The sequence below is a fragment of the Pezoporus occidentalis genome, unplaced genomic scaffold (genome assembly GCF_034315485.1).
Source record: "Pezoporus occidentalis ecotype Australia unplaced genomic scaffold, CSIRO_AGI_Poc_V1 ctg112, whole genome shotgun sequence".
Classification (NCBI taxonomy): domain Eukaryota; kingdom Metazoa; phylum Chordata; class Aves; order Psittaciformes; family Psittacidae; genus Pezoporus; species Pezoporus occidentalis.
Window position 1 is genome coordinate 1,110,039 of NW_026912907.1, and position 64,823 is coordinate 1,174,861.

The 64,823-nt window shown below is 37.5% G+C and overlaps 1 protein-coding gene across 1 annotated transcript; it reads left to right on the forward strand.

Moving 5' to 3' along the window:
- The first annotated feature begins 13,742 nt into the window (after nt 1-13,742).
- Nucleotides 13,743-54,840, forward strand: DCN (decorin). The gene is made up of 8 exons (XM_062633545.1): nt 13,743-13,972; nt 18,052-18,284; nt 33,775-33,887; nt 45,898-46,111; nt 46,302-46,415; nt 47,606-47,699; nt 52,117-52,255; nt 53,337-54,840. The coding sequence occupies exons 2-8, from the start codon at nt 18,080-18,082 to the stop codon at nt 53,529-53,531; spliced, it is 1,074 nt and encodes a 357-aa protein (XP_062489529.1). The 5' UTR covers nt 13,743-13,972; nt 18,052-18,079; the 3' UTR covers nt 53,532-54,840.
- Nucleotides 54,841-64,823: the final 9,983 nt, after the last annotated feature.

Below are 64,823 nucleotides of genomic sequence, written 5' to 3' on the forward strand. Positions count from 1 at the left end.
GCCAGAAAAAACTCTGCTCTGTCTATACAACTCTACAGTTCTGCTGAGCTGGAGTTTTAAAGTTGCCTGCTTGTTCTTTCTTGTGTACAAGTCACATCACTGTGTGTTCCAGTGTCAATACGGTTTCCTCAGTAACTTATTTAACGCTTATTTAAGCGTTCAACATTGTCCCACACGACATGCTTGTCTCTAAATTGGAGAGACATCAATTTGATAGGTTGGCCACTCAGTGGATAAAGAACTGGCTGGATGGCCGCACGCAAAAGAGCTGTGGTCAATGGCTCAATGTCTGGCTGGACACCAGTAATGAGTGGTGTCCCTCAGGGATCGGTGTTGGGACCATTCTTGTTCAACATCTTTGTTGCTGACATGGACAGTGGGATTGAGTGCACCCTCAGCAAGTTTGCCGATGACACCAACCTGTGTGGTTTGGTTGATACACTGTAGGGAAGGAATGCCATCCAGAGGGACCTTGACACACTTGTGAGGTGGGCTGATGCCAACCTCATGAAGTTTAACCATGCCAAGTGCAAGGTCCTACACCTGGGTCAGAGCAATCCCAGGCACAGCTACAGTTTGAGCAGAGAAGAGATTCAGAGCAGCCCTGTGGAGAAGGACTTGGGGGGGGCTGGTTGATGAGAAAATGAACACAAGCCGGCTTCAGTGTGCGCTTGCAGCCCAGAAAGCCAACCGTATCCTGGGCTGCATTAAAAGGAGTGTGACCAGCAGGTCGAAGGAGGTGATCCTGCCCCTCTACTCTGCTCCTGTGAGACCTCACCTGGATTATTGTGTGCAGTTCTGGTGTCCTCAACATAAAAAGGGCATGGAACTGTTGGAACAAGTCCAGAGAAGGGCCACGAGGATGATCAGGGGAATGGAGCACCTCCTGTATGAAGACAGGCTGAGAAAGTTGGGGCTGTTCAGCCTGGAGAAGAGAAGGCTGCGTGGAGACCTCATAGCAGCCTTCCAGTATCTGAAGGGGGCCTGCAGGGATGCTGGGGAGGGACTCTTCATTAGGGACTGTAGTGACAGGACAAGGGGTAACAGGTTAAATCTTAAACAGGGGAAGTTTAGGTTGGATATAAGGGGGAAGTTTTTTACTGTGAGGATGGTGAGGCACTGGAATGAGTTGCCCAGGGAAGTTGTGAATGCTCCATCCCTGGAGGTGTTCAAGGCCAGGTTGGACAGATCCTTGGGTGAGATGGTTTAGTGTGAGGTGTCCCTGCCCATGGCAAGAGGGTTGGAACTTGATGATCTTAAGGTCCTTTCCAACCCTAACTATTCTATGATGCTATGATTTCTGAGTTCATGTAACCCACTTTAGTTCATGTGAAAGAGGTTAGTATAAAATTTGCATCTACAGTTTTTATTGTACCACAGAAAAGGAAAACCCAGGCTCAATGGCATTGCACATCTCCATAACTTCTTACTTCAGACATTTTAAAAGACATCATTTTTTTTTTCTACCAAATTAACAAACCAATGTTTCTCTGAAATAATATATACTTCCTGTGAAATATTTGCCAGTGATCTCTGCAAGCGTAAAAATACCCTCAATCAGTGGATTTTAAATGACTGTCATAAACCCTGATATAGTAGATGTAACATAGGCTTATATTAAATTTTAATCTGCAATATTTACAGCAGACAAACTGAAAAAATCCAAATCTGCAATCCCTCAAGGGAAACAATAAACAAAAAGAACAGCTTCTCTAAAAGCAAAGATGATACTTGGAAAAAGGAAGGAAGAGTTAACACATCATCTTCTGGTTGAAACAGTATAAAAAGTGACCATCTTGAGTACCTGGCTTTTTTGTAGACTTCAGAATAGGCTGAATCAACAAACACTATTTCAGTCACTAAAAGGCTAATTTCTAAATACCTCCTCAGGGAATATCAGTGCCAAAGCCCTGGAAACTGTTGTAAAACTATGGATAGTAACATTTTATTCCCAATATTTTTGTCTATCTTGGTGTACTGATTGCGTGGGCACATCAATTAATGCAAACAGAACCCAGCATAAGTTGCCAAACTCCATTGTGTTGGAGGCAGAGTAAGAGATCAGCAACAAAAATACATGTATAACCCACACTTCATTTCTGAGCACTGTTCTACATTTAACAGCAAATGAATGAAACTGTACATCTACTTCAAATTTCTGGAGCAAGAGATCTTCTGAGACTGTGCAAAAAAAGGTCTTGATTTGTGAATCGTTATGTTGAATTCTGATGCAGGAGAATAATCCACTGGATGTACATCTTGTTTTGTTACTGTAAGACAGGTAAGACTGTGAGGGAAGGCCAGGCATTCAAATAATTCACCTCACAATTCATTAAAATGTGATTATAAGGCCACAAAGATGTAGAAATCCTTAGCAAGCTCCAGGATACTCTTCATGGACAGTCAATGTCATCATTTTTCCATAAAAAGGGAAAACAAAAAAAAAGCTACAAGATATGATAAAGTCATCTCAGATAATTTGCAGTTTTCATGTAGTAGGTGGTATGGTGCCTTTGTGTTGGATATAAAGGTGGGTGTTTTCTCTTTTTCATATATTTTGGAGACATGTAAGAGAACATAACTCAGTGACAGAAGTTCATTTAAAAAAAAGGCTGTTCCCTTTTTGAAAACTAAAACCAGGATTTCCTTTCCATTTGTTAAGGCTGAAAATAAGAAAAACTTTAATTTCAAGGAAAAGGTGATCAGACCAGGAGTAAATAATTTTGAAAATTCTTTACTGTCAATAAATATCTCCATAGAGATAAACGCACAAAAATTTCTAGTGTAGCAGACAAGACATAAGAGGATGATTGCTCCACTCTTCTAGTCTCTGGTGAAACTCATATAAAGTGTTAGGTAGCCCATTTTAAGATTAAATTAAGAGAATCTGAGAGAGGATATATGAATCATCAGAGGATTGGGAAAAAAATGAAGCAAGAGGAATGGTTAGAGGATCAACTGTTGCTTAGAGAAGTCTCAGGAAGAAAATGATGACACTTCAAGTATGGAAAAGGTTGCTATGAAGAAGACTGTGATGAGTCGTCCCACAAGAAGGGGAACAAAGAGCAGTTGCCTTAATTTACAGCAGAAACTCATGTTGTATATTGGGAAAGATTTAATAACTGTTAGTAGAGCTGAATAATAGGGTCCAGTGCTGGGAAGTGGGGCTCTCCTGGATCTGCCTGGGCACAGAGAAAAGAAACAGGCACAGGGGGAGAAGCAGCATCTTTCAGAAGTATTTTACTTGGTGCCACCACACAGCAGGAGGATGGACTAACTACTCATCTTTGTTGTTGCTCCTACATTGCTATTATTAGTGTGATTTTCATGTACTTTGTCACAAGCTTGCAGTGAAATACCACTATGAAGAAAATGTGTGCTGGATCTTCTGTGTCATGGACACAGAAGCAGTTCATATACTATATGTAGTTCATATACTATAAAGTGCTGCTGGGTTATCAGCTCAAAAATACATCAGTGTCAAAAGAGTGTCACACTTGTGTCTAGTTTTTACAGACCTGCAACCAATGATACTTGTGTGTCTTAAGGTAGAATATATTTTTTCTCTGGAAATTAATGGAACCACTCTATTATGCTTGGCAATGCTGTAAACACTGTGTTGTATTTACTGTGTAATATATATCTGGTTAATGACTAATGTACATTTAAATAGAAGAGATGTGTGACTCCAGCTTATAGTTACTCTTATTGAAAAATCTTATTGAGTTAAATAGGAATAAAATACATGTGTTTTCATAGAAATTACTCAAAACCCAAGAGAACCAAATAATGAATGAGATTCTTTCAACAGAATTTTTACATGGAACAGGATGTAGAACAGAACTCTATAGTAAGAGCATAATTTTCCATTAATTTTCCATTTGATTGTCTTGGCTGTTTTAAAAATACTATACAAATACAATTTTGGTTTTGTTAAATACTTTTGGACTTTTTCATGCACACAATACACACACTCAATTTTTCTGTCTAATAATTTTGTGTCTTTTTCTCTTCAAAGAGCTGGATGAATATAAAGACAAGCAAGAAGATATTCTTGCTTAAGCTTCTAAATAAAAATGCCTGTGGCTATAATGTCATTTCTCATGGTCATAGAGAATATCCTTCTGTCCAGTTACTGCCTCTATTGAGTATACTGTTCTCCAAAAACCAAAGAGGCTAGAAGAATAAAAAAGCTGATGCACAGTTTTCTGTGCCTTTACATACTTATGATTTGATAGGTCTTGGGCTATCTCTTGGACATCAGAAAAGCTAACATAGAAATCCATAATTCAATAAGCAGTAGATCTAAACTGAAATCAAACTTTTACACTAAGATAAACCTGGGAAGTCTGGGCAAAGGGTACACTGTGGGTCAGAGACTGGTAAAAGTGTTGCTTATGGCAGATCTTTCACTTCTGTTCACAAGCTTTATACAAAAAAAAAATTAAACTAGGGAAAAAAAGAGGACAAAGTCTAGAAACATCATATTCAATTAAGTTATATTTTGTACTAATTTGCTATATAATTGCCAGCTGCCCTGACTCAAGAATTTATAGTCATAGTAATCATAGACTCAGCACAATATTTTTATAGTCCCACTTAGCACCCAGTACAAGGCTTATCTCTGCTCAAACAGCAATTCAAAATATTCAAAAACAATTCAAAATGGCAAATCCCTTTTTAACTGGACAAGATGAAAAGATATACTTGAACATTTGTTTTGGTGAAAAATGGCAAAATTCACATTTTATTTTCAGAACAGGCAGAGCAGCTCTCAGACTGTTAAGGAAGCTAAAATCAAGCCACAGTAAATACTGTACAAACTTTCCTTATAAAGTAGCAATTTGAATCTGTGTTTCCTTGATGAAAGATATGTGATATACTTTTTTAAAGCTTCAGACTTGAAATATAAGAATGTGAATTTTCATCTTCTACAGCCACTGATCTTTTATTATAAACAGAACTTCATATTATGCTTTCATTTTTAAAAAAATCCTGAGGTATAACCTTATAAAAGAAGCCATAAAAAAAAAATAATGATCTCAGGCAGGCTGAACTTTCTTTCAAGATTCAAAGAATATTTTTAAAATCTACAAAACCATTTTGCTGTCTCCAGCATATTTGACAGTTACATTTCATACATTTTCTATTTTTTAGTGACACCAATTTTATTCTCTTTTAATCTGCAACATACTGTAATAAATCATTAATTCACTATTTGAATAACAAATTATGCAAGGAAGCTTCTCACTTTGGAAAAAAACACCAAATTATCTCAATGAACACAAAATCTGAGAGGTCTTGGGAAGATTTGCAGGAAGGAGGGGGAATTTCAGTAGATGGTGGGAGCTGCATAACTCTGTACCAAATTCATATTAAATGGCTGTCCTATAATATTTGTGGAGAGGAATTGAAACATACTGAGAAATGAGGCAATGAAGTAAAGTGGTGGCAAGGGATGAAATAGAGATCTAACTCCAGAGCAACACATCTTGTTGTCATAGCTGAATAGTTGAGCTCATCAGACAGTTCAGGCTGTTGAGCCTCTCAGCCTGGCAATGCCATCTCCTTCATGGCATGGTACTGCTTATAGTGAAAGGTATAAGAGATCCCAGTGACTTCAGGTGACTTCAAGTTCAGTACTTCAAGCCATGGGAAAAAAAATAAAAATGTATTAAGGTTTTCTGAATGCTAAGTAACCTTATCTTGCCCCTGAAAACCTGCTGTAATCCATAATCCAGAGGTTTATTCTGTTGGAGCAGAGGGAATTCAACATCTTTGGGACACAGAAGGAGAAGTGAAGCTGCAAAATGGACTCTAAACCATATAGATTTCTCTCCTGGATGTGTACTTGACAAATAGATTATGATTATTAGATAGGTACTTCAAACTAAATAGTAGGTGTCCTTTAGGCTAAAATACAGACTAAATTAAAGCCAAAGTTTGATAGGTGAAAAAAAAAAAAATTAAAACCACCAAAAAAATTAAAAAAGGAGGCTTTTGTGAGGCCTGAAATATTGCCCAAAGTCCTCTAACTTATTAGAATTTTCTTGGATGCATTTTTAAAACCTGTTTTTCTCCTTTCTATTTTCCAATTTGAAAAAGAATTTGTTATTTTTGTGACTTAGTTCTACTGCTTCTTTTGCCAAATGTTTCCCATTTTGACATAAAAATGGCATTGCTGGCTGTGAATGGGTTGCATACAGTGAACTCCTCCTTGGAGAGCTGAATTTTCTAATTTTGACTGAAAGATAGGTAATTCTTCTTGCAGAACTGATTCAAACAGTTTGGAGGAGACACAGGGTACAGGAACACTATTGAAGGCCTTTAACAACATGACAAACGCCTGTTTCAACCTGTCCAAGTCTCAAGATCCAATTCACAGTGGTTTGGTTTTATAAATGAAGAATGACCTTTGAATAGGTCTTTGCTTGCAAACATATGTGTGGCATTTTCAGAGACAAGCTTTTCATCTTGTTAAAAAGAGCTGATAGTTTCATTTTGAAACGTCTTATTTAATTGTTAAATGTAAGGCAAAACAACTCCATCCTTACATTTAGTTGATAGAGTCAAACTAGTTCAATATACTGAGATTTTCAGAAGACATTGGTTGGTGTGGGTGCCTGGCTGTTTTCTATGTCTATCCTCCAGTACGTTATGCAATACCCGGTTTTCAAACACTGCTCTTCAAAAGTCAGGTCTATTAGAGATTTTTGAAAAACTGTCAGCCACTTTCCCAGACCTTGACTTAGATCTCAAAGGGTTTGAGTTCCTGGTATATTATGGTAGATGATGATGAGTCAAGAAATTCAGTGCCTACATTTTGAAATGGCATAAATCACAGGATGTTGCAATTTCAATAGGATTTTATGATTTATGTGTCTGGGGGTGTGTGCCAGCATGCTTATAAATTCATCTATTGCATACACAGGTCTAAAAAGAAAAACCCAAACAAAAAACAACTAAACCCCCCCAAAATGAGACAAACATATACAAACCAAGAATATTCATTATCACAATTTAACTTTTATTCGATTGAAACACAATGGACATGTATGTTATCCTCTAAATGAAAATGCAGCTGGTCTTTTTGGAACAGAAAGTTTCTCCAAGAACATAGTATGGAACAAAGTAACTAAAAAACATGCTGCAAAGAAGGAAATAAAACAATTAATAACGTTGAAAAAGGATAGACTTCATTTTTTTTTTCTGATTACCTATAAACATTCTACTGTACTTTGATGGCTGAAGGAACTCCTGTTACATTAAAAGTTTTTACATGTAGAATTAAACTTTGTTTTATTTAGAAAACCTATGTTTTATCCAGGTTAACTATAGAAAATTACCACTGAAGAGCACCAGTGAAATTACTTGGTCAGCAGAAGAATAAACGTAGAACGTGCTTTAAATAGTAGTCAAAAGAAGGCACATATCTGGTTAATGCCAAGTTAAAGTGAATGGAATGCAATGGATATTTTGTACACTGCTTCCTGAACAATACTGTAACACGGAAGTATGTGATGGCTGATGACCCCAATTCCAAGTGACCTTGGAAGAAATCTGATTCTATATTTATAGAAAAAGATGTTTTAAATATTCAAGATTTTTTTTTTTATTTTTTATTATGAGCTATGATTTGAAAAGATTTATGTTCTACTTTTCCATGTCTTCAAATCAGGCAAAATTTGAGTACAGTGTAATGTGTTCTCATGATCACTTCTCCATCCTAAATACTAGGTATCATCTATGCTAATTGGATTCTGCTCCCACATCACTATTTTTATTATGCTTTTAAATTGACTCAAATGTACATCTTTTTCATTTGAACCCCACAGGACACACCCTGTTTAGACAGGGCTGGTTCTCATGTAACTCATCTCCAATTCACCTTAAGGTTCTCAGTAGTTCTCTACAGTAAGGTCACACAATACAAACAAAACCAGTAAGTTTTGTAATGTCATTGCATCTTCAAAGTCACCATTTCATATGTTTAGCTGAAGTTAGAAATTATGTATTTCCTCAGCAAATTGCCAGTGTATAAAAGCAAGCATTTTAATGCACACACAGACACAAATGCTGCTGTAAAGGTCCTTTTTTTCTATTCTGCTCCTTTTTTTTCAGGACTTTCCTCAGTAATGCAGTTATTAGCTTCCCTGAAAAAGTCTACTGCCTGTGACGACTACACTGAAAATCAAGGATGACCTGTCCATTCACATGTTTTTCATAATCTGGGAATAGGCTGTTCAGAGCTGCACAGGATGTGTCTCAGTTTGCATGCTGGTTCATAACCCCTGACTAACTGATGACATGCAAGAAGTACAGTTCCAACATCTGCATGAATTACTGTCATCCTTTTCTAGGGCATTGTGTAATCCAGCTGGGATGATGAGGTTTGTCCAGAGCATGATCTAAGGGCTATTGAAATGAGAATGAAGGTTTGGATTTTTCATCTGAACCTTGAAATGGTTGGACTGCAACTCAAGATACTGCAAAATATGAAGAAAGGCCAAAATCAGATGAAACAGCTGCTCACTTGAAATTTCACCTCCTCTTACGTAAACTAATCCTTTCTTCTCTCCAGTCATCACTGCCTTTTTCATGGCCCACATTCCCAGTGACACACTTTCTTGGGAAGGTGGCTTCTATGAGGGAGTTTTATCCTCCTGGTACCTTTTCTGAGGGGCATCTGTCAGCAGACTCTTTCCTTCATGTATGAGATTTTCTGGAGAGCAGGAGACTGTTGACACTTGCACAGAAGCCAAGCAAGAAACAAAATGTAATGTTGTCTATCACTGTAATGCAGCAAGTGGAGCACTTGACTATACCTGAGAGGTATATCACTGTGTGCAACAACAAATGTTTTTACATGTGTTTTCTTCATAGTAAATTAAAGGCGAAGAGGTAAAGTCAAAGTGAGGTTCTGGTGTCTTTGGTCCATAATCACTTTCATCTCACCCATCTAGGGTGTCTGGAGCTGGGATGATTCAGGCAAAACCTAGTTTTACCCATTTGCTGCTTTTCTTGAGGGAGAGAGGCAACAGTGATCTCTAAATGTATGTTTATTCTACAAAAGCATGAGGAACAATTACAGGCTTCCTGCTCAAGGGTGGAAGGTAAGTTCAGAGGATTTGAAATCACATGAGTAGTAAGACTACATTGATATGTGGCTAGCTTCTGCAGCTGCTGGATACACCTGCACAAGAAAATTTGATTCAGGAGAGAATAGAAATGCCAGCAGAAAGGAAAGCTTGTGTTGAGTCCATTAACAGATTGGACTTTCCAAAGAAAAGAGACCAAAGTAAAAGATGTAATCACACACTGGATACTTCAGCTGAAGATAAATTGAATTTGTTTCCTACGGTGACCTTGTAGATCCCACAGATTCCCTTCAGAAGGAGCAGGGAGATGACCATGAGGGCTACACAGTACATTATCTGGCAGAGTGGGAAAGGGAGAGGAGGGAAGACAGACAGTGAGGGAAGAGACTATACCTTCAAACAGAAGGCTCTCTTTTGAAGTTTTGTTGCATTTAGTTCAAACAGTTATACAAGAAGCGCTTTCACAGAAAAATAATGCTACTGGTAGCACACATCCAAAATCTGTAAAATCAATCTTTTTGCTCTGTAGAGATGTCAAGAAGTTCAGAACTATCATTTGTGAAGTTACAGAATGCTGAAGGAAACTTTGGTACTGAGAACATCCAGAAATTATATTTCAGCCTCTTTTGCTACTTTGTCAGCCTGTGCCTAGGTCAATATTTACCTGGATCAATGTTTGCTAAATTTGGGTCAGTATTTACTTGCATTTTTAGTAGAGGAACTCCATTGCTGTGGTAAGAACACTTTACTACAGGTGATTGGAAGAAATTACTGTGCCTAGTGTAGAAAGGAGAGGAGAAACAGGCAGTGGTATATTAGAGAACATGGAGGATGCCATGCTAGTAAAGCCTAGGCATGCGATACAGGGGAGGTGTAGAAGGTCCCTGAGAGACAGCCAAACAAGGAATTTGATTCAATCCTTCCTGATGGAGATTGGCACTTACCTGGCTTGTTCATGAGGACTTTGAGGCAGGTTTGCCTGCCCATCTTTTTTACCACAACAACTCTAATCATTCTTTGATCATCAAAGCTAGGATCTATTAGAAGACAGCCCAAGAAAAAATGCTTTTTTCTGTAGTGGAAACTTAGAATGAGGAAGACCCTGAGTCTCTGGGCCACCATGTTCCTTCAGGACAGACTCTGTCCTCCTGCTTTGGTTTTCTTCCAGATATATTCTGGAGTGCAATAAAGGCTACCTTTTCTTTTTTTTTTTTTTCCCCCAGGCTCCCTAAAAAAATAAGCCTTTCTCTCCATGCCCAGGGGCAGATTATGTCAACTCCCTGTTCTTCTGAGGAGTCTGCAACCTGTGCTGGCAGCACTGAATGCCTGCCTGGTGCCTCTCTCCCAGCCCAGCCCCACTTTCCAGGAGCAATTCCCCAGGGAATGTTTGCTCCCTACATGGCATCTGTTCATCTCCTTCCTGCAGAGGCTTCCAATGGACCCAGGCAGAGCAGTCAGTGGCAGGCAGGCAGGCTTCCTGTCTTCTCTCCCACCACTGACCTTTGAAAGGTCCACAAAATAAGCTGTGAGTAAATGAAGCAGATGCTATCTATCAAAATTTAATAAAAAGACTGTTATATAAGTAACATTAAAATGCAGTTGCCTGTAACTTTCTGGAAATCAATATTAGGAGCAACATGTAGCCCTGTAAGTTTCTTAAATTAGGATAATGTCCTGGGTTCAGCAGTAGCAGTCATTTTTCCCCTTCTTGGTAGCTGGTGCAGTGCAGTGTTTTGACTTTCAGCTTGGGAACAGAGCTGATAGTGATGTTTAGGTTTGGCCAAGGACTTTGTGAGCCTCATGCTCTGCCAGGGAGGAGGGGAAGCCAGGATGAAGTAGAGACAGGACACCTGACCCAAACTGACCAAAGAGGTATTCCATACCACAGCACGTCATGCCCAGGGTGACTGGGAGTTAGCCGGAAGGGCTGGGGGACTGCAGGGTTGGAGGAGGTATCGGTTGGAGCTTGGTCGGGCTGGGGGGGCGAGTTATCGGTCGTCTGGTGGTGAGATGATGTATTCTCTTCCCTTGTTATTTCCTGTATCATTATTATCATTGGTGGTAGCAGTAGTGATCTGTGTTATACCTTAGTTACTAAACTGTTCTTATCTCAACCTGTGGGAGTTGCATTCTTTTCGATTTTCCTCTCCGTCCCTCCGAGAGCGGGGGGGGGGGGCAAGAAAAGGGGGGGAAGTGAGCGAACGAATTACCTGACTGGGTTTAAACCACGACAAGTAATAAAATTATCTAGAAGCCACTATTGTTCTAATAATGATTATTTTTGTATTGGCTAGCTGTAGTCAAAGTAGGTCAGATTGGGAAGGGGAGCTTATCAATGCTAGGCCCTGACTATAGTCATGGGCCTTAAAATTATATAATGATTTCATATCATTGTTGGGTTGTTTTTTTTTAATAGTTGTTTATCTCCTGAGTAACATAGCAAGGGGCATCAGAAATGGTTCCACATTCCCGTAAAAGCATGGAAATATCTTGTAAGAATTAATAGTGCTCTGCACCAATATTCAGTGTTGTAAGCCCTCTCCCATTCAGTTGTTCAGTCCTCCACATACTCCACTTTGCACTTCAGGAGGGCATGAATGCCTAACATTTTACCTATTATCTATTTACCTATTTAACATATTACCCTTTTACCTATGGCTATTAACCTATTAACCTCTGGTATAGACAGCATGAATGTTCTCATAATTCCTGAAGGTGGTAACATTTTCCCCCTCTGAGCTACTTGGGATGGACTTCATTAAAGAGAAAGTAGGGGAATTCTCCCTCCATGGGCAGCAGTTCCTCCACAGGCAGACTGAGAGTCCCCAGTCCACCCAGCAGGAACTCTGTGCTCCACCTGTTCCCACCTCAATCTTCATGCATTTGTTTGACTTTTCTTAACTCCCAAAACAAAAAAAGAAGAGGAGGTGGCTGTCCGTCCTCTCCTGTGCCTCCAAAGACATGACTTAGCTATTAAATTATATCACCTTTCAACCCCATAACAGACACCAGAACAAATGCATTATAATTTTACTGGGAAAGGATATGAATGGGTTTTGTGAAACAAACTGACAACAAGTTTACCCTGACCTGTTCCTCATCAAAATCTTTCTTTGAAATGTTTTTAAACACCAGATGCAGCTAGTGACCAAGGTTCAAATAACTGACATTACTAAGATGCAGCCAAGATTTCAGCAAGCCTCATGGCGACACTTCTGGACAAAGATAAGGCTTTGTTGTAAGCATGAAAGCTTGGAACATCACTAATCATATGTAGAAAAATGTCACAACAAAAATCGTTAGCAGTCTTGAATCCAGTGAAAAGGCAGAGGGAAGAAGTTAGCTCAAGGACTAGGAGTGAATAAATGATCCTTAACTTTTAGAGTGAACTCTATAAAGAAGCTGTAATGTAAGATATCTGATTATAGCTTTGGGCTACACTGACCAAACCTATCAACTATTGTACCATGTTTTCTTCCACCAAAAGTGGACAATTATGAGTTGTTTTAATGTCTCTTCTTGAAATTAAATGAAGAGAATAGATAAAATTTTCAAGAGTTTATTGTGTTTCTAAGAATTAGGACTTCTTTTAAACATCATTTCACATTTCACATTTAGGCTTTAATTTCAGATTTGCACCTGGTCTTAGCCTGGGGGCAGAAATAAAAGGATACAAGTCAAAACACAGAGACACAAGCCTCCAGTATTTAGATAGGACAACTAACAGCAAAGGGAAGCTACACATGTTCACAATGTGTTTTTAATTGCTAAATAAATAGTAATTATTGTATTTGCTCTCAGTTTGCTAGGATTTTAAAATTTTGCAGGAATAGAGAAATCACATTTTAGGTTCCGTTGATATTTGCATCAAACCAGAAACTGCTAAATTAAAATATAAATCTGAACAACAAGTAGGATACATTTTTCTTTTCATGCTTCAAAAAAATCTTCACTGTCTCTTAAAAAACCCAGAAAACCAAGAAAAAACACTCAGCCCCAAAACCCAATTAAAGCTAATTTCCCTTCTGCTTTGCTGTCCTGGTAAGAAAGAAGTAAAAAAAAGCAAAGTTTATATAAACCAGTTCTAACCACAAATGCTAGAATCGTTCCACTAATGAAAACACGATTTTCATATATGTATAAAAAATGCAGTAGTTTGAAGAAATGCATCAAAGCTCTATTATTAGCCAAGATAATAGTATATTACTATGTATTACTTGGTTTGACAATAATATAACATAAGCAAAGGCAGGTTGATATCTGTTTAAATAGTTTTACCTAAAGCTACCCTTTTTTTTTTCTGATATTAATCTCTACTTTGACTAACTCCAAATTTAATTTTATATCATTTCCTTGAATTAGAAATACTATAAACAACAGGAACAGCCAAACATTTTTCCCAGTAATGAGTCAGAAAAAAAACCAAAGTTAAAACCAAAAATACTTTACTGAATGTACGTTGTAACGACATAAATAAAAAAAGTAAGATGAATTAAAGCTAAGAATCTGTCTTATAGTGTACAAGTAGTTTAGGATTCTAAACAGACAAAAAAGAAAACAAGCAAATGAAAAAGAAAAAGGAGGAAAAGAAAGCAAAAGAGCTGATAAAGTTTCTGGCTACAATACAGGAGACATATCATTACCATATGATCTAATGTGGGTGTCAGCCTGGATTGTGTTCATTGAGAGAAACCTTATTTTTTAACTGTGCTATGGAATAGAAGCAGGAGGGTTTTTCCACCAAGTGACAGTCACTGAGCTGAACTTACCCCCTCCTCCTTTCCACACCTGCAAAGCCTTTTGCCTGGGTTGAATATTTAGTTTAATTGCATCTCAGCTTTGAGAGCTCCTGTTGCAAATCCCTGGATTAAAAGGTACGGTTTTTCAGTAATTCTCCTGAACTATGCTGCACTAATAAAACTTCAGGCAAGTCTACGGCAAGAACTAGTTGAATTTTAAGAGAAGCGAGGAAGAAATCCTACTAAATGTTTAGCAGTGTTAAGTTTTGTATCCAGCACTTTTGTTTCTTGGGAACGTGAGAATACATTCTCAAGGACTGTGCAGATTTCCTACTGTTTATTTGACTTTTCTGCTTCTTGTTTTGATTTGTATAAGCACTGCTATAGTCCTTCTTTTTCCTTACTGTAAACTTTTGCAGCAGTATATTCTTTGTTTGAAATCCAGTGTTTAGAATCGGTGATGTAGTGAGTGTAAAAAATGTGTGAGTACTTATATTTCTGTTTTAAATTGCACTACGTGATTTCTTTTTCATTTGTATTTCTTCATTTGTATTCCAAACATTAATGAATATAATTTCGGTTTCAGAGAAAATAATATGTGCTAGTTAGTTAAACGGGCTCAGTGTATGCCTTTGTAATGTTAGAAAGTGCTATGTTACAGTGTACAAACAAGGGAGTTACATTTAAAGAAAGTTCCTACAAGTGAAATAGTAAAAAAGAAAATTGCTGGAGCTGAAACTCCTGTTAACAGAGTTTTAATCTCTTTAAAACTTCCAACTCCACTGTGTGCGCATTTAGACTTTATTACACAAAATGGGTAAAACATGCAGTGTAGGGTTTTGTTGGTTTTGGATTTTTTTTGAAACTGCATATATAGTTTGTCTTTTGTAGCATTTTAAGAGATGTGTGACAATAGGTGAACTAATATTTAAAACTTAATACAAAGGTAAACTGACAAGAAGACCACCAATACAGTGGTGACGTGAACTGATGAAGCATATTTCCAGTGGTATTTTAAACTGAAATGTGGCCAAGTCTATGGTATAGTTTCCTCTGTTTGTGGAAAAGTCTTCCTCATTGTAAACACATAATTAAAGCAAATTTAAACAGTTATGTCCTGCAGACATAAATATTGTGTCACAGACATTTAAGGGTTCAGATTCCACTCCCCCACCCCCCTACCCCATTTCTTTTTCTGAGCAAAATGTAAACATTTCTTACTAGTATAGTTTTGTATATGTCTTTTTCTCTGTTTATGTTCATTTACACATGCAGACAATAGGAACAGATACATGTGCCTGCTGTACAAATATCAATATAAATAAAGATATGCAGACACATATCTATTCCTATTTCCTGATTAATAGTCTGTGTCTGTTATTTTCTCTGCTGTGTCCTTAGATTAGATAGTTGATATCCTTTGTTATCCTTTACACACAGTTCTTACTGATATTATTCTGGTTTTGACAAAACATAGACCAAAGGAAAAGGCCTAAGACAGGGTTTAACTGAGATAAGTAAAGTCATCAATATTAATGTGAATAAGAAGTAAAGTGTAATGACACTTCCAAAGTGCGTTTACATTGTTTTGGGTTTTTTTTCGAGGGGTTGTAATTTAACTCCAGGATAAGATCCTGACTGTGCATTCTTAGGAGGGACAGTGCTTCAGCAGTGACCCTGGGGGAGGAGAAGGGTGGGAATACAAGCAGTTTTAAGTACTTAAAAATATTTTTTAAATGTCCAAATACATAAAAGGGAGCTGGGAAAGCTCTTTAAAAAGTCCTGATTGCCAGTGTTAGTGTGCGGCATTCCCAGTGTTTACTGAATATGTAAATGTACATTCTGAAAAATGAGTTGTACTGGGGTAATGTTTTATTGATCATTTTCAGAAGGCAGATAATTATGATGAATGGTGATGATTTAGCAAGTTGTCCTCCCTTTTCAAAGTATTAATGTATTGCACTGTTATTTTACAACAATTTGTACATAATAATCATTATTTCAAAAGTCTTGTTTTAGATTAAACCGTGGTAAGATCTCACCACCATGTATTAACACCAGTTTGCTGTGACATCCTTACTTGTCTGCGTGTACCCTGTTTGCATCATGGGGGTGTTGCTGGAGAAGGGACACAGCCCCACCGTTGGTGGGGGAGCCAGGGCAGAAGGAAGCACAGGAGGATGGCCCACACAAGGACACAGCCTACATGATCAAGTTTGCAGAGCACTGAGTTGGGCTGAGAGGACATGTTAAAATGCTCTGACCCTCTGGCTGACATTGGGGTCTGTGAAACCCCTCTGTGCATGCAATAGATAATATGTCTGCTCCAGGAATGGAAAATGCTTTCTGGTCCAACTAAGAAACCAACTGTGTCTCTTAAAGAGACAACAGAAGAACAGAAGTGGTGCTTTTCTCCATGGGAATTCACATTGAAGTCTTTGGGATATATAAAGATGCTAGAAATCCATCTTCCTGTTAGGTAGATGACAGGAATATAAGCTATGATTTTAAAGCACTAGCATATTTTATAAGGTAAACTTACCATCCTTTCAAGACTGAGCCCTAGTTCAGAACCCTAGTCTGCAGACCTGCATTGTTGGAATGTGTAGGTAGAAATTCATAAAGGAAACTGAACCCATGCACAATATAGATGGTATCTAATTCCAGGACTGTATTTTTTATTTTTTTACCTTTTTTTTCTACTGAACACTCCTGTTAGAATACCTGGATGTGGTATTCTATAAAGTGAGGCCTCAATATACAGCTCTTACCCAATATCAGCTGCCCATTTAAGTCATCTACCTGGTGGGTTCCATATATCAGTGTAGAGAAGGAAACAGGCCTCCTCCTCTGCCTCTCCCCAATTTTTTATCTTTCCATTAGTCAATATGGAGCTGAGAAGTGCTATACTGTTAGATAATTTCTTCTAGAGAAAAATCCCAGCTGGCACTGACATGAGCATTTTGGAAATTATTGACCTAAAGGAGCAAGTGGATATTTTTGCTTTAATTACAAAGAACAACACCTGCATTCAGAGCTATGCAATCTATTTAAAATAAAAGGTTCCTAATCACATGGCTAGTTTGCCTTTCTGTCATTTAGAAACTTGAAGGCAGGTTTCTTTTTTTTTTTGTGTGTGGGTTGTTTTCAGACCCATGAAGGTTTGCAAAAGACTACCTTTCTTATATAAAATAAATAGAAAAATGAAATAATTTTCAGAACATTAGCTGATCTATACTGCCCTGAAACAAAGCCTGCAAAGAGCTGATTTGTATTTTTGTTGTGTTCTTAGCTCACAACAACATAGGTAGCACAATGTACAGTGTGTTGAAATACATTTAAGCCTAGGTCCTGAGAACATGTATTTAAGCAGTTTTCCTTGTTAATGTCTACTAATGCAATGCATATTTGTGTAAAATTGCTCCTTAGCATGAAAGTCTGCACTGAATTGCTGTTAGAAAAGTATGCTGAAAATACTAAAAGTATCAATTTAAGTGCTTATACAGTGCAAAGCAGAGGATTTGTTTATATCATAAAATCCCCTAGGGAAAAATTTGGAAAGAAAACCAAGAATATCCAGCATAACACAACATTGTATTTCATTCTATTGTGCTGTTTAAACTGGGAAAGAAGTATAGCTCATTTAAACAACTAAAGATCTTCCCCCCCGCCTCTGTCTCCACCCCATCACTAAGCCATACTCTTTCTCAGTCAATTTTACTAGGCTATAATTTCAAACACACAGCAAGCTGGCACTTAAAAAAAAAAAAATACTTAAGACACGAAATACTGCATTACAGTGAGTTTGGGAACCTCAGGTTTGTCTCCAGGGGACAAAATCATTGCTGTGAAACAAATGCTAATGAAATCAGATAGACTGTTAAGTTGGCAGAAAGCAGACACATGGAAAATGTGGCTTATTGTTTTGACTGTTTTGCATAACAAAGTTGACAGCACTGCCTGTTCCTAATAAATATTACTCTAAATATGCAAACAGATGTGTTTACAGTTGTCTTTAAACTGTTCTGTAAAAGCTTATTGACAGGATGTTACCAGTCTCCTATCACATAACTGTCCTATTTTCATTATTCAGTTTTCATTTATTGAAAGGAACAGTTATGCAATTGGTGGATATGCTGCACCTCCTTCAGCAGGAACTGTACAGCTATGGGAATCTGCTACTTTTGTTGTAAATCTCCTGCTTTGATCCCTAGGTTCTGCCCGGAGTTGATGAACTAAGCCATGAAGCTGGCTCTTCTCTTCATCCTACTGCTGCCAATATGTTTGGCCAAGCCATTCCACCAGCAGGGCCTCTTTGACTTTATGCTGGAAGATGAAGGATCTGCTGATATGCCTCCGACAGACGATCCCGTCATATCTGGATTTGGACCAGTGTGCCCCTTCCGCTGCCAGTGCCATCTTCGCGTGGTGCAGTGCTCTGACCTAGGTAAGCCCAAGAGTATCTTCATGGGGTGTATACTTATGTTCTAGCCATGGATTTGCAGCTGAGTCAGTGAGGCTGCTATGCACTGCCACTCTGTTACTGGGTTTTTGTCACAGAAATATGCTATAGCCACTGTTAACTGGAACATACTATATGAAATAAGTCATAAAGCCTGATGAGATGGACATTTGTTGTGACCATGAAAAATGTTTGATATTTTGATGTACATTTTGTGTATGCATATTTAATTTCTTCTTTGAAAGACTACAGATTTCTGATCAGAGAAAATAACTTTTCAAAGTTATTCCTTCAAATGCATATTAAGTAAATTCAGTGAGGTCAGATGTTGGAATGGAAATGTTTTAAAAGGTTCTAAATTGCACGGTCCAAGTTCCAACACCCTTAATCATACTGTCTAGTACCTCAACATAAAAATCATCCCATTTCCATTGGAATACATGAGCATGGAATAACTAACTCTGAATCATATATGCTGGAAACATCTTTTTGGAGGAAAGAGCTTGGAAACACTCCAAAACAATGAACACATTTTGGAGCTCTTTATTAAATATCTTTCTTAGACATTGCTCAAGCTGAAACCATGAGAATCTTTCTCAAAAACTCCCTTTTCTCCCCCATGTACAAGGGCTTGTCTGCAGTTGGACCAGCAGGATGTGATGCCATGCCTGCCATCACTATATTTGACTTTCCTATGCAGAAATCTCAAGTAATGAGGTTGACTTCAGTGAGACTGCTATTGGTTTAAGCCAGTATTATTCAGTCTCAGTCAGTGTGTGCAGTGCAGAAAATCAATTAAAATTGGTTTTGCTCAGAAGGCAATTAGGCAATTTATTCAGTGGACAGGTAAATAACTACTCATATGACTTTATAGGTTATTTTTTTAAAGTTTTCTCTCAGCTGCTTAAGTGTATAAATGGGTGTTTCTATTTCCCTATGTTATAGCACTGGCTTTGATAATTAATATAAATCATGGCACAAATCCACCACTTAGGACCTGGGTCTCACTGTAGTGGGTGTTGTATAATTACAGAAAGAAGGGGGAAATATTAGTTACATCCCTAGAAACTTCTGTGAATTTATTAAAGCAAGCCACAAAATTACGCAACAGAGAGGTCTGGCAAAGACCCAGTGCAGTGTAAGCCAAGTTGTACAAATGAGGACGGACTAACCTAGCCATGCATTCATAAAGCTTTCACAGTACTGTCCCTGTTGAGAGATACTTTTCTTTTTACCGTTTAGGTGCCAGATAGTAGCAAACATGGGCTGAGGACTAGGGAGGATGTGGCCCCACATGTCATAAAGGTCTTAGGTTTTATTGTTGTTACACTGGCTAATGCTGATGGAATTTAAGTTATTTTGGGAACTTGTCCCCCGTCTGCTTCAATTCTGCAGAACGTAAAGAGTTTTCACTTGGTAAAAAAAAAAGGAGATATTCATGCAGGAACCCTTTATTGCTTCTACTTGCTCCCATGTTCATTCAGTTCTCTTTCACACACATGTGGGTTTAAGAGGGTTGTGCTACAGTCCACTGCCTACAGCTGCTTCTGGGTTAAGAGTCCCATACTGAGAAGGAGACTCAGAAAGACCACAGTTAAGGCCTCAGGTCTGTGTTTCCCAGATAATGTTGAGAGGGGTGATAAGAAAGAGAGATATTTTCAGCGTGGTTTAAACCCACATGCTGCAGATACTGCAATAAAAAGATAGTGCTTTTGAAGTAGCTGGGCTGATAACATCCGGCCTCTGGGCATGAAGGAGAAGAAATCTCCCTGGGCTTAAAATATGCAGCCATGAAAAATACATAATATTTCCCTAGCAGAGCTCAAGGAATTAATAATCATTCACAGTTCCCCAGCCTTCGCATTAAGTTTCAACCATCCTTGTCACATATGGCTATGACAGCTCCTGACGGGTTGTGGACTAAATAGGATGCTCACCAGGGTGCAGGTCCAATGGCTGCCCTTGTGAGCAGGGACAGGACATCTGTGTTTGCTGCTCACAGGCAAATCTGCCCTCTGCTCTTTAATCCTTCAGCTTTCAACCTATTTCTGTTAGATTCACACCAAGTCAGATTTACCTACTGACTTGAGGAAAGCTGGGAGCTGACCTCAAGAGCTCAAACATCCGTTGCAAACTATGGACACCCTGCCAGGATGACCTAGCATGCTCCTAGTTTGAGGGATGAAAGGTGCTTGGAAAACAGTGACCAGGAAGGCATTGTCATGGGAGCCATGAAACTAGAAATGACAGTCGTATGTCCCTGCTAACCACTGTTCCTGGACTGTCTTTCACTTCAGCTCTGGGTATTTCTGACCCAACCAAATTAGCTACCTCTCTCCCCTAGAATTATCGAATTTGGTCATCTAGTCCCATGGGCACTAATATAAGAAAAACTGCAGGCAACAGCAAGACTCCTCCCAGGGATAAATTAAGAGCTTATTAAATCAAGTCCCACCAAGTAAAGTTGAAACCCTGATTAGGATCCTTTCTCCCACTCACTTTGTGTCGTAGAAGGAGGCTCTTTGCAGCCTGGGTTCCTGGGAGCAGAGGTCATGTCAGAGAAAGGCAGCTAGGGGACCCTAACATGGGCTACTTAAGGGAGAAGTCTCCTTTTCCTCAGCATGATTCTTTCTGTGTTCATGGGACATTTGCTACTTGTAAACTCTGAATTTGTAAGGAAAAAGGCAACTATCTGACCGTTATATGAATAAACCACAGGAGAACTATTACATCCAAGGTTCAGTGATCAGGTTTGCCACCTGTCTCATGAGATTTGGAGGGAAATAATAAAAAAATAATAATATCCAAATTCAATGAAAACATAAAAAAAGAAAAAAGCCTAGTGTTCCAATTGTGCTTCTGTCAGCTAAATTTTTGCATTCCTGTGTTTTTAAGCTTAGGTCACATCTTCCTAGGCATATACCACCAAATTAATTCATTTTGCTTCCAAGCCAAGGGCTGAGTTAGCAGGAAAGAGAATACTGTCTTCTCACACCTTAAAGAAGAAGCTGCAGTTACTGACAGATCAAGAGTAGAGCCCCATGTGCCTGCCTTGTAGGAGATTTATTACCTTTGCGCAAGAGGCTCAAGGATCTCCAGGAAGGCCACTGCGGGATCTGTAAAAGCACTGCCATTTCTGAATTCACCTCCTGTTGCTTAAAGGGAGCCGCAGGTTCACTTTTCAATCACTCCTAAGATTAACGCATTACTATGCTATAGCCAGACTTTCCATAGAAATCGCAAACATCTCTCTTATTAGCACACACTACAGATGGGGAGTAGCTGACATAGCTGGTCAGAGGGAGCTTTTCATGTTTTAGGTCATAAATACAGGGAAGATGTGCACTTAGTTGGCCAGGCAAACATGCCTTGTAAAAGCCCTAACAAGGATTAACCGTTCAATTAGAAGTCTCATCCTCCCAAAGGGAGTCTTAAGAAAAAGTTCCTCCCACAGTGCCCTGGTAGGCAGGAGGATGCATATGTAATTACTCAGTCCTGTAGCAAATACAGAATGCTCCACAAGCGAGTTCAGAGGTGGTGGTCAGAGCTTTATTTTGCCTTCATATGAGTCTGGCAGCCCTTTGCAAATTGAGCAGTGTCAGTGTTTTGCAGGATACAATGAGATCATCTTCCTTGGAGACTTCACAGGACGTAGGGGAGTCCCTACATCCTATGAGCATCTATGGAGGTTTTGTGGTCTCCAAAAGGTGTGCAAGCGATGGACGTCAGTAATCAAAAGTTCAAGCAGTATTGCATCTTAAATTGGAACCTTACTCATAGCTCAGAAATGCAGGGTTTCTCCAGCTGTAAAGAAGGGTATATTAAAGCACAGCATGGGTTTTGGAGTGTGTGTTTGAAAAACTCTTTGAGATTAGTGGCTGAAAACCTCACAGATATGTAAAGCATTATTCCAGGGATCCAGTAACATGAAGCAGTTTATCTCAACACACACAGTGTTTAAACTGTATTAACTGATGGCTCTTCCTGATCCATGATAATGTGATAACATCATTTGTTGACAAAAGATGATTTATTTCATTGTATAAAATCTTCCAGAAACATCTGAACATCCGTTTTCTAATCGTGGAATCATAGAATCAACTAGGTTGGAAAAGACCTTTAAGACCACCAAGTCCAACCATTACCCCATCACTGCCATGACCACCACTAAGACGTATCACTGAGGGCCTCATCTACACAGGGTTTGAACACTTCCAGGGATGGTGATTCCACTACTTCCCTAAGCACCCTGTTCCAATGCCTGATCACCCTCTCAGTGAAGAAATTATTCCTCATATCCAATATAAAACTCCCCTGGGGCAGCTTGAGGCCGTTACCTCTTGTCCTATCACTTGTTACTTGGGAGAAGAGACTGACTTCCACCTCACTACAGCCTCTTCTCAGGTAGTTGTAGAGAGCAATAAGGTCCACCCTGAGCATTCTCTTCTCCAGAATAGGCCCCCCAGTTTACTCAGCTCTTCCTCATCAGATTTGTTCTCCAGGCCCTTCACCAGCTTCACTGCCCTTCTCTGGACCTGCTCCACCACCTCCTTTTGTAGTGAGGAGCCCAAAACTGAACCCAGTATTCAGGGTTCAGCCCCACCAGTGCCCAGTACAGGGGGACAATCCCTGCCTTGGCCTTGCTAGCTACACCAGAGCTGAAACAGGCCAGGATGCTGCTGGCCTTCTTGTCCACCTGGGCACAGGCTGGCTTCTGTTCAGCCACCTGTCAACCGACACCCCCAGGTCTTTTTCCGTCAGGCAGGTTTCCAGCCACTGTTCCACGGCTCTGTAGTGTTGCATGGGGCTGTTGTGACCCAAATGCAGGACCCGGCACTTTGTCTTGTTGAACCTCATACCACTCTCCACAGCCCATCGATCCAGCCTGGACATATCTCTCTGCAGAGCCTACCTACCCTTCCTACCCTTCAGCAGATCAACACTCCCACCCAACTTGGAGTTCACCACAAATTTACTGAGGGTGCACTCAATCCCCTCATCCAGACCATCAATGAAGACATTAAAGAACACTAGCCCTAACACCAAGCCCTGAGGGGCAACACTAGTGACTGGTTGTCAAGTAGATGTGATCATGACTCTATTTGGGAACCTAATCTGTCATTATATAGGAAATTATCTTCTTTGGGTTATCCCTTGATTTGAACTTCTGTTTTCAACATAAAATCTTTTTAAAAAAAAGTAATACGTACCTCATTGATTATCAGTTTCAGGCATTTTATCAGTTCAAGAAAACAGATAGGCTCACTTACTATTGCATACTTAGCTTTAGAATCACTGCCATTATTTAAATGTTTAGAGTCTTTCAAAATCATATTTTTTAAAGCTAAATGTTTAGCTCAAAATCCTACAGGTTTCTACATATGTAATAAGACAAAGCATGGGTATTTAAATGGTCACAAATTAACAAACGTAATTTTTAAATTAAAAAGTTTTTGTCCATTTACATTATAATTGCTGAGTTTTTAGGACAAGTTATTCTATGCTTTACACATATTTTCCTTCTAATAATAAGGATTAGAGCCTTATTCCTTCTATGTTTAATAGAAGAGGAGATTCTCATGAAATACCCAGACTTTGTTGAACTGGATCTTTTAACAAAAATATATAAATATATAAAAAGCATACTGTCACATACTGATAGCATGCTCTGCATCACAATTCCATGGCCTTAAAACTGAGAACTAAATACTTTCTTGGACAAATGCTTACTTTAGTCAAACATTACTTATGATGTCATCAAACACAAGTCATTGGGCTTTCCACATGCTAATGAATGAATTATAGTACTCTACAATGAATTATAATACTCTAACATGTTGGAGATCAGACCGGAGGATCTATATGAAGTATTACAGGTATTATCTCTAATATAGGGGTGATTTCAGGTGATGTTAGCTATTTAACAGTCACCTGAGCTCCTTGTACAGCCATAGAGAGAGTTAGGCAGCTGTTCCATGGGGCAGTTCATTCTGTCTAAGGTGCATATTGGTGACAGAAAGGATACATCACTCTTGGAGAATTAAATGCCATCACATGGCCTCAATGGCCACTTGAGGCTATACAACTTACTTTTAGATTAATGAAGCTATTTCTGATAAAATTAGCAAGTAAAAAATACTTGGGTTACTAAAATTGTTTGTAATAAATTTGCCATGGATTAGTAACATTTTTTTTTACATATTCTGCTTAGATACATTTTTTTGGGTGCCTTGGATTTTAAATAAAGCATGAATTAAAGGGCTGTACTCAGTACATCCTGGAAAATTATTAAGTCAAGAACCCAATAATTAAATAACACTCTTGAAAAGTTGTCAAGAAAAAGAAAGTATATTGGCCTGGATGTAGAGTGCTTAAATAGTAACAAAAAGTCATTAGCTTTTGCCAGTGTAACAGTAAAAGACAGGTCTTGTTGCATTGCAACCTGAATTACTGATGTTCCAGTTCCAGTTGATAAACATGATTCTAGGTGAAAGTTATTCCACTTTAAATACATACCTTCCTTATTAGCTGCTTAATCCAAGGTAACTGTTACCAACTCTGTCTATTTGTGTATTTTATTTTATTTACTTTTTTTTTTAAGATTTGTTTTCTTGCTTCAGACTGGGAAATGCTGTTTCAGAAAGTCTAGTGGCAGGAAAGGAAAGCCTGACTGCCAAGTCCAAGTGATAAAATACATGACTGTTTTCTGGTTTGCTCTGTGACAAGGGTTCATTTTGAGATTTTCCCAATGCACAAATGAATAGCCAGTAGATAGCTAGTAAAATGTGAGTTAATTATTCTACGTTATAGCAGGTATTTACAGTACTTAAAACATACTGCATAATCACTGCTGACACCTACTAGTGTCATGGGCAACTACAGTATTTGTATTATGTTCTTAACACCTTTATAGGGTGTATTACTTGGGAAGACATAACTATATAAAAACTATTGGTCCTTTCACAACATAAAGCCTGTGCTATTCAACTGCAAAAGGTTCCCAGCCAAGTCTTAGAAAGAGCTAAAAAATCCAAAGGCTCCTTCCCAATGTTCACTGAGAACACATTGCCAACAGGGAAGAGACCTAGGAATTTTGGGTCCTATGTGAAGCCACCAATGATAACAGCAAGGAGCTGCCAACACTGGCCTCAAGCTACTGAGCAAAGCTCTGCTCGCAAGGTCCAGTTACTAGGGTATTTGTTCAACATTCTCATTTTAAATAGAATTTCAAAACACCTCTGACACAGATTTGAGAGTGTCCTCTGCTTATCAACTTTGGACTCACTGGTCTGTATTTTGTTTACTCATGTCCTGAACCTGCTGTGTAATTAAAAGGAAGTGAGCCAAAAGATAATCAGGTAGCAGAAAGAAAAGGAACATTTTTCTTCATATACTTTTTTCATAAAGTTCAAATCTAATCATATAACCTTAAAAATACTTTTTTTTTAATTTTATTTTTTAGCATATTTTTCCTGCTTTACATGCCTGCCTTGGACAATATGGACAAATACTGGAATCTGAGGTCTCTTTAGTTGTATTACATTTAAGGGATCATTCACACAGAGCATTATTTTCCTTTACACTATGAAAGCAAAGTAGATGAATGGAACAGAGCTTACTCACTCCTCTACAAGGAAAGGTGTGTAAACACACACAAAGGGGCCTCGAGACCAAGGACCATGCCTTGACCAAGGTTTTTTTTGAGAGGTGGGGGCTTGAGTTGTAGTTTTCCACTTGAGAGACCAGGTATGTGTCATGAATGTACATACTCTGTACATTCTGTATGTACAAATGACCCTGTTGTTAGCAGGGTCACATTTGCTGTATAGGCAACATTCGAGAGATAGGCAACTCTACTACAAACTGCTTAGGCAGTCAATAAGAAAGGTGAAAAGCAGTATTTAGAGAATTTGTGTGCTCTCTGCATGCATGATTTTAAGTGAGGGGGCACCCAGGATAGCATCGCATACAAGTTTTGTGTTTGTTTCCTGAAATCTATTTGGATTATTTGAGTTGCTACAAAAATCTATTAAGGAGAGGATGGTTGCAATTTAATTTTCAATAAGGAAAGGAATGCAACAAATATTCAGTTAAAGAAGCAATGAAAACGAGAAACCTTTTTTGCTCACCAAATATCATGGCAACTTTAGTCATTTAATGGCAAAACAACAAATTGACAGTTTTAGAAATGGTACAGCATTTAAAACATGTGCAAGTGTAAATGAAGCTACAGTATGCACAATAGAAATGTGCAATAGATCATCGCAGAACAGTTTCTGCCTGCACCTTCTGTACCACCTAAAATGTGAAAGCCTAGGATAACACCAATTTCTATGCTGGGGTGCATGTCTTCCCTTATACTACTTCAGTGTGGGCCTCAGAAACTGAACAGGCTCTCAATGAGTTCATATTTTGGGGTGACATGGAAGAAGAATCCTTGCAGTAGTATATTAGCCAACTCTGCTGAATGTCTCTACCTAAGAGCAAAGGCATAAGTGAGTTATACAAAGACAGCTAAAAAAATATCTTACAGCTCTGATGTAATTAGTTTCCATAAGTTCAGTTAGGTCTTCAGCTTTGATTTCTACACCTTCAAATTGGGAAGATTGTAGTGATCCTTTACCACTAGAAAGTAAGAACGGAAAGGAAAGGCAAACCGTGCTAATAAAATTGGTATAGTAGCAGCAGCCCAGAAAAGAAAAAAGAAGGAATAATATGAACAAGAAAGTGGACATCTTACTTTTTCAAAGGAAATTGTAACAGAAATTATTAATTAATTAATAATTAATTGTAGCAGAAATTATTAAAAAAGGAGATGCATAGGAAGCTTCAGATTCAGAAAAGGGAAAACTAAGGAGAAACTTAAGATAACTGACCAAAATTTATTTCCTCTTCTTTATTCTTTCACCCTGTGATGGAGAGCTTACATCCTCTGGACTGGAGATGACTGCTACAGTGATAGCTGACCTGGGGAAGGTCTGTCACTAAATGACTAACAAAATAAACAAGTAACGAAGCAAAAACATCTAAGAGCTACAAGGGCATATACAACATTGTCTAGAAGAGAGGGGAAACCTAGCAGGTCTGCAGACTCCCTGATTCAGTCAGGAAGCTCTCTGCCAACATTTATTTATATGTTATTCCCTATGTCCATGGTCACAGCAGCTCCTTCCATCCTTCCATGGTTTGCTTGCATGAAAGTAGGTTGAAAACAGTCTTACAACTTTTATGAAAAATGGCCATGCTACGTTTAGAAGCACCTGAAATAGCCAGGAAAATATCTTTGCCTTCAGGTCATAATAAAACTAGGGCTGTGCAATGACCATGTGGTCAGAACAGGAAGGGGTAAATTTACTTGAAACCAGAGAAGCTTCCCCCCTCCCCCCTCTTCCCCAATGACTCCTTGTAGCTACTACATTATGCTATTGCTAATTGTGGCAAATCCCAAAGTAAAGATTGGGGGAGCTATCCTTAAATTGTCACCAGTTGCCCACTGGTTAAACTACAAACCAGGAAAACATCAAATTATATTACTCCAGAGGATGATTCAAACTGTAATTTGTTAGATAATGCTCACTTTTCTGAGTCTCCAAAATGCTCTCTTCTGACTTCGGTAAAACACTCATGAAAAATTAAATGTTTCACCTTAATGCATGAGTACTCATAGATAGTACATCTGCATTGCATTCATTTTGACTAAAACCATAATGCACATGCTGCTGGCAGATTTCATGAATCACACAGGACAGTTGCTGTTCTCTGAGGGGATGCTTTATGTCTGTAACCATGACAGCAGAAAATATAAAGCTGGCAATTCTAGCAGCTGAGAAAACTCATAATATTTAGGGTTTTTTTTAGCTTAATGTCTTAATCACTGAAGTTTCATGATTATTTAATAATATTTTTTCTGCCTTTCTAAAATACTTCAATGCTCCTAGAGAAAGCATAAAAATTCCAGGCTTATGAAATTAAAAGTCAGTTAGAAAAAAACACAGAAATAGAAGTTGCTTGATTTTTAGTTTCAAAAATATATCATTGCTCTTAGGTATTAGCTTTTGGAGCCAGGAGGCTGAATCTATCTGTAACAAAAATGTGGCTAGCACTGAAAAATAATTCATAACATCTGTATCTTGTAATATCCGTTATTCTTTGAAATATGTGTTCACTACACAGAGTGGGTGGAAACGGAAAAAAGCAGTTAAAAGAATGAATTAATTTTTAAACTTTTGCTAGGGTCTTTATAATGAGTAGAACTATCATAATGGAGAATTATACATTTGATCATGATGTGTGAATTTATTTCTGTTTTCCATGTTCTTCACTGTTCTGGTAAGCAATGCTGTAGATGTTTGGAAAAACAAACAATATAGCAACATACCAGTAGCTCTACCTTTGTAAGAGACTCCCTCAGCAGGGGATGGAGTTCATTTTCTTGGTTTTTCCTATGGGAAGGGTCAGAGGTATACAAAAATAATAATGTTTGATAATAAGAAGTCCAAAATGGATCTTAATGGAAGATGAGTCTTGCAGAATGAAGGGATGAAAAAAGGTCTGAAAAATGGTTGTGAATGACCTTTAAGAAGATGTATTTTAAGTCTCATGCATTTCAATGGTCACTGCTTTTTATATCTCTTTGGAAAAAAAGTATTACTGATGATTCCACAGCAAGTGAGGGGAAGGCAGAGAACAAACTTTTACTTTGAAAGTGGGAGAAAGGAAACATCTGTGGATAGTTCTCTGAAGAGAAATATAATTGTTTCTCATTTATAGTTGGTAGGATGCAAATAATGAAAAAAAGTCTTGTTTGCAAATCCCACACAATAGAGAACAAATTTCCAGTAAATACTGAAGCACATAGCTTAGGAAAGCATCAGTGAACTTTTCTAAGTCAAAGCATTCAAAGCTGTTTTAAGCTCCTTGCCATCTTTCCAGAGAGCAGCCCTAGAGTCCTGTTATTTTCCATGACTTAGTGTCCTGACACCGTAAATTTGCTGTTCACCTTGTTTGCCCCGGAGTCCACTCAGGCCATTACTAAGGGCACTCACCCCCTGGAGGGTTGCTGTCCATCAATAAGATGCAGCAGAGCTGGGCTTAGATCAGGGGATAAAGAAGCGTGCACAGGCAGCTGCTGGAGAGAATGCCTCCACTGGGAGAGTAGCCATTGATGATCACGGTTGGGAATTACATGTAGCGCAGCCCAGATTCCTCAGCTGGCAGCAGCTGTTTGTGGAAACTGAAGGAGTCTTGAAAAGAGCCCCATTTTATAGCCCCTGTGATAATAATCGTGAGTGTTGCAATATAATAACACATGTATCTGAGCCATAGCGTTCAGATGTCTCTTTGCCTTTTGGCCCCTTCTTTCCAGCTGAGTAAAGAAAGGTTTGTTCAGAGCAGTAAGTCCCATCCCTGCTTGCTGTAAAATGGATACGTGGAGAAAAAAAGAAAACATCCCCCTCCCCCCCCCAAACCCAAAATTAAACCACAAGCTCTTTTGTGTTTTTAAAGCTGTTTATAATTGGCACTGTTCACGTATTTGTTATTTTGACTATGTGGTCTCAGTGTTCAAGGATGCAATTCTCACGGAAGTGTCCTCATCTCTGGGCTACAGACACAGACTCCCATTTGCTCAGTCTCCCTCACTGGCCCCATCAATCTTGCATTCCTTTTCTGCATAGTTGTATGGCTTCAGCAGAAAGGTGGCCCCATGCCAAGTCACAGACTAACTTGTGGCTCTGATTTCTGAGAAACTGGAGCAGGGTACTGAAACCCCTCCATTGCTAGGAGAACTCAAAAGCCACCCTTTTTGTGGGTTAAACAATTCCACGACTGCTTGATCACAGACTCTGTAGCTGAGCAGGTATGTCCCCCAGCTGCAAAAGTAATAAAACCTGTCTCGTATACCAAACCCCCTAGCCTCCCTTAGTTCCCACACTATATTCCTGAATCCTAGCTACATCTTCTACACCTGTTTGGCTGGCTCAATGGCAGCGTATGCTAGCTGGGCTGGTGTAGTGTTGACAGGAGTTGGCTAGCCGCTGACTGCTGCTCTCTCAGTGACTGGATAAGGGCAGTCTCTCCCAGCAGAGGAATCAAAAAATCCTCCTGGAAAATAGAAATTCCATACCAGGAGCCAAAAGCCATTTCAGCTTCTAGTTGGACTACGATTTTTCTTGATTCAGTTTGAATTCTGTCACTCTGTCATGTTAGTTCAGGCTCCCCATTCATCTGAGCTGGCTGTCTGTTTACCTGTCCTGACCAGAAAGGTTTGAAGGTTCTCTCTCCAGGTATGGAATCTCCAGCACACACTGGTTTGTACTACACCAATACTCCTTCCATACATATCTATCAGGAGATACATGTACCTATATAAAGACCTGGACCTGCAAGCTGAAATGAAGAACAGTTCTTGAAGCCAACGTAGATGTGACAAGTGGTGAAATGCTTGGATCCAGTCCACACCTCAAACACAGTTTAGTCCTGATTTATTTAGCTGCTGATTTTATGAGGCAGTGTCCAGATCCACCCTTTTATAAACTTTTCTTCTACTGGAAGACTCCAGTTGGTGTCGCTTTCAGCTGGAGGAGGTACTAAACTGCTTAATGTCTCTCCAACACCCAGGGTGCATCCTTTACTCTATGCTTTGCTCTTCAAATCTCAGATGAGTCAAAAAAAAAAAAAAAAATCATATATAAACTACACAGCTGTTTCCGAAACATTTTTAAAACCTGCTTCAGGAAATGCTTAACAGTATATACATGAGCTAGGTAACTGAAACAAGTTTAACACAAGTGATGGCAGTTATAATTGTTGCATGCAAAATAATTGTGGTGTTGTACATCTTTCTAGTTTCTAGTACAAGAGAGGAAGCTTTTATAAATCACTTTTCACAAATGGATATCCAATTATTAAATTTGTCTTTGTGATTGTAATATGAAACATTTAATGTTTAACTTCATTGGTCTGAGAAATTATCAGTTCTGCCTTATTCAAAGATAACACTTGAGCTTTTAGAAGCTGATATGTGATGCTTGAAATGTACAGTTGGAAATTTAGTTTAAAGTGTCATTTTTGGCAAATTATCCCTTCAGTAGCAATCCAATTGTTCTTGAAAAGTTCCAATAGCATCACATAAAGGGCAGCTGTACAGTTCTTATATACCCTTGTTTCTGCCATAAGCAATTATTTACAGATACCAGACTGGTAATATAAATATACTGACAACCAGAACATATTAATATTACTCTGAATTCAAATAATTAAACTTTTTTTCTTATATTTACATGTGAAAAATGCTGTAAAAGTTGCTAGGCTGTAAGAACTTCTTATAACAGTTATGGACCTGTAAAAGTAGTGTTTCTGGGGAAAGAATTTTTAGATGCTGACATCATTTCTGTCCAGTCAAGACAGAAACTGTCCAAAGACAACCAACATACAAATTATATGGTATCACATTTTTTATATATTTGGAACTCTAGTCCCACACTTCTTAAAGTAATGAGGGTTTTGCAATTGCCTTCAGTAAAAATGAAGTCCACGCCTGAATAAGGAAAGGTTATTTTAGTAATATGAAGAATCTTAATCTATATCATACATCCATATACTGGATATCAGTAAGGTAAACAAGATGAGAGATGAGCTTTAACTCGCATTTTATATATGGTAGAAGCTTACTAATTCATCCCAGGTTGGATGACTGTGCTTCTAAAAACTTTTGAATGTGATGTGTTTAAACTTTGGAGGCTTCATCTGCATGCTGATGTTTTTAAGAATATAACCACATTTATATTGAATTCTTAGTGCATCACTAATTGCAGTAAAAAGCTCCAGAACACATCACTGTGGCCTCTATAGAGTTTATGGTGAGGTTTTATAGCAGTAACAGTATAATAGTGCTCTTTATGTAGGTTAAAAGGATTAATAAAGTACCAAGCATATACTTCTTTTCATGGTTTGGCATAATCCTTCCAAATAAACGCCAACCATTTTTTTTGCTCTACATATATATATATATATATATATATATATATATATATATATTCTAAAAAGGGTTGAAAGAGAGGGGGCTTCACCTAACACTGAATTTTGATGAAGAAACCTAGATTCCAGCTCTGAAAATACTTAATTTGTGCTGAACATTAAATGCCACAGAATCACAGAATTGTTGAGTTTGGAGGTCACCTACTGAGATTGTCTAGTCCATCCCCCTGCTAAAGCAAGGTCAACTAGATCAGGTTGCTTAGGGATGTGTCCAGTCAACTTCTGAATATCTCCAAGTTGTATACTCCCCACTCTCTGTGGGCAAAGCATGTCTTATCTCTGGACAAGCATATCTCACTGTGTTTGCAATGACATGCTTGAGATTAAAATATATAGGTTTAAAAAGTTAAAATATATATATGGCTATGTGTCTCCGAGAGGAATATCATGCAGTCCACCATCATACTGGGAAGACACTGGCGATACTTGCAGAGATCTTTCCCAGGAGAGTTCAAATATAACTTCAAAAATATTTGTTAAAAACTTTACTGGTAAAAAGATTGTTCTATCCAGAGAAGTCCACTTCTGTTAGATGCTCACACAGGGACTTTATTAATATCTATAAATCTTCTTACCAACCATTCATTAAGTATTTCACATTCTGTTAAAAAAAAAAAAAGAGGCTAGCTAGGAAAGAAAATTTTAATTTTGTGATAAATCAGAAGGACTATAAAGATTTGCTCTATTCCAAGTCACAGTATGAAAGGAAAGCTGGGTAAAGCAAGTGTTATTTAACACTAAATAATTTCATTTCCATGACTTCATCGGACTTACATATCAGCTATTCAGAAAATAGTCCCAAAGAGAGTCTTTAATTTAAACTGTCTGATGTTCTTTTGGCAGTTGCAATGAAACCAAGAGATTTGTTCTCCAGAAAACTTGGACATAGTTTTAGATGAAAGAAAAAGGGGGAGATGGATTGTTGTGTTGGTCATTTTTAAGGTGGACTTTCCTTCAAGTTATTCAGTTACTGTCAAACAAACAGTATTTTTCCTGGAAATTATTGTAATTAACTGTCATCCTTTGAAAAAGAAAACCTACTACTTTTTAAATAGCAGGAAATGTTCTCTGTCCACAAACACTAACACCCAGTGAAATTAATAACTACCATACCTCTTTCTGAGAACAATTTTTATTCACAGTTCAGTGGAATTAAACGTTAGAAATCAATCCTTTGCTTCAAGCTATAACTCAGAAATATTCTCAGAAAAGGGCAGAAGGGAACTGTAAATAAATAAATTTTGATTTACATAGCAAAATGAAACTCCCTTTGACTGTTTGGAGACAGAAATACTTTCAGATAAGTCTTCATAAGCTTCTGCAGGAAATGAGTTCTAGAAGTGGTGTTTACTTGAAGGTAAATGTTGCTAAGAAAAGTACTGACCCCTCTTTAAAATTTCTTTCAAAGTCAATTTCTTATTCTTTTCACTATCCCTAGGTCTGGAAAGAGTGCCAAAAGACCTTCCTTCTGACACAACACTGCTGGATTTACAGAACAACAAAATCACTGAAATTAAAGAAGGAGATTTCAAAAACTTGAGGAATCTTCATGTAAGTGTATAAATGAACTATCATTTGCAAAAACACTGCTGTTTCCCTTTGCTGAAATATTTTCCTTCCCTGGTTTCTGAGATGTTTTTCTGGTTCACCTCTTCTTTTCCAAGTTTCCATCAGACAGCTACCTTCCTCTGTTTCCAAATTTTTGTTTCTCTGTCTGAGGCCCTCCTCCCTTATTTCTATACTTTTTATAAACATTTTAAGATTCATACCTCATAGTCTTGCCTCAGTTTTGTTTAAATATCTTTCTTTCTATCTCTGAAAAAGACTATTACTTCTTTGCCTTTGAAAGTAATACCTCAATTCAGGAATATTTCTGAAAATATTATTTTTCTGGCATTTCACCAATTGAATCTATTCTGTTTATTATTCCATTTATTTTTTTTTCTTATAACCAATATAAACATCTTTTCTCTTTTCTTTTCTTTTCTTTTCTTTTCTTTTCTTTTCTTTTCTTTTCTTTTCTTTTCTTTTCTTTTCTTTTTTCTTTTCTCTTTTCTTTTCTTTTCTTTTCTTTTCTTTTCTTTTCTTTTCTTTTCTTTTCTTTTCTTTTCTTTTCTTTTCTTTTCTTTTCTTTTCTTTTCTTTTCTTTTCTTTTCTTTTCTTTTCTTTTCTTTTCTTTTCTTTTTTCTTTTCTTTTCTTTTCTTTCCTTTCCTTTTCTTTCTCTTCTCTTCTCTTCTTTCTCTTCTCTTCTCTTCTCTTCTCTTCTCTTCTCTTCTCTTCTCTTCTCTTCTCTTCTCTTCTCTTCTCTTCTCTTCTCTTCTCTTCTCTTCTCTTCTCTTCTCTTCTCTTCTCTTCTCTTCTCTTCTCTTCTCTTCTCTTCTCTTCTCTTCTCTTCTCTTCTCTTCTCTTCTCTTCTCTTCTCCTTTCCTTTCCTTTCCTTTCCTTTCCTTTCCTTTCCTTTCCTTTCCTTTCCTTTCCTTTCCTTTCCTTTCCTTTCCTTTCCTTTCCTTTCCTTTCCTTTCCTTTCCTTTCCTTTCCTTTCCTTTCCTTTCCTTTCCTTTCCTTTCCTTTCCTTTCCTTTCCTTTCCTTTCCTTTCCTTTCCTTTCCTTTCCTTTCCTTTCCTTTCCTTTCCTTTCCTTTCCTTTCCTTTCCTTTCCTTTCCTTTCCTTTCCTTTTTCTCAGAACCTCTTTCTATTCATTCACAACCAAGAAGCCAAATCCTGCTTTTTGTCCTTTCATGATGCCAATACCATCACCCAAATAAGCACTGTTTCAGATAAGAATCCGCATTCAGCCACTCATACTTGGTAAAAAAAGAGTAATCCTATAGCAATTATCTCCTTAATTGCTTTGAATTTGACTCTTAAATGTTTCTTTTAATGCAACATCAAAAAGAAACATTTTAAAAAATTTCTAAGGATAGCAGGTTCTGGGCTCATGTCATCTAGTTTTAGCACAGAGATCTATACTTGTGCTAGTTACATAGATAAACTCTTCAGTCAAGAAAGAGAAATAGGTGCTTCTACATCACATTTCATCTGACTTGCTTTTAGAATAAGATGATGCCCCAGAATTTTTTTTTTTCCGATTCCTTTTTTTGGCTGCTGAACAGATTCAATATCCTGATTCCTGTCCACTTGTTTTGGTTTTCTTCCACTTGGAGAAAAGTCTTGTCTTTTCAGTGACCATCATCTGCAAGCTGCTAAAAGAGAAAAAAAGCGTTATCAGTTAAGTTAATTTTTCATAATCCTGCTTCATGACACCGCATAAAATGAGTTAGATCATGGTATTGAAGATGAAAAGAACTGCTCCCAGGGACTTCTACCTAGTGGGCACTCAGCTTGGGTCTCTGTTATACATCGTGCTGTTGGTTAAGCTGTTGTGAGCTGTGTCATCTCATGGAAGTGATCTGGGTTTTTTTTTATTTTTCCTTTCTTTTATTACTGCAGATATAATTTAATAGTGAATTAAATATTTAACTCTTCAGGGAAGAAATTATTTGTTTGTCTTACTCCAAAAAGTGCCTAGTACATGCTTAAGGACTAGTGGAAATCATACAGGAGAGGAGCAACAGTAACATAAGTTTTTAACGAATAACTTTCGAAACAATGTAGTTTTCCTGGATTTGCTCAAGCATAAAAAACAATCCTCTCATTTCCTCTCAAAATAACAATTTATTCATGCAGTACATTTATGTAACTAAGCACCATCTTTACTCTCAGCAGGCACCATTCTTCTTCTTGTGTAATATCTGGGAATGATTCCCATTTCCTACCTTGCAATTAAAAATTCTTCAGAGTCACAGTGAAAGGGGAATATTGTTTTTAGATAAATATAACTGAAAGGTTTGTTGTTGACATTGTTCATTTTCACTTTTGTTTTAATGAGATATATATATCTGTGTGATATATATGTATGTATAGATATATATATAATCAATAATATTCCCTGATAAACATAGCTCGTGTTAATGTTATATTTGACAGTGTGATGTTCAAAAGTTTCTAGACTTCTTAGACTTTAGTAAGCCTTCTTATACTTTACTAAACCAGGAAGATTTACATAAATTATCAGTATTATTGGTCCAAAATCTAAAACTATCAGCAACTCCACTTAACGTCTTGCATGAAGTGGTCACTTAAAGGAACGCTTTTTAAATCCCAGTTTTCATAGATACTGAAAAAAATAAGTTTATTCTGTTTGAATATTCCTTTTAAATTCCTTCCTAATTCCTATAGCCATCATCAACCATAAATGTAATAGTTTTAGAAGACATTATAGTGGAGAAACTAGTTTGAACCTAAAGTTCAGCTTGTACTAAAAAATAAGACGAAGTAAGGACAAAAGACAGGTTCTACATATAACTTGCCCATGTCTTCTCTTTCAGCACAAATGTAACTGTTTATGCACTGAGTGCGCAATACATAGAAATAGAAATGAAAGAGGAACTAGTACCTACATAAATAGTCTTTCTATCAGAAAGTTCTCCTGAGTAGGTAAAGAGAAGTCAAAATTTGCAGCTGTGGAAATATGGCAAGCAATTAGAAAAGGATTCAACTAAGGGAATATTTATCTGCAAATAATAGCTGGCTGCCAGAAAACACCAGAGTCAACAGTTTTGGTGCACTTGATAGTTTTATAGTCTAAATTTATCCAGGAAAAAGTGTCTAAACTATTAATGTTAGACCCAGTGAGACTTCACAGTGTTTAAAAATGAAAGATAGATACATTTTTTACCAGGGGACTTGGGAGAATAGGGAAAATATTGAAGACAGTGTTTCTTTTAGAGTCAAGGACTGACTTCTGCAGTTTCAGAAAACTGTCTTATGTGAAAAAAATTTGCTGAAGGTTTAGACCTATGGCAAAACAATCAGAAGGGTGCTATTGGAAAAGCCAGGAAAAAATCTGTGAAACTGTCAGAATTTTCCAGACAGACTGACACTTCTGGATAGAGTACAGTACGCTGACCCCATGGACACAATAACGAATCCAAAATACTACATGAGTAAGTCCTCATGCAGAGTGAAGGAGGAGTCTACAAAAACAGCCCATGGAATTGCATGATGTGTGGCAAAGCCAAATCAAACCAGCATAACACCTGGCACTTGGAAAAAGAGGTAAAAGAAACTACTGTGTATTAGATCACCATAAGAACAGCACAAACAACAGAATGATGACTGCATGCTTTTCTAACAGGAATTTTTTCAATGGCACAGTGTACAGCAAAAAGTACAGCAAAAGAAGACAAAATTGCTGTTGGCCTGAAATCAAATGGAACATTGCTTAATTTAGGATGGCAGAACTACTCAAAGCCATGGTTGTGCATACAACAATGCTAATGCTAGTTGTGTATATACTGAAAGAAAAAACCTGCATGAATGAGATCAAAGATTTAAAATTGGGGCTTGCGGTTATGATCATACCCACACTAAGTGATTATTAACACTAAATGTATGGGCAAATAAATCGATACGCTCTTTGTAGTAACATCAAGTGGAAAAACAATGTGTTGCATTAGTAAACTTTCATACACTCCTTTTTTTTTCTTAATCAAACGAAGTCTCCCTATGGAGGGACAAGAGCCCAGCTTGACTGAAGTCTAAGGACGTCTTCCAGGGATACAGAAAAGTTCCTAACAGATCAAAAATTATTAATGAAAGAACACAGTCTTCTTATGACTCATTACAGCTTCAGTTTCCTTTTCCCAGGCACAATTAAAAGAGGTTAACATAGTGCTCTGTCAATCAGAGAAAGAAGAATCAGTAAACACCAGCATTCTGTAAAAAAATAAAAAAGACATATATCTCTGTCCAGTTTCTACCTCTGAACTTGATTCCTACTGTCTTCAATGGCATACAGTCTCAACAGGACTGATTGACATATTTTTTGTTTTTATTTTTCCACTTGACGCAGCTGCAGGTTTCTAACAAATATTCTGAGAAAAAACGGAATCTGAAATTCAGCACTCCCTCAAAGGGTTGCCATTTCCTCAGACTCTTCTTTGCATCGTGCTTAACACATGAGACTTTCCACTGAAATGAGTGTGCAACATACCACACGCATGCAAAATGTTTTTAATGTGCAGAAGGTAAAGATCTTTTTATGTAAGAACAGCTGCTCCCTCATCATCTGTGCAAGTCATGTTACACAAGTTTTATCAGTGAGAGCTCAAACATCACGCAGACTAATCTGAAGCAGGCTCCCTGGCTTTGTGAGTTTATTCAACAAGGTACTGTGGAAGGTACCACATTGCTTCCACAGTCCTCTCATTTGTACTGACAGGCTGTTGTTCAATGCCTTGCCATCTCCTTCCCTCACAATTTTTTCAGCTCTTTCCTATTGTTCCTATGTCACACCTTTTTCCTTGCCTTTCTTAGCTATATCCATTTGATCCTCTTTTTGGTAGGGTTACTACCAAACCCACCAAAGAATTTATGTAACAACAAATAATTGCACCATCATGGTTTTTTATACCTTTGTCCTTTTCCTGCCCAAATTGTAGATCATGGGACCTTCAGGAGACATATGATCTGGAATTCTGTTCAGAGACCTTCTTAGATTCAGGGGCTCTTGTTCCTTCAAGTTTACCAACATTTATAATTTTTTTTTTAATTAGTTTTAAAATGAATTTTGTGGAATTCTGACTTCTTTTATAACATAATTAGAGAAGAAAGTCAAGTTCAATTTTATATTTTTTGTGTAATTTGTGGGGTTATTTTGTTGGGTTTTTGTTTTCCTAAGTGTAAGTCTACTCCTAATAATTTGGCAAAACAACTTGACTATTTGTCCAGCTTCTGATTATGACCTAACAACTGAAAACGTAAGGCAAACAAAAAGGATGAAATTTATTATTATTTTTACTTGGATGCCTGACTCTTGAGTTTACAGTTGTTAAGGCATTCCTATTCCTAGCAGAACTGCAATAAGCCCCAGGTAATAATGTAATACATAACCCAGGAAATTAAAGAAATTCCAATGGGTCGGCAGATTGACTTTTCAGTTTAAACCCTGAAGGGCGCATGCATCATTAAAGATTTGGTATTAGGTAAGAGTACCATCCCCATCTGGCAAAACAGATTACTATTTATTATGATTGATAACAATTTGCTTATTATTTTACAGTTCACTTTTTATTTTGGCAAAGTTTCCTCTTCAAAGTATTTCAAGCAAAGAAGAGCAAAAGTAGGGATGAAATTCCCCCAGAACAATCCCCTGAGATTGATTGATGGCTTGGCTTTGCGAGCGAAGATTTGGGAAGGGCTTTAACCATGCTTACTACAAGCACGATGACCAAGGGCATGTGTGATATCCAAGTCTTATCGCGTAATGAAATTACATCAACAAATATAATCCCCTTCTTCCTATTCCCTGGCAGGGCAAAAGTTGTAGGTTTTGGTAACCCCAAGAAGAGCAACCATGTGCTAGTTCCTACATGACTGCCGCATGCTCCCTCTGCAGTTAGTCAGGGTGTATTTTGCCAAAGCCTGCCAACAAGTGTTCCAAAATTTTCCTGAATTGTGAATCTTCCTTTTTGTTTTGGGAATAAATATTTGAGGTAGAAACCAGGCCAGAGGGAGCTAAATGGCCAGACTCCCACTGACTTCAACGGAGCCAGCATCTATTCCTGTCATACAGTGATTTTTTTCTTTTTTTCTTGACTACACTAGTACCAGAGCTGTTTCACTAAAAAGTAAGCTATCTTTGGAACAAACCTTGAATTTTTTTAACTCTTTGATCACCACTTAAACTGCCGGTCATGATAAGGTGGTTGTTAGGTATTACCACAGTGCAATATTACAACAAAGTGAATGTGTAGTCGGCACTGGTAAGGCTGCACCTTGAATACTATGTTCAGTTCTGGGCTCCTTACTACAAGAAAGGCATTGAGGTGCTGGAGTGGGTCCAGAGAAGGGCAGCAAAGCTGGTGAAGGGTCTGAAGAACAAGTCTTATGAGGAACAGCTGAGGGAACTGGGGTTGCTGGGTCTGGAGAAGAGAAAGCCCAGGGAGGACCTTATTGCTCTGTACAGCTACCTGAAAGGGGGATGGAGTAAGGAGGTGACTGGGGTCTTCTCCTAAGTAACAAGTGATAGGACAAGAGGTAACGGCCTCAGAGCTGTACCAGGAGAGGTTTAGACTGTGTATTAGGAAAAATTTATTCACAGAAAGGGTGATCAGGCATTCTAACAGGCTTCCCAGGGAAGAAGTGTAATCACCGTCCCTGGAAGTTTTCAAAAACCATGTAGATGAGGCCCTCAGTGACATGGTTTAGTGATGGTCTTGGCAGTCCTGGGGTAGTGGTTGGACTTGATCTTTTCCAATCTATTTCATTCTATGATTTTATAGTTCAATTATTTATTATGCAATGTTTACATACTATATATAACAAAGCAAAAAGGCTTTATCTCAGGAAAATGAGGATGGAAGCTAAGTTTTCTCTTATGCATAGGAAACTGCTATGAACTCTCTAGGCCTAAGTGATGTATTTAATACTTGGTATATTTGTGCCTCTTTATTCACTGTGTCTTTCTTGCCTCTTGTTTTCACCTATGGCTAGATATCTTCGCACCCATATCATGCTGAAAGCTGTATATTCATACTTCATGTGCTCAGCCTTTGGTTTTTGTGGGGGTGGGGGAGAAATTACATTTATTTTAAAAGAAATATCTTTTTCCTTCCACAAAAAAAATGAAGCATGGAAAAAGATATATTTTTGAATAAAACTGTCTATTCCTGTGGCTCTGTTCTGGGCTGTCAAATTTCTGCCAAATCATCTCATATTAGCAGCATTGCCAGTACTGTCTGTGGCCAAATGCTCCAGCACTTTCAGCACTTTCAGGTCGACCCTTAATTTTCCTTCAAAGTACTTCTTGCCCTATACTCAATGTTTGTATGTCCTTTAAAAAAATTAATAAAATGCCCCATTATGCCATCTGCGCTTTACTCAGGATAACTAGTTCATGTGGCATGTTTTTGCCTAACATCCCTTCCTTTAATAACACTGACTGCAGATGTTTTCCCTAGGCTTTTCTCCTCTAGTTCCTGTTTTCATTGACCTCTAAATTCCCCATAGTTTTTAATTTTATTTTATTTTGGTTTGGTTTAACTTTTGTTACATCCAAACCATACAGGGCACATTCTGAGGAAAGTAAACAGCATTGCTCTAAGGCTAATAACTTAGTTCTTTAAGTCTTGCATATAATAGAGTTATTGTGAAGTGGAAAAGGAAGCCAGGGATATGGCTTGCCAGGTGCTATGTTGGTGTGTTATCCTCATTATTTGCTGTTGCTGTGGGAGACATTAAAACCTCCTGCAAATTCTAATTTTTTAGAAATTGGGTTTATTTTTTCTTCTTTACAGCTGCACAACAGTGTGGAAAAGTAATGCAGGTTTAAAATACTGGGAACAGGGACTTGCAGAGCAGGGTGTAAATGGGAAATGATATACTGGTACAAAAATGTTGCACTAGAACTACGGCCTTGTCATACCCTCCCACCTTATATCATCGTACAGACATTCCCACTCTGAAATCAGTATTTTTAAACACATTTGATAGATGCCATCCTTTCTATTTGAGAGACTTCCTGAATGTTTGTATAAAACAACAGTTCTATGTGTTTCCCCAAGATAACATGATCGTATTCAGGAGAAAACATTGGCAAAGGAGAACAGGTTAATCCTATATTCACAGATAATTTCTGGTTTTGGTCAGGACTATAAGTTCTGCTCTGAAGAGCTGTAGCAATTCGCTTAACATCAACTACTTAGAGAACATTTTCATTGCACTGCCTAGCTGAATGTATTTATATATATTTCTAGCAAGAAATATGTCACATCAGATCGTCAGCTGTGATAATTGTAGCTGAAAAATTTTTATCTAAAAGGCAACCATATTAAAACAAATAAATGAAACAAAGAAAAAAATATAAGACAGACTTTTAGCTGAAATAAATGACCGAGCAGTACAAAGCAGGATGCAGGATAAAAATTTCAAGTGCCAATAAGCTGAGTCTAAACTCATTGAATGTTGGCTTAGAGATCTATGGAAATGAAATCCACAGTAAAGCTAAGAGAAAAAAAATATGTAATTGGCAGTAGCAAATTCAGTTATTCAATTTTTATGAAAAAAAATGAAAAAGTCTAATCTACATAATTCAAGCTGTACTCTTCATAATAACTGGGTGGATTCCCATATCCTAATATTGTGCAGGTAGCTGTATACAGGCAAAGACCACATCTGTATTACAGTTCTGGCAATGATGACTCAGGAAACTACACCCTGTGTGTACCCCATGTGTTCTCATAGCAGCTCTTATAAATAGGGCTCAAATAAAAGAGAGTTGGGGTCATGGCTTCCACTGGCCAATATATTTATTTTCAGAGAGGCTTATTGTTAGGGAAATACCCTGTTGAACTGTGAGTGACCTTTTCTACCTCCTCTTGAAAATGTGTTATTGCTAGCTAGCATACAAAATTAAAACCAGATATGCTCAGCTTTACATATACCCAATGAAATCATGCACAACACACACTGCTTGGTTTCCTCAAGAATATATGCAAGAGGAGTCCATCAGGTAAAAAAAACACATCAAATAATAGAATTCTAAACTACCTTTTCATCTCTTGTCCAGTTTCCATGAGGGAGAGGTGATGTCACAGACGCTGATACACTTCTTTGCACTGTTTGATTACACAGTTGACTGTGGAAAGAGTTGAATGTTCAATTTACTTCCAAAACACAGATCTAAGTGTAATTCTGAAAATATTAAAATGTGCTTAACGTCAATTATAGTATATGCAACATAAAAAAATCTGGATTAGCAGCAACTGTTGTCTTCTGTTTCTGAAAACAGCATAATGGAATTAGTGAACAAAGATGCTCTATTCCTTAGTAAAGGAAGATACTATTCCTTAGTGAAAAATATAAGTAGGTATTATATCTGTATTTATACAGCCCATTCTACCTAATTCACTGCACAAACTTCAGCACTGTAAGTCTGATAACTAGCAAATAGAAGGAATTATAAGATTCATTCCGATATGTATCATCCTGGAAATCCTTTCTATTAGCTGTGTTGCATTTCTGACAGTAATGAGATTTTCTTCTCCCTTTTCATGTCATGTTTGTTTACTAAATAAGAGAGTTAACAATAATGTACTCAGAGGCTTACGGAGACCACCTATTACACATAAGAGAACTTTCACAGAGGCCTTTCTTTCCTGGCTGTACAGAGAGCTAATTTTCTTAGAGTTACCCTGAACATAAACAAGTCAATGGGACCTGATGAAATCCATCTGTGGGTCCTGAAGGAGCTGGCAAATTAAGTTGCTAAGCCACTGTACATCATATTTGAAAAATCATGGCAATCAGGTGAAGTTCCCGATGAGTGGAAAAAGGGAAATATAACCCCCATTTTCAAGAAGGGGAAAATGGATCACCCAGTCAGTCTCACCTCTGTGCCTGGGAAATCTTGGAGCAGATTCCCCTCGAAGGCATGCTCAGGCACGTGAAAAACAACAAGGTGCTTGGTGACAGCCAGCATGGCTTCACTAAGGGGAAATCCTTCCTGACCAATTTGGTGGCCTTCCATGATGGGGCTACGGAACTGACGGACAGGGATAGAGCAGTTGATGTCATCTATCTGGACTTGTGCAAAGCATTCGACACTGTCCTGCATGATATCCTTGTCTCTAAATTGGAGTGACATCAATTTGATGGATGGACCGATCGGTGGATAAAGAACTGGCTGGATGGCTGCACGCAAAAGAGTTGTGGTCAATGGCTCAATGTCCAGTTGGAAACCAGTAATGAGTGGTGTCCCTCAGGGATCGGTGTTGGGACCAGTCTTGTTCAACATCTTTGTTGCTGACATGGACAGTGGGATTGAGTGCGTCCTCAGCAAGTTTGCCGATGACACCAAGCTGTGTGGTTTGGTTGATACATTGGAATGCCATCCAGAGGGACCTCAACATGCTTGTGAGGTGGGCTGATGCCAACCTCATGAAGTTTAACCATGCCAAGTGCAAGGTCCTACACCTGGGTGGAGCAATCCCTGGCACAGCTACAGTTTGGGCAGAGAAGAGATTCAGAGCAGCCCTGCGGAGAAGGACTTGGGGGTGTTGGTTGATGAGTAAATGAACACGAGCCAGCTTCAGTGTGCACTTGCAGCCCAGAAAGCCAACTCTATCCTGGGCTGCATTAAAAGTAGCGTGACCAGCAGATCAAAGGAGGTGATCCTGCCCCTCTACTCTGCTCTTGTGAGACCTCACCTGTGTACCGTTCTGGTGTCCTTAACATAAAAAGGACATGGAACTGTTGGAACAAGTCCAGAGGAGGGCCACGAGGATGATCAGGGGGCTGGAGCTCCTTCCATATGAAGACAGGCTGAGAAAGTTGGAGCTATTCAGCCTAAAGAAGAGAACATTGCATGGAGTCCTCATATCAGCCTGCAGCCTTCCAGTATCTGAAGGGGGCCTACAAGGACACTGAACAGGGACTCTTCATTAGGGACTGTAGTGACAGGACAAGGGGTAACGGGTTCAAACTTAAACAGGGGAAGTTTAGATTGGATATAAGGGGGAAGTTCTTTTCTGTGAGGATGGTGAGGCACTGGAATGGGTTGCCCAGGGAAGCTGTGAATGCTTCATCCCTGCTGATGTTCAAGGCCAGGTCAGACAGAGCCTTGGGTGAGATGGTTTAGTGTGAGGTGTCGCTGCCCATGGCAGGGGGGTTGGAACTTGGTGATCTCAATGTCCTTTCCAACCCTAATTATTCTATCTTTCTACGATTCTATGATCTTAAGGTCCTTTCTAACCCTAACTGTTCTATGATTCTACCCTGAGTCTAGATATTAAAGTTATGAGACAGCACTTATATAGCAAGAAGAATTAATATGGCTTATGACCCCTAACTGCTGGACTTAGAGTGTAACACTTCAAATTGCTACCCTTCCATAACAAGTTCCACTTACTTAAAAAATAACTTATATTACTGAAGAAATGAGTTAATTTTCAGACAGCTATCTAATAAGTGTACACTATAAGACGAAGTAAGTGTTGATATGAGTACTTTTCTTAAGTGGGTCTGCATCTTCAGCTTATTGAGTTACAGAATTCTCTGTTCAGGAAAAAATGTTTAATGGTTGTATGATGATGGGCAAAGTATAAAAGTAGCCTGAGAAAAACAAAATCAGGGAAAAAAAAAGGCAAAAACAAAACCAAATGAAGCTAATAACATTAGTTTTATGTGAATGTCTTGTTTTTTCTCAGCTTTAAATTTGAAGGGTTGTACTTGTTCTTGGGTATGAATTATGAATGTTCACAGAAGCTGCATATATCTCTGCAATAAAATAATACTTGTATTTATTATGTAGGCCTTGTTTAACTGTTTCAGAAGTTCTTCATCTCTTTGGTTTAGTGCTGCATTTCATTTTCTTCAGCTCACTAGATTAGCCATCAAAAGACATCAAGAGACATTAAAAAATAATAATAATATTTAAATGTTTCATTCCTAAAACCGTTTCCCTAGTGATAATCTGAGATCTTCATTATTACTCCACAGGCATTGATCCTTGTTAACAACAAAATCAACAAAATAAGCCCACAAGCTTTTGCTCCTCTGAAGAAACTGGAGAGACTTTACCTGTCCAAGAACAACCTGAAGGAACTCCCAGAAAACATGCCGAAGTCTCTTCAGGAGATACGGGCTCATGAGAATGAGATCTCCAAGTTGAGGAAAGCTGTCTTTAATGGACTGAATCAAGTGATTGTCTTAGGTATGAGCATAAGAAATTATAACAAAAACAACTCAGTGTTCTTTCAAGATGTTGTTTTTTTAGCTCAATAGGTGATTTTTTGTAGAAAACAAAGAAATGTTCCAATAAATTGTACCTCCAAATTAGCTTTGACCTGAAGGATATACGTACCTACACTGCAGTACAGCTCATGACCATGTTTTGTTGGCAGAACTAGGCACCAATCCAATCAAGAGTTCAGGCATTGAAAATGGAGCTTTTCAGGGGATGAAGAGGCTCTCCTACGTCCGTATTGCGGACACCAACATTACTAGCATTCCAAAAGGTAAGAAATTCAATTAGTATTTCAGAGATTTGCAGAGGTATAATGCTACTTCTAGTCAGCTGGAAAAAACTGGTTATGGAAGCCTTTTGAGTCAGTCCCTAGAGTAGCCATTCCTTGAGTATTTCTCCTTTTTTGGTTAGTTGTTTTTTATTGGTTTGAAAAAAATTAGTTTTCGATTATGAGAATCTCCACAATAGGTGCACTGTCGAAAGGAAGCCATTTGATGTTATTTTGTTTTTCTTGTCTCATGGCTGAAATATAAAGTGGAAGAATGTTTTCACCTTCCAACCGTGGCTGGTGAAGCTGATCAGCATTACACAGATGTATACTCATGTAGTATTAAGTGAAGTTCTACAAACATAAAATCAGCCCTCTACAAGTCTCTGGGTTTGAAGCCAAAAATACTATTCCTATAAAACCCAGAAACATATGCTTTTCTTAAAAGTACTTTATTGCAAATTGTTGCAAAAGAAGAGCAATTTCAATTTAACCTGTTAAGAAAAAACAAAAAACCAAACCAGAATGGTTCCAATCCAGAGGAAATTATATTGTTTATTCATACTTTCTTCAGCAGATTGTTTTGAAATAGATGAAAACTTTTTGAAGATTAATACTAGTTGTTATTTCTTTCTTCCCACATTTCCTGTTTTGGATGTTCCTTTCAGGGACCTCCAATAGGTAAAATATTTTTTTCCTATTTTTTTTCCTGATAAACAGAATTTGCTAATTATTATATGCCTTACCTAAAATAACATTAAAATTATTTTACCGCTCTTTATATTCTCACTTTCTGCTGCTGCTCTTTGTTTAATATCTAGGTGCAAAATATTTGTAGACTTATGTATGCTGATAGTCTGGTTAAAATGAAGGCACTTTTACACAATTATATGTGTGCCACTTGCATAATCATGAAGGCTAAAATTCATATCTGAGAAGAATTTCATTTAGCTATTTTTAAAGAATTAACTGTTCTATAATTGACTTTAGGAGCTTAGTCTTATTTCATGCCAAATATGTTGCTAGTTTCCATGATTGTGTAAGTTCCTTGCTTCATTCAGTGAATTGTTCTTGGCACTGTCTAGTGAAAATATTTTTTTTACTGTGGAAGTGCCTCAGTATAACACAAGTCTTTTTAAGAAAATAATAATCCAGTTTTATCAAAAGTAAATTGATGGTGTGCTCTCTTTCAGGCCTCCCCCCATCCCTTACTGAACTTCACCTTGATGGCAACAAAATCACCAAAATTGATGCTGAAAGTCTGTCTGGACTCACCAACTTGGCAAAGTAAGAATTATTTTCTTCATTTCAAATAAAATATTGGTTGAAGTTGCAACCACTATGCACACAATTAGAAAACATCATTCTGGGCTTCATGAGTGTTATCATTGAAGCGGTACAAAATTTAGCAGCAAAAGCTTCTATGGATTTGTGTACTTAAAACCAAAATTTATTTATTTATTAAAAAAAATAAATGATACAGCATAAATTAAAAAGTGCATTTTTTTTTAGGGTGATTGCACCTTGCTAATTTGTGAATATGTTCTTGAATGTTTTTCTAACTTTAGGAAATGTAAGGAGAATTCCCAAAGATCAGTTATAAATATACAGAATTATTTGTGAATTAGTTCACAGTAGATAACATGATAAAAAAGGGAAATGGGACTTTATTAAAAGGTATTTTAATACTATGATACTTTGAAACTTTTTTATGAAAATAGTAGTGTAATTGACCATTAATCAGATTACTGAATCTAATTCCTTGATCTTCATTTTAATCATTCTGCTTGTCATAGTCAAAGAAATCAAAAAAAGATTACTGAAAAACAGGAGTTAAGTTTACCACTTGGTAAACCACACTGGACATCAGTGTAGTGCAATGAAGTACATAGTAACTTAACACTTACCTAGAATCTGGCAACTCCAAGAGATAAATCTTTCTAGAGGTAAGTAAGACATCTCAACTCATGTTTGATGTTCATATTTGATTCATCCCCAGTTAAAAAGAAGCTGCCCCTGGATTTTAATGAAAAAGTAACAATACCATAATTATAAGAGGGGAGACTATGAAGCAGTGGTGTGGAAATGTAGGGCTTCTCAAAGCAGGTTTTAAGCTGTTCTATTCCTCTGAATTGTTCTTAGGCAGGCAACCTAAGCATAGTCAGAAATCCTGCTTAGCAAAGTTGTAAAGTAAAGCAGAATACAGACTGGTGGAAAAAGGAACACATTGGACATAACAGAGCATCTAGATTTAAATCTTCAGGAACATCAGTACAGGGTCAGATCGCTCTTCTCCTGGATCATATCAACTCATGCTCAACAGTGTAATAGCTGCCCTAAAGTACAGTCAGACCTAGAGAAACAGGTCATTATTCTGACTGTGTTAAGGTGTGTTTTGAACTTTAAAATGTTCCACCCAAGAGCTTGGTGTAGATCTAGTGCTCATTCTCTTTGAGTTCTTCAGTTCTAGAAGGCCAGCAATATATGTCCTTTTCGTTCGTTTTTTCCTTGTAAAATTACTCTTTAAGTCTTTCAAAAACCTTCATATAGTGCTTCTAATAAATCTCATTAATGTAAACCATACAAAGACTTTGCTGGTTACATGCAGAAATGAGCCTCACAGGAAGGTATACACATTACATAACTGATGTTTCTAATGTCTATAACCTATTAGTTTACTGAAAAGATATAGCTACGTACAGTGGGAGTTGCATCAAGCCCAAGGATGCTGAGCAGTGTGAAGTTTGTTTTTAAAAAGTGAAAATGAGCCAGCAGGGTTGCTAGAGACAAAAGAAAGTGTAAAATATTTGAGAATTTATTCAATTTTTAGATATGTTTTTGATGATGCTCTTCAATGATTTAGAACACCATTCCCATTTCAGGCTGAGGAAGTTGGGGCTGTTCAGCCTGGAGAAGAGAAGGCTGCGTGGAGACCTCATAGCAGCCTTCCAGTATCTGAAGGGGTCCTAGAGGGATGCTGGAGAGGAACTCTTCATTAGGGGCTGTAGTGACAGGACAAGGGGTAATGGATTAAAATTTAAACAGGGGAAGTTTAGATTGGATATAAGGAAATTCTTTCCTGTTAGGGTGGTGAGGCACTGGAATGGGTTGCCCAGGGAGGTTGTGAATGCTCCATCCCTGGCAGTGTTCAAGACCAGGTTGGACGAGGCCTTGGGTGATATGATTTAGCGTAAGGTGTCCCTGCCCATGGCAGGGGGGTTGGAACTAGATGATCTTAAGGTCCTTTCCAACCCTAATTATTCTATGATTCTATGATTCTATAACTAAGTCGACTAAAACGTTGGAGAAATTTATATTGACTAATATAAAAGGAAGCAATATGCCAACATATTAAACAAGACTGATTTTTTCAAATTCTTCCCTTCTTTTTTCCCATGGGAAAAAAAAGAGAGATTATATTCTTTCCAGACATTCTTAATCACCCTGTATTTTACACCCTAATCTTGATTTATTTCATTTGTAAACATAGCCCCAAGTGATGGAGAGTTTGTTTGTCACACATTTAGATGAAATGTAATTACATATAATATCACTGCTTATGGGAGTTAGACTCACTTTTCTACAGACTCCTCCAATTTCACTCTTTCCCTTAAAGACTTTTCCTGCATGAGATAATGCAAGGTCGGATCTTTTCTGTCCTTATAGTATATGTACTTTTGCTTCAACAGACCAGTATGAAGTCAGACCTGCTTTTTTCGTGCTGGTCTCCTCATGTGTGACACATCTGCTTGTAGACCTGCATGTATAGCAAGTATATATATTTAGATATGTGACAACCAAGAATTTATAGCCTTCTGCCTAAGTGTTGTTTTTTTTTTTTTCCCAGTCCTATTAAAAATGTTCACTATGAGCACCCATCACTGAAGTCCTTTATAGACGTTCTGTAGATCTTCAAACCAAATTACTCTGTAGGATCAAATACTACATGTACTCTACTCAAAAGTAAAAAGTTCTAATAATTTTTAAATATAAATTTTATATTAATATAAATTCATATAAATTAATAAAAATTATATTAAGATGATTTTTAGATTATTATGAAAATTTTTCCAAACTCTAGAAAATATATGGGATACTGTGAACTGATATCTGAATGAAATAAATCCATTAATGTTAGTGGGAGATCTCACTAAGCTCTCCTTTGATATTAAATATTTTGACAACACTGCAATGTTTAAATGAGAATGATATGGCTATTTTGTTTTATATATATAATACTGAGAGCTTTCTTTGTTTATTTTTAAAAGGAAAAGAATAAAATACACTTCCATTCTTGGATAGCATTATTTCTGGGAACATCTCTGCCATAAAGATCAAACAAGAATTTTTAGTTCTGTGATTCTATGCCAGGTCCCGATTCTGACTTTCGAATCTCTCACAAGCCACATAAAATTGCAGGTAGTAGATTACTGTTCATCAGACTTTCTTTAAAAGTACTCATCCATAGCAAATTATTAAGCAAATTATTATATCATAAGGCCTCCACTATTTAAAGGATGGCTATAAGGAAGATGAAGACCACCTTTTTACGAGAAGTCCCATGGATAAGATGTGGGCAAGGGCACAAATTACTCTTGGGGAGATTCCGACTGGACACAAGTGGAAAAGTTTTCACAACGAGAACAACCAGCCATTGGAATAATCTCTCCAGGGAAGTGGTGGATTCCCCAGAACTGGACACTTTTAAGATTCAGCTGGACATCTAGTCTTGGTCATGCTTTGCCTAGAAAGATTGGACCTGATATTCTATGATTCTGATTACCTATTTTAGATTTGTGAATTGATTCAGTTAGTAATAAGTCTCAGAGTATTTTTTTTCCCTCAAAATTAAGAAAGATTGCTTAAAGAAAGAAGATAAAGCAAACTAGATGAAGTAAATTTAGCCCTTACAGAAATAATTTCCACAAAATTGTACTCCTGATGTTGGCAACATCTGCAGAATAACTACTGAATTCCTCATTGCAACACAGAGGACTGTAACTTAGGAGTTTCTTGTAAAAATTCTGCAGTTAAGTAATTGCAAACCAAAATAGTATTAACACAGAAATACATACATAGGACCAGATTTTCCAAATTGGACATAAATGTGCTAGTAAACCCAGAATGTGGATTTATGAAGGCAGGAAGGATGATTTTGTAATGAAAACTCTGGACTGGAACCTAGGAGAAATGTGTATACCCCACTTCTGTCTCCTGCTGAATAGATCATTACTTACGACTCGGCTCCTGTTTCCAGCCTGTAACATGGCTCTAACTACATAAGTATCTGATAAGGATGGGGCAGAGATTTAAACTTAACAGTTCTGGTCACCCTGGTTTATGTAGTTTGACAAAGCAAGTTACAGCCAGTGTTTCTAAAGTCATACAAGAAACTCTTATTCAGTTTTTGGAGAAAGACTTGTGCCTGTGTACATACACAGTATGTGCTTGCAGTGGGATTCATCATGTAGCTCATGGAAGCATGCAGTACCATGAGCACATGTTTAATGAATATAATAATTATGATAGTTCACATCAGATGTCAAACATTCAAACAAATTTATCTAAACTAGTTGTAAGTGGTGACTCTGTACCTTGTGTAATACTGAAAATTAGCTGGTCTAGTCTACAGCGGTGGTATAAAGAACTAACCCAAGAAAGATGGTTAAGTGGGCAATTTAACCTATTTGTTTGTTTGTTTCAGATTGGGTCTCAGTTTCAACAGCATTTCTTCAGTTGAAAATGGCTCTCTTAACAATGTACCTCACCTAAGAGAGCTCCATTTGAACAACAATGAACTTGTCAGAGTACCTGGTGGGCTGGGTGAACACAAATATATCCAGGTACTTATAATATGGCTTTTGAGATCAATAGTTGAAAGATTCCAAATGGTATTTGTGCGGTTATTCAGTCTTGAACAAAAACATATACAGTATTTGTGAAAAAGTAACTTGGTGAATGTTTCATAAACTGTTGAATAGCCATGGAAAAGTTGCATATGACAAGATGACTCTTATTCTGATTTTTGTGTGGATGTGTATAGATCTGGAGGTGTGCATTCGTTGTCTCTGTGTGTCTGAGGGGACACAAGAAAGATGGAATTATGTGTGTACTTCAATTTCTTTTTTAACTCGAAAAATGCTTTCAAAGAACATTTCTTCTGTTGATTTTTTTTTTTTTAAATTCTACTCAATGACATTTCTCAACTTTTACCAAGACCCTTCCATTTGGCGTCTCACAAAGCTGTGCCTTCAGGATAACAAAGAGACACAATGTGCATTTCACATCCGCAGTATTTTTGATGTCTGTGTGGCTGGGTAGCTAGAAATATAACCTCTGGGAACAATTAAAATTTGTCTTCAAGTGGACTAACATTTTACAAAGAAAACTCCCAAAGAATGGAGACTCTCAAATGTAAATCATCTCTTGCATGTAGCTTGGGAATAGTAATCAGAAATGGTGATTCTCAAGCAGAGTAATATTCATGAGATATCTTAAATTATCATTAGTGATTACTTTGGCTCTGAGTCCTGTACAGTTGCACTCATGAGAGTGAAAGCATTAGAGCTAGAGAGAAATCAATTAGCACCAAATGCATTCTTTATTCAGAAGCACATGCTTCTGAACCACAGCACTGTATTAATAATTCCACATCTTTGACTCCTGTTTGGCTACAGTATGATCAATTGATAGAAATATTATTAGATTGCCTTGCACATTTTCTGCTCTTTCTGTAGAAATAATTTCTAATTGGGTATGCTCTAAGTATTTCAAAAAGTAAGAAGAATCAAACATTTGTTTGGAAAAAAGGATATGTTGTTACTCCATATAACATTGGACAATACCTATCAAGCATTTGATACCAAATCATCTTATTTGTCACAGTAGCTCTATTTCTCACTTCTGTACTTTTATGCTTTTCAGGTGGTCTATCTTCATAACAACAAAATTGCTTCAGTTGGAATCAACGACTTTTGCCCTCTTGGCTACAACACCAAAAAGGCTAGCTATTCCGGTGTGAGTCTCTTCAGCAACCCCGTGCAGTACTGGGAAATCCAGCCCTCTGCTTTCCGATGTATCCATGAACGCTCTGCTGTACAGATTGGAAATTACAAATAGATGTCTAAAGATGGGGTTCGGTTGTGTTTCAGCTAAAGTACCTGTTGTTATAGGCCTGTTCAAAAAAATTGTTGCTAACTATTAATGCCAAATACCAGAAAGTTCACTTTAAAGTGGAGATGATCCACTGATGTAGAATAAAAAAATCATTACAGATGTACAAGATCAAGCATACCATCAAAAGGAATTGCCGACTGTGCTTTAAACTGATTTATTTCAGCCTTCTTTTACAGCATGCTTTCTGTGGTATTTTTCAGTTTGCTGAATGCTACAGGTTTTCAGATTCCACTGTATATGAGATTCGGAGTAAATATTTGTCAAGCTATGATATTAAAAAAAAAAGAAAAGATAGTAATTAAGGTTATTTTTATAGCCACACACGCAAAAATAGTAGAGGAAATAAGGACTCTCAAGTCATCTTGAGACCTGAGAAGGCGAGAGTTACCTCCTTTAAATTTATTTCAAACCCTGGAGGTTTAAAAATATCCACTAGAACACTAAGCCAATTCTGAATGTATCTGTTTAGCAGAGCAAATAAAGTTGTTGCTAATGTTATTATTTTGGAAAAAAATACAATAAATTCATATTGTACACATAATTCTCTAAAGTTTGCAATTCTTCTAGAGCAATGCTATTCAGGATTAGCCTAACATAATCCTACTGAACAAAATAATGAGTAGTCTGCAGTACAAAACCTGTAGCCTCTGTCTGGAGCTCTAGGGCAAATCCCTCTCACCTTAGTCACAAGAGCAGTTATAATGACTTTAGTGAGACTGCCTTGCAGAGTATGGTATTAGGGTTTGGTCATTGGTATCAATCCATGTATATATCTAAACCAAAACCAATAGCAGTTCACTGTTCACTTGTTCTGCATTGTACATTTGTCAGCATCCTTTACTGTTTTTGTTTTTTAAACGTTTTTAATTGCCAAGTAGAGATATGCAAGCTTCCCATGTGACGAATTTGTGGAATTTAGGTTGTAAGAAAAAAAGTAAGGTATAGCAAATATGAAGTGAAATAACTGCAAGACCTAGCTGGACATTACCGGGACATCATTTGTAGAAAAGTCTTCTTAGAACAATTTGAAGCCCTCTGCAAATTGGGATTCTTCAATCCATACCAGTGGGTAGCAAGCACATCAAAGGTAGGCTGCACATTTCTACTATCAATCTACAAAGCTAAACATATACTCAATAAAAATGTCACCTTAAAAGAATTTTCTGCAGCCTTTTAATACTCCTAGGTCAATCTCTCTAATTTGTAAAACTTATATGTCATTTATATTAAAGAATAATGTAATACAGGCAAACTCCAAAGTGTTTGTCTTTATTTTCTGTTTTGATAAGAGTAACAGAACATAGTGTGTCACAGTGTTAATCATTCTTAAGTCTTGAAAACCGAACATCCTTGTAATGGTGATAGTTAAAATAAGAAAAAATTGTGTGAAATTCACTTCCCTCAAGACAATTTTTCATGACTAACACTCATAGGTTTTTTTTTTTCTATAAAATTATTATATTTTCTTTATAGCTGTCATTTCTACAGGTAGTAAATAATTGGAAGCAATTGTGAATCACTAAAGCCATTACACATTAAAAAATGTTTACATTCTTGTTAGCTGTCTTCTTCATGTAGTAGTCACTGATTTTCCCCATTTGCCTCTGTTTTTTGTTTCTCTTTCACATTTTCTGAGTGTTTTTTTTTAAACAAAACTAACAGTATGTGATATCCTTCTGTCACTGGAGGGAAAACCCTCCAGAAAGCAGTTAGATTTTTTCTTTTGGTTCTTGGTTGGATATTTGTTATCATTTAAAGAGAGATTTGATACAAAAGGGAAGCACTGGCATTTCAAAAGAGAACTAAGGCATTGTCTTAGCCTGAATAACTCCACAGGGTTTGTATGTTCAAATTAGATATAGCTAAAATCTTACAGCAAGAGATTTATTCAATAAATGATAACAATCACATATTACATAAAACTTCATATTACATAAAACTTCACATAACATGTATGTAAACTTCCCATTTCTCCCTCCGTGGCTTTCAAGTCTCTACATACTAACGCTTTTCTTTCAAACCAGAAGCAACTTTAAGTCCAGAAGAAAATACCTGAGCCTGCTCCTCCTCTGTAATACACATGTATGTCTCACAGAAAGCTCGCTGCCCTCTGTGCTAATGCACAAGTTGTTCCTCATAAAATAGAATTATCAAACCATGAAATAGTCTGTGTTTGAAAGAACCTTCAAAGGTCATCTAGTCCACCTCCCCTGCAGTGAGCAGGTTGCATCTTTGAATGAGATCAGGTCACCCAGAACCACATCCGGCCTGGCCTTGAATGTCTCCAGGGGTGGTGCATCCACCACCTCTCTGGGCAACCTCTGCCAGTATTTTACTATTCTCATTGTAAAGAGTTTTCTCCTCATGTCCAGCCTGAATTTCCCCTCTGCAGTTTAAAAAACATTCTGTGATAGTAACCATTGGCTGCAAACATTGCAGGATGTTCCTAATTCCCAGTCCTGTGAAATAAAACTGAATAAACAAATCCTATAATATGAGACCTCAGCAAGATCATGACAAATTCAAAAGGTAAACACACTGTTGGCTTCCCATAAATTGTGCAACCGTACCTACAATGTCTGACCAACAGGACCCTTTCCATATACAGCATCTGCAAAGACTTCAAAGCAGTGGGAAGCCCTATACTTTTAGAACTGTTTTTCATATAAATACAGAACAGATGGCTCTTCTACTTAAAAACAAAATAAAAAAAAAAAAACAAAAAGAAAAAGAAAACAAAAAAGAAAGAAAAAAAGAACAAACCCAAACAAACTATAAACAGTTGGGAAGAAAGAAATAAGAGACCTAAACTGGAAAGCCTTTGAGCCGAAGAGTGCATCTCTGATCCTTCCATAAAGTACAAAGATGGTAAATAGTCACAATCTCAAACACATAAGGAACTAACCTGTTGTTTCCAGGTGCAGCCTGAGGCATCTCATGCTATACAGCAGGCAAGGATGTGACAGTCTCTTGGGTGCGAGAATAGACCCTGAAAGGAAGCCTGAAACAAAACATATCCTAATAATCAGAAAAGTCAAGCCAGTGTAAACAAGAGATATGAGAATAAATAGTTGCATTGACAAATCCTCAGCTAAAAGATTATATTAAAGGCAGAAAAATAAAATTATAGACAGCAATGTATTTTCTGCTATCTTAAATTCATAATGCCTGTGATTCACCACACTACTCAGGAACATGCCTGAGTAAATATTTGAACTTCCCTTTTTCTTATTTAAAGTGCTTTTTGCAATTATGGACAGTATTTTCTGCTACTTTTTGCTATCTAAATGTATCATTCTTCCCCTAGTTGTGAATTATTATTAAAGAGTTAATTAAAATTCCTGTAAGAGGTTTTTAACTGAATTGACTAAATAAGTTGGAAATTAAAATTATAGACAGCAATGTATTTTGTGCTATCTTAAATTCATAATGCCTGTGATTCACCACACTACTCAGGAACATGCCTGAGTAAATATTTGAACTTCCCTTTTTCTTATTTAAAGTGCTTTTTGCAATTATGGACAGTATTTTCTGCTACTTTTTGCTATCTAAATGTATCATTCTTCCCCTAGTTGTGAATTATTATTAAAGAGTTAATTAAAATTCCTGTAAGAGGTTTTTAACTGAATTGACTAAATAAGTTGGAAATTAAAATGATGTGTTGCAGAAGTGATGCTTCTTTAAGTTTTTACTGCAGTTTGATGGCAATCCTGTAAATTTATTCTTTTGCTTTTGTTGTATCCTTCCCACATTATTTTCTTTTTTTAATTAATAATATCCCTCAGGTTTAGGTTTTCCAAAAGTACATACACATTTTTTGTTAGCAAAAGCATATGTTGCTAAAGAACATTACTTTTCAAAACCTGACTACAAATCAACTAGCTCTTTCATACTGCCCTGGTCTTTTAAGGCCAGAAGGGAGCTGGCTGGTTTCTCCTAAAGTGCACCAGGTTATGGATAGTCATCAGGTACTATGCTGATGTATCAAATGCTGATGACATGAAATGTAATTTAATTTCCAGGAAAGGATCAGCTCTTAAGTCCCTTGCACCAGTGTGCTGTTCTGCTTTCAGGCTCTATAGATCTTTTTTTTGGTTCTCTCCACAAACTGCTTCTCAAATCCTCTAAACACAATGCCTGGTAACAGCATTTTGGCCCATAACTTGGGGTTTTAACCTGTTAGTGAACCACGCTGTTATAATCTCTTTCTGCTTATGCTTGTTATTTTTTGAAACAGTATCATCCAGCTCACAGTCATACATACAAATTAGCAGAAAGCTGGGAGATTGCTTTTGTTTGATGTAATCATTATTTTCATGTATCTTTAATATCATAAGGGAAGTAACTAGAAAAGATTGCAGAAAACTGTTCCTACCACTACTCTGAAGTGCCATCTAGTGTCACTGAGGGACAGTACAAAGTTACTGTTCACTAATTGCAAAAACCAGGAGGAAAGATGCTCATGAAGTTTTACAAAAAGAAGCTACACAAATTCACATACTTTAGTCTTTTTGTACATCCACAGTCAAATATGCTGGCTTTGCAGATGGATGTGGTTTTACTCATCCTGTCTGAAAGCACACATTGCTTTGAAGTCAGTTTTGCTGCAGGGACTGTCCTAGAGTTCTGTTTCTTTGGTTTTTTGTTTTCTTTTCAAACGAGTTTGCCTTATTTTCCATGGTCATTACCAAGCTATTGCTAGGTGTTTTTTCCTTTTCAAATTTTAAACCAGCAAAGGGGTTTAGTCAGTGCTAATTTAGTTGGGAGCAGTTTATTCAGTAAAAAATAAATCAGAAAAGTAAGGAATATGTTAGTGACCAGTCTACACAGCACTGAAGAAGAAACATGGGCTGTAAGATGTTCAGTATTAAGTTCATCATCTTCAAACTAAAATAGCGGAACTAAAAATAGTTGATAAATTTTAGCATAAAATATTATGCTAATAGTGCTCCCACAGCTCCAACTGCAATATAACAAAGTATTTTGTGCATCTCCTGAAAAGGCACAAAGACTGTTTTATTGTTTGAATTACACTCAACACAAACACTCAAACAGCTAGGCTCATCAATGGATACATTTCAAGTGACATAAACCAGCCTTTGGCTTCCTGCCCTGGAAGTTCGGGGCTCTTAGTGCACTGTGAGTGCCTAAGGATCGGTCTGGATGCAGGTACTACAGAGGGCTGCTTTCCCTGCCTGTTGAATTCCACGCTTCCCTTTCTGAGATACAAAGATGTGGTTTCTTCAAAACTGCTTTGTCAGGCTGTTCTCTTACTCAGTGTGTACATTATGCTGCCTGAAAGCTTTGGAGATGATTACCTCTATCTGGGTGCCTTAAGTCAGCAGACCAGAAGAATGTTAATGCTGTGTTACTGCCTGCTTAAACCAAGACTTAAATCTGTGGCAAAAAAAGTGGCAAAACTATAGCAAAATATATTGGTCTAATTATATATATATACACACACACACACATCTTTTTAGACTAAAAAAAAATAATAAAGGGGACTAATAAAATCATGGAATCTGCAGCAATGGTCACGTTTCTGAATCCACACATACAGATGCAGCAAGCAATACAATGAAGAACTTTTTGGAAATTGACAAATATTGTAGGTCTTGCATTTACAAATATTTATCAACATGAATAGTTACAGTGTTTTCAGTCAAAGGAACTGAAAGCTGCAGATGGGTACTCAATTGTGAAGGGAACTTAAAAAAATGCCACCCACTGTCTAAATATAATGGGCACTTTTCAAACAAACAAACAAAAAACTGCTGAAACCACCTTTTGTTTCATCCAGAACAATTGTCCCAAAAGGTACTGTCTTTGGTTAAAACCCAGTCAAAGACAGATAAGATAAATACTTGGTAATTATGATTTCTGGTGATAAATGGCATGATATTTTATTTATATGCACAAATATTAATAGATAGATTTTATTCATCCTAATATTTGGCAGAATGGACAACAGAATATGTACTGGTTTATTATATACAAATGGTTACAATTTACTATAATTTCTATTTTCATAGCTGACATGAAATCAGTCAAAATTCCATACTTTTTTCCCAGCTCTTTATGTTATTGACTCAGCAGCATTGAGGCATATAATTTGTGATAAATCATACTTACATCTTTTATTAATTTTTCAACTATTACGTTAAACTACGCATTATATTTGAATGAAAAAGCCTTAAGGATTTTGCTACTATTTTTGCAAACTTCAGATTTGGACAAGTTACATTATTGCTTCCAGATGAAGACATAATTGAGATGAATTAAGCTAGTGTTTCTCCACACTGTAACTTTATGAATGTGTTTGAATTCCAATATAAAGGCATAGAAAATAGGGATCATGTGTCTACTACTAAATGCATATTAGAAAGCCCAATCAACAGGAAACCTCAGAATCAGCTAAGTTAATCATGTAGTATTCTGCTGATGAATCCTTTAATCTTTTAATTTCAAGGTATTGAATCTTCACTGGAATCAAAAGATTATAAAAAATAAGCTAAAATCCTGAGGGCAGGGGTAAAAAAAAAAAAGGAGTTTCAAAATGCATAAAATAATCTTGACATGAAAGACAGAATAATTCTAAATATTGCTTGGCTATGTTAGAAACTCCAGACAAGTGAAATGTTTCAAAAGGCTCATTTGCTTCTGAGAATAATCCTTCAGAGTTTCATCCATACACATCATTTTAATGTGGAAGGAGAAAGTGGGTATGTTGCAATGAAATCCTGAAACAAAGATTGTCTTTGAAGTGTTGGCTAATGGAGAGCAATTTAAAGGTTCTAAACCTCAGGCAATTTAATATTTAATCATGGCATCACGAAAATTAAATAAAAATGTTAACCTTTTGGGTGTTTTTTCTGTCCCTTACTGCTCATTTCCAGCACCAAGTTCTTTAAAGACTTGCCAATCATTTTGGTATATAGTAGGAGTTACTGCATGTGTAGTTTAAAAGGATATAGAGAAGATTGTCTGAATTTCTGTTCAACAGATGCAGATAATTGGATTGTTCTGGAAGAAGTTAAATATTTGGACTCCTTACTACTGTCAAAGGACTAAATTACTGTGAAATGTTAGTATTTCCTTTGAACTTCCTTGTCAAACTTCTGACGCACAGGATTGTTGTGTTCCTTGCATCTTATGCAGTGGGAATGTGCTCACACTGTGGAAAAATACAACTGCACAATGATTTTAGATTCTTGTGCAGAGCTGAACACAGAAAAAGGTAGCAGGAACTGGAGCTGGAGAAGATGTCCCATTTACCAAAGCTCTGCCTTACAGAGGAGGAAGCTAAGGGGATGTTTCCCACCCACTCCACCTTTCCTCACAGTTCAAGTCAGAGAGGGGAGATAAAAGATCTTTCTAGCTACTTGGCTACATCACGGACAGCTTTTGGGCTGGTAAGCGAGCGTGTGCAGTCGTACATGAACATACATGAACCTCATGAAGGTTGAAGCAATCGCAGTATCAGTATAGACTGGGTGATGGATTGAGATCATCCTTGCAGAAGACTTTGGTATACTGGTGGATGAAAAATTGGATATGAGTTGGCAATGTGTTCTTGCAATGAAGAAAGCCAATCACATCTTGAGCTGCATAATGAGCAGCATGGACAGCCAGTCAAGTGATTCTTACCCTCTACTCAGCCCTGATGAGAACCACACCCGGAATACTGCGTTCAGCTCTAGGGTCCCCAGCACAAGGGAGACATGGGCCTATTACAGTAAATCCAGAGGAGGGACACAAGAACTGTCAGAGGGCTGGGATACCTCTCCTAGGAAGAAAGGCGGAGAGAAATGTGCTGTTCAGCCCAGAGAGGAGAAGGCTCTGGGTAGGCCCCATTGAAGCATTTCAATATATAAAGGAGGCTTACAAGAAGGTGGAGAGAGAGGTTTTGCCAAGATTTAAGTTGGATATAAGGAGACATTCTTTATAATGAGGGTGTTGAGACATTGGAACAGTTTGCCCAGAGAAGCTGTGGATGTCTCATCACTGGAAGTGTCCAAGGCCAAGTTGGATGGGGGTTTGAGCAAACAAGTGAAAGATGCTCATGTCAGGGGAATTGGACTAGATAAAATTTAGGTTCCTTCCAACCCCAAGCATTCTGTGATTCTATATGTAGTGCCAAAGCCCTGAGTATACCGGGAGGCTGTTACCTCTTCCTGATGAGCGTCTTCCTACCTAGACATCCACCACTCATTGTCCCAGGAGCTACACTTAAGCTCAAGTCCTTGTTCTTTTCTTGAGCTTATTATTGGAGCTCAGCAAGATAAGGCTAGCTGTGCAAAGGAAGGCAAGCTGGGAGCCAGCAGTTACACCTCATGAGCAAAATGCATAGTCCCACAGCAACCTCATGAGCAAGGCGCCCAGTCCCACAGCATCTAAGAGAGAAGAGCAGAGCTGTTTTGGCAACTGTAATGAGGACTAGCCAACCATCCGGTGACAGATGTCCCCTGAGGAGGCAGGTCCAAGGTCAAGCTCATCTATGAAGTCAATAAGATAACTCCAGGTACAAAACCAGGCACAGCATACCCATAACACAGCTAGGACTGGGGCTTCAGCTTAAATACAGCTGTTGGGTCAATGAGGAGAGACAGCATGGCTGGAGAACATGGATGAGCCTGGTCAGGGCAATCAGAGCCTGCTGGTGTGCTCAAGGCGCAGAATGTGGTGTGTTGTCACATGCAGAGATTGCAGAAGTTCCCAGTCACTCCAACAGCCTTGTTTGCAGGCTTGAAATAGGGGAAATAAATTAGTTTCTTCCCTCAGGACACTCTTAGATCCAAGTTGAACAGGCAGTTCAGGCATAAACAAGATGCCTTTTACTAAGCACATAGGCATGAAGTAAAATATTAACCATCACCTGAGTGATTTAGAAGCCCAAAAGTCATTTTCCAAGACCTTGAAAGACACATTTCTGATAAAGTTTTGACATGTGAGTATGTGACAAGTCATTGACAGTGGCTTTCAGGAGAAGGATACCATGCTCATTGATAAAGCAAACAGCTTCTTCTCTTCACCTGACTTTAAATCAAAATGTCATGGGCTATCACCTGTACATCTATTCCCTACCTATGTGAAAGAATGACCTTCGTGGGTTCCTTGGAAAAGCCAGCAATCTGAAACAGCACAAACCTCTGGTGGGTCTGGATGCAGGGGGCATGAGGATGCAGGGTCACATACGTGCTCAGAAATAGCCTTGCACATTCATCAACATTCACATGCCTTAAAAAACTTTCTACTAAGTCCTAGAAAGAGGGAAGAGCAAAAGGGGGAATGGACAAAAGCAGGAAAGCCTCAGCAAATCTCTTTAACAAAAGATGTAGGTCTTTCTAATGTGATCACCTTGTTTATATTGTTTTCTTACACCAGGTACTTTCAGTGTTATTCAATGATTGTGTTGTGCTAAAACTTCCATAATAAATGTGAGGATTTAACAGCTAAAACACGGTGTAAAACTGTAAAACTTTTCCATTCATGATCAAAGTTATCACAAATGTGTGATGTTCAGCTCTGGAAACAAGATCTTGTTCTTCTTTCATGAGATAGGAATAGGAGCAATGGCTTTTGCTATACTACAACTGTCTAACCATATTATCAAAGTTATCTATGGGACAGGAACATGACCTAAATTATAGTGTTGCTCACTGGTAGAGCTGTAGCTAAGTTTGTGTCAGCAGTTCTATGCAAAACCAGCTTTTCCACTTAAAAAATATTACTCTGCTAAAGCTTGTAATCAGGTCTTATTTCTGGACCATGTTTTCTTCTCTTTTGAAAATTAAAAATGATCCATGTATCTTCATCGAAACTTCAGTGTATAGCAAGAGTGACATGCAGGCACACATGCAAACACACATAATTTTTGAGAAAATGGTGAAAGCAATGGAAGTATAATTTGATAAAATTCAAATTGTGGGTCAGCTAATGTCAGCAGACCTTAGGACCTAAATGTCTATTTTTGTATTGATGACCAAGGTTATAATCAAGAGACTAAGCTACATCTGTATTACAAAGAGAAATCATGCCATTTTCCAGGTCTGGACCAGCTATTATGACTTAACCCAGTCTCGTCTCTATGACTATCTTACCCCACAAAACAGAGTGACTTCATTTAAACTCTCTATTGAGAGTGTTAAGTACTAAGCTATGGCTAGGAATTGTTCAGATCAGGCTAGAATCATGATAAATCCCAATCTAACAACTTAATACTATAAGGAATGTCTTGTCAGTGCCAGGAGCACTGCGCGATTTACTGGTGGAGGCAGAGCCTTAAGGGGAGATAAGTCATCCATTTGTTTATATACCATAGTTTTAAGTGTAGTGACATTAATATTTTGCTTTAATCTATCCAAATATTGACAATTACCTGCTTGCTATCTAAATGCTTTCGTATTTTTTTCTTCTCAGTCAGTTGTAATACTTTCTTCAGCCCTTCATGACAAAAGTTTAACTCTTTTTTTTATATCTTTGAACAGCTGATAACATGGAGTTTTGATCTGACTGAGTTTTGAGGAGATACAGCACCTGATTGTTTTAGTCAAGTGTTTTACTTTCCATACCTACAATCCAAAAGAAATTACAATCCAGCATTTGAAGAGAGAAGGAAAGAATTTTCCTCTAGCTTAGCTTTACATCACTACCTCAAAAAGCAGGAGCACCTTTGAGAATACTATTCTGGTTTGTATTACAATGTACCTACATAAACAAAAATAATTTTAAATATTAAGAAAACACAAAAAAGACTACTGGGAAGCTAAAGGGATAGTCATTGATTTCAGGTTTTGGTCCAAATCAGGTTGCCATTTAGCAAACAGACATGCATATGTATAAATGTGCAGAAACTATCCAAATACAATTGCTAAGTGGTTAATGAGGTCCAAAACCCACAAAAAGGTAAAGAAAAAAGAGTCAAGCTAAGCAGGCACAGATATAAAATCTATGGAAGGGACAAAGAATACTTGGGAAGTGGTATATTCTCCTTAATCAGAACAGGATTATGGAAATGTTGCTCCATCTTGTCCCTTCTTGGGGTGGATGGAGAGTACATTAGACCTTTAAGCACTTATGCGTCAATTCAAAATAAGCCTATGAAGCTTGTGACACAAAAATCTCTTAAATTGCTTCTGTCCTTTTTAATGTGTGTAACTTATGCAATTATATATGAAATCTATTGAAAAGCTCTGCTTGTCTAAAACAGTCGGTGGGACTCGGGTGATGATTTAA

Bases quoted from the DNA above. Each gene is read 5' to 3' on its own strand.
- DCN (XM_062633545.1), top strand. From the start codon at position 18,080: ATGAAGCTGGCTCTTCTCTTCATCCTACTGCTGCCAATATGTTTGGCC. The intron at 33,888-45,897 runs GTAAGTGTATAA...ATTACTCCACAG, and splicing joins AAAACTTGAGGAATCTTCAT to GCATTGATCCTTGTTAACAA. The intron at 47,700-52,116 runs GTAAGAATTATT...TGTTTGTTTCAG, and splicing joins GGACTCACCAACTTGGCAAA to ATTGGGTCTCAGTTTCAACA.